The 72,089-nt window shown below is 39.5% G+C and overlaps 1 pseudogene across 1 annotated transcript; it reads right to left on the bottom strand.

Moving 5' to 3' along the window:
• Window positions 1-51,620: 51,620 nt before the first annotated feature.
• Window positions 51,621-65,943, bottom strand: LOC308655650 (E3 ubiquitin-protein ligase TRIM58-like; annotated as a pseudogene). The gene is made up of 6 exons (XR_014024372.1): window positions 65,481-65,943; window positions 63,168-63,263; window positions 59,745-59,975; window positions 57,311-57,333; window positions 57,117-57,217; window positions 51,621-52,911 (listed from the first exon to the last, which is right to left on the bottom strand). The product of XR_014024372.1 is annotated as an E3 ubiquitin-protein ligase TRIM58-like (transcript).
• Between the last annotated feature and the right edge of the window lie 6,146 nt (window positions 65,944-72,089).

Raw genomic sequence — 72,089 nt, 5'->3', positions numbered from 1 at the left:
ATTTCTTTCATCTGTCTGATTGCTCTGGCCAGTGTTTCAAGAACTATTTAAATAGAAATGGTGAAAGAGGGCATACCTGTCTTATTCTAGTTTTCAGAGGGAATGCCTTTAATTTTTCTCCATTTAGAATGATGTTGGCCTGAGACTTAGAATAAATAGCCTTTATGATGTTGAGATAGGTTTCCATTATACCCAGAGTTTTCTAGTGTTTTGAACATAAAGAGGTCCTGTATTTTGTCAAATGTTTTTTCTGCATCTATTGAGATGATCATATGCTTCTTATCTTTGAGTCTATTGATTTATTTATTATTTATTGATTTCTATATGTTGAACCAACCTTGCATCCCTGGATGAATCCCACTTTATCATGGTGCAGGATTTTTTTGATATATTTTTGTATTCAATTTGCCAGGATTTTATTGAGAATTTTTGCATCCATATTTATTAGAGATATTGGTCTAAAGTTTTCTTTCTTTGATGTATCTTTGCCTGGTTTTAGAATCAGGGTGATATTGGCCTCATAGAATGAGTTTGGAAGTGCTGCTTCTTTTTCTATTTCCTGAAATAAATTTAAGAGCATTGGTATTCATTCTTCTTTAATGATCTTGTAGAACTTTGCTGTGTATCCCTGTGGTCCTGGGCTTTTCTTGCTTGGTAATCTTCTGATGGCATCTTCTATTTCCTCACTTGATATTGTTCTGTTTAACTTGTCTTTATCTTCCTGATTCAATCTGGACAAATCATATAACTTAAGAAATTTGACAATGCATTCAATGTCTTCTATTTTATTGGAGTATACATTTACAAAATAATTTCTAATTATCTTTGTATTTCTGTAGTGTCTGTTGTGATATTACCCTTTTCATCACATGTGCTGATAATTCGAGTTTTTTCTCTCCTTCTCTTCATTAGCATAGCTAAGGGTCTGTCAATTTTATTTATGTTTTCAAACAACTGACTTTTTGTTTTCTCAATTTTTTTTCAATTGTTTCTTCTGAATCCAGGAGGTCAGTATCAGTCTGTGACACAGACTGTGTGACACAGAACAAATCCATGGAAAAGAGAATGTCAACTCTACTATGACAACTCATATTTGGACTAATTACAACACTTTGTGTTTTGTTTCATGCTTTACTTTTGTTCATGCCCTTCACCACTGATGTGATCAGTCTATAGCAAGAAAGGATGCAATGTATGATCATATGTAATTTATTTTACTCCTTTCCTATAAAATGAATCCATTATTGCTGGAGAAACTTCTTTCCAGGAATTTGGACTAAATGATCTAAATCAAAAATAAACTTGCACATAGCAGCAAGAGATTGCCCATATTCCTATGATATGGTTTGTTATATTCTTCTCAATGCTTGGCACTGAACTGGATTCTTTTCCATGCTGGGCAGTTGATCTCTCACTGATCCTCTCCCACAGACATTTATAATGGTCATGTGGGTTTGTAAATCAGATTTCAGAAAATTTTACACCAAGCTCCTAAATGAGTTCTCTCAAAACAGGAAGACATTGCTTCAGGAGAAACTACATGCTAAATGGAAGCAACATTCACAGTTCCTGCACTGTATTATGCATCTCATTTGTAAACATGAGTAACAGAATCTCTTCTTTCTTTGTTCATTTAATTAAAAATGATTCTATACATCTCACTGAAATTTTTCTACTTTCTATATTTTGAGAAAAATGCCATCCAGTCAGGCCTGCATCAATTTCCTAGTAAACTACTGCCTTCTCATTATTCATCTCCATTCACTCACATGCCATTATTCATCTCCATTCACTCACCTGCATGTTGCATTGAGGTTGGTTCTGCTATTTATGCATATACTGCATATATGACCATCAGCCCTCTTTAAAACATGGATGTCCAAGCATCTTAACTTTTTCAGGAATCTTTCATAATACAAATTTTTCCTCACTGTGTATTTGATCCCTGTCTCTGCCTGCAATATCCTCTGACCATTCTCCTTGCCAATCCCTATATAGTCAGACAAGCATGTTCCATTTAAACCCTGTGTCTATGTACAGCCTTTAATTATCTCAGCTTTTCCTCCCTCTGGCAGATAACCTTTTGAAGTCTCCATTCATCTCTATCTCTAGAAGTCTTTATCCCTTGCCCCTGTTTTCTCCTCTAGCTCTTACCACAAATTCAATTACAGGTGGAAATAAATAAAACTGTTGAGAGTAACATGATATAAAAGCAGTCCCCTCATATCCAATAACTGATGACTGGCTAGGAAAATGAATACTTTACAGCTCACGTGTTTATTATCCCATACAAAAACTGAAATATGTCCTAGGTAGTCCCAAGTTTATGTTGGGAATAACAGGTATAATCTATAATCATGGATGTTTTGCAAGACAGACACAATTTTAAGAGAAAAAATATGAAAAGAAAGGGAAAGTAAAACAGAAAAATAATATGGAATTCATTTTATTAAGGTGTAAATGTGATCATTTATTTGGGACACAATGAAGTACAATAGAGTTTTAAAATTTAATAATTGAGCAAAGAGAAAACAGTGTGATGACTTTTGTTTACATGGAAATTTGTTTTTTTTTTCCTGTAAAATTTTATTCAAGTTGAATGGATCAAGTTGTGAGTTATTATAGGTATCATACATGGTGAATACCTATTGTCTCCCTAAGTGGTTTTCTGAGGTATTGGACCAGTAAAAGTATTCTTCAATTATGTCAGTATGCATGGGGTTCAGAGGCATACATCCATAATTGCAGGTACTTGATAGGCTGAGGCAAACCCCTGCAGGGTTTCCAGCAAACCATGGATTTTACAGACACCCTGTCTCCTAATATAAAGACTTGGGATCTAAAGTAAGCATTATAGTATTTGCCAAGGATACATAATTTTCTGGGTAAAATACACAGGCCCACACACAAACAGCAATAAAAGTTTCACACATGACATACATTCTCCTAAAGTAAAACTTCAATAAAAATATAACTGGGCAAATAAAATTATATGATTATTAGTACTCTTCCTTTTTATTTAGATAATTTGTCTTTCACATGAATTTTTTAAGTAGTTTATCTGTGCATTTGTCAGCAGAGTCACATGTGGGCAGATCATCCAACGTAGAACATAAGAGGCTTCATGATATGGATGATACTGCATATAACCAGCAAAAGGTAGGCACATATGTCAATTTAATTCCTGATCATTTTTTTTCTTGCTTCCAGACATTAAACTAGGCCAATTGAAGTGACTTACTACAATACTCTTTGGGAATCCAAACATAGTAATTGAATATTTAAGTACAGAGAAGTTAACTGGTCATCAATATCAAAATAGCTTTAGCAATCAAGGTGGATGCCAGACAAACTTTATGCAAGCAATTGCATTAATATTTTCCAAAAACATTTGCATTTTAATCTGTGTGACATCCTTAACTGGTGATTAATAAATTGGAGAATTTTGAATAATCAGTTGAATCTAGAAACATGCATAAATGGAATGACCACTGAAACCATTCATGTAAAAACAGCTTCATTCCCATTTAATGTGAAAACATTTAATTTTACATTAGCTGTCATCCATGCCAAGGTTAGAGATGTCATTCTCCATGGATTCCAGTGTCTTTACTGAGACAGATACCAGACTCAAATGAGACACAAAACTACCTGTTAATGGAATCAGAATAATTCAGGATGGGAACTTTTCTGTTTATGCAAACAATATCTATCTATTTCATGTCCTTATCCTTCAAGAAATCAATGCAACTATTAATCATATTTACCTTATCTATCTAGTTGTTAGACCTAATTCATTGCATGCAATTTGGGGGAAATCATGAAAGTTTGGAGGTAACTTTTTCCTCTAGTTTCCTGTTGTCTGTGTTAGTAGGTGGTTAATTCCCAAGTGTTTGAATGGATTTCTACTCCACAGTCTCATGTGGGTACTTTTAGTGTGCAAGTTTCTCTTTGGGATGTTTCCTGGGCCAGATTTATATCTAAGTATCACAGCTGAAAAATGAGCATATTTTACATGCTACTTACACTTACAAGTATCACTGTAAGGGGAGAGTATCACAGAGCCTCCATCTCACTGCAAGGGTAGTTTCTGCTCAGAGGGTAAAAGCCATCTGAGAAAAAGAAGGTCTGAAATAAATAGTAGAGAAATAAGAGCTGGAGCCAGAAATTAAGTTTGAAAGGTGAAGCAGGCTCTTAAATGGATCCCCAATTTCAGTGGAGCTGCAGCTGAGCAACTAGAAAATGTCTCCAGTTCTTCAATTAAGGGAGAAGGAGAGAGAGAGAGAGAGAGAGAGAGAGAGAGAGAGAGAGAGAACTAGGGATTGAACTCAGGGCCACAAGACCACTAAGCCACATCCCCCACCCTATTTTCTATTTGATTTAGAGACAGGGTCTCACTGAGTTGCTTAGCACCTCACTCTTTGCTGAGAGTGGCTTTGCACTCATGATCCCCCTGCTCGGCCTCCTGTGCCACTGGAATTACAGGCATGCACCACTGCACATGGAAACAGGAGGAATGTTCTTTTTGGTGTGGTAGGTGTCTTGCAGCAAAGAGGTTGATTAGCATAGTGGCCACACCCAAATCTGGCTGTGTGGCTGTGTGGCTTCACCTGGTCAACCCATCTCCAGTGCAGTGCTGAACCTGATGGAGCTGTGTAAGAAGTCACACGTAGGGGGCAGTCTCAAACCAGCAAGATTGCTGATGGAAATTCCCAGATACCAGACTTTTTCTACCCAGTGGCTTCTATGTCTATTTGATTCTCGTAAAGTTTATGGTTTGTTCCTGTCAGGAGAGAGTAAATTCCAACAACCATCACAGCATTAAAAAAAAACAAACAAACATGTATTAACTGTACATGAAATGTATGTTTTAAATTATCTCTAGAACAGAGCTAAATGAAGAGATGGAGTAGGAAATAACAAGGTTAACCACCAAAAAAAAAAAAAAAAAAAAAAAAAAGATGCCTTGGTCATAATACAATTATTGGAATGTATTTTTAAAAGGAAGTTGAGTGAAAGTGATGGGACTAAAGAGAGACAAAATAGGAGAGGAGGAGCTTCTGCTTACACTCTGCTAGTTTCACTGGCACAGCTGCAGACTATTTCTTCTAGGAATGCATATTTTGTTTTAAAAGCCATGATTTCTATGTTTCAAGTGGTCACTGGTTCTCTGTCATGGCTTTCCAGTGTTTGCACACAGCCTGACTTATTCATTATGCAGCCATACACCTGTATCTCATACCTCTGGGTCCAAACTCTGAAAGTAGTTAGTCAAGAAACATAGCATGATGCTGTGCTACTGTCTTACTTCTTTGAAATTCCTTTTAGTTTTTTCTGCAATGAAATGTGTTCATTCTCTAAAAAAAAAAATAGAGTGTGCTCATTGGTGTGCATAAAATACAGACACATCTTCTTACTGAATCACTGTTCTTTTAAAATGAAATTTTGACTATGTGAATATTTTGCTCAATGAGATGCATATTTGGAAGGCTCTGGAGACTCAAATGAAACAAGTGCAAGAATATTTTCTTCCTATTCAAGATGACCCATTTGAAAGTCTCTTATCATATCAAGTATCATATTTAAGCAAACAAACAATTGGCCTTTCATTGTTCAAAATGTTGTATCTCCCAACATCAAATCTAATTCAAGAAAACACTTTAAACAAATTTTATATTTATTTTGTGGGAGAATGCAGAGTTTACTAATTAAGCACTGGTGTTACTTGTTTTGGATATATGCATATCAGTTAGTTTGTTGTAAGGGAACAAATTTCCTCTTTCTTTCTTCCTGATTTTCCCCATCAGTAGCCAGATAAAGAGCAGAATTTAGTTTCACCTAGACTGCATGTGAAATTGTGTCTCATGTGGAAATATCAATGCAGAAAATGTAATGGTCTAATCTGCAATTGCAGTGACATCATAACTATAAATAGAATGATTTTCAAAGAGAGGAGCAGAAATCTATATAAAACTCATTATTGTCATTATTTTTACCAGAGTGATTCTGAGCAACTTCGAGAGGAGTGTGCTGCTGGTGTATCCAGTAAGTTCGATCCAAGCACAAAGACAATAAATGGACATGGAGAAGGTAAGAAACACAGGATACAAACTGTATTGGAAAGAGAATGGCCAAAAAATAGGAGCACTGGTATACAGTACTTCTTCAAGGAATGTGCCTATTAAATAACTAGTAGGGACAAACAAATGTAAGAACTAGTGTATCTAATTGGGTTTCAGCCACAGGTTGAATTTAGTGTATTTGCTAAAGAAATTGTATTGTTAGTTGCATTTGACACATGCTTCTCTCACAGGTAAATTTGAAATAAGGAAAAGGACGGAAGAAGAGGGAATGAAGACTGACAAAGGCAGTGAGTACACACATTCAAAAACAAATAGAAAAGAATCAGTGGTAGTCAGGAGAGGGTGGGAAATTCCACCTACAGATGAGAATGGAACAGAAGAGGGTTTTCTAGGTAACCTAATCAATAAATGGGCCAAGGACCTAAACAGACATATCTCAAAAGAGGATGTAAAATCAATCAACAAATATATAAAAATTGTTCATTATCTCTAGCAATTAGAGAAATGCAAATCAAACCTACTCTTAAGATTCCATCTCACTCCTGTCAGAATGGCAGCTATTATAAAGATAAACAACAATAGTGTTGGCGATGATGTGGGAGAAAAAGGTACACTCATATATTGCTGGTGGGACTGCAAATTGGTACAGCCAATATGGAAAGCAGTAGAGAGAATCCATGGAAAACTGGGAATAGAACCACCATTTGACCTGCTATCCCTCTCCTTGGTCAATAAACAAACACTTAAAACAGCATACTGCTGGGATACAGCCACATCAATGTTTATAGCAGCACAATTCACAATAGCTTAACTGTAGAATCAACCTAGATGCCCTTCAGTAGGTGATTGGATAAAAATGGGGCATAAATACACAATGGAATATTACTTAGCAATAAAAGAGAATAAAATCATGGCATTTGCAGTTGAATGGATGGTGTTGGAGAAAACAATGCTAAGTAAAGTTAGCCAATCCCAAAGAAACAAATGCTGAATGTTTTCTCTGATGTAAGGAGGCTGATTCATACTGGAGTAGGGAGGGGTAGCCTGAGAGAAATACAAGAACTACTGATAGGCAGAGGGGTGGGAGAGGAAGGGAAGGGACAGGGTGTTAGAAATGATGGTGGAATGTGATGAACATCACTATATCCAAAGTACATGTATTAAGACATGAATTGGTGTGAATATACTTTGTATACACACATAGATATGAAAAATTGTGCTCTGTATGTGTAATATGAATTGTGATGCATTCCACTGCCATTTAATAAAACCATTAAAAAAAGAAAAAACAAAATTTCTTAGGAAAAAAAGAGGGAATACATTATATTAACTCATTAAACTATATTTCTGTTCAAAGAAAAAGAAAAGGATTTTCAAAATCTGGAAAATATTTACGTGTTTCCAGTTTAAAAGTTTTATGAAAGAGAGAATAAAACTTCCCCACCCTTCCTCACTTATACACGATTAGGAATAAATTGAGGACTGAAGATCTGTTTCCACAGAACTAAGTTCAGTTACCCTAAATGATTAGGCATGTATATAATGAAATGACTTGAAACTTGTTGCTACACCCTAAGGCAAATTATAGGGCAGAAAAAGCACATGTAAAAGTAGAAGGAAATATGAGTGGTAATTGAGCATTTTCCTAAACTACAGGTATCTAAAATTAACAGTGGAGAGATTACAGATCTTTCCAAACTTTAGTTTGATGGAAGATTTTTGGGAGGAATCCAAAGCTACATTCAAATTGCCATAGAAGAATAGAAGCTGACAAATTTCATACTGGAACTCTGGAACTTTAAGGAATCATCCCTTAAAGATCATGTTCAAACTCTTGTTCTGACTCATCAGGTCTTTGCCTCTACATGTCCATTACATTCTAAGCTGACTCCAATGATCCTGGTCTGTAGACAACATGATTTTGAGCTGTTCATTGGGTATCCTTTGGGGAAATATGCAAGAACCACAGCTGCTTCCTGCACTTCAAGACACAACCAGATTAAGTGCAAGCATCAATCTCACTTTCATTCTGAGCATGTCTCTTGAGATGTGGGAAGAACACAAAGGACTAAGAGGAAGAAATGATATTTCTAAGATAACTCTGTCACATTGGCAGGCAACAAGAGTGGCAAAGATCCATATGAAGGATGGAAATGGAAAAAGACAAGCTCCCACTTTTATGAGTTTCTTTGGAAAGGTTAAAGGGAAGAGAAAGTGAGGGAGAAAACATACAATTTAAAAGGAAAAAAACGAGTAAATAGGAGAATTCCAGTCAGCTCTCTTAGCTTTCCTTTCTTCAAGTTGAAGTCTGGTGCAGAGATTGTAAGAACCAGTGGCAACTGGCAGAATTAGGATAATCTACAGCCACCCATTTCCTGCTTCTATATCCAAGAGGCATCACAGTGCTTGAGGCATCCATTTGTGTCCGTCAGATGAGGATCCATGCATTTTTGAAGCATTCATTGCTATAAAGAAGCTGATAATTCCAATCATACTATTCCTATTACCATCCTTAATGTATCTATTTCATTATTTTACTGGAATTTTGTGAGAAACAAAGTTCCTGGACATGCCAGGAGTACATCATAGTATTGAGATAAATTCTGAAGTCTAGAAAGCAAATGTTGTGATCATCTGGGACTTTCGTGCAATTACTTCAAAATCTGTCTACATAAGCCTCACCAGACTCATTTTTTAACCAGAAAACTTTATAAAGTTTGCTCCTCAAACACCAACATTGTTACTCTCCATGTATTTACCAACTTTTTTGAAACACATTAGATTATTGGTATGTGATAATTCTGCAAGAATTCAGAACACTTTTCCTTTTGGATTGCCTTGTCTGAGCTCTTTATGCTTTACCATAGATTTATTGCATAGATGTGGGACCACTATCTTTGCACAAGAGTGCCAAAAGAAAGTTGGTATTGGTTAAACCAGAGTTTCTGGGAAAAGAAGATCACACCAGTTTTTTACATGAATATGAGCAAAGACCCTTAACTGTGACTCTAAACACATGTGTCAGAGCTAACTGACCCAGAGAACTCTCTATGATGAGCAAACAAGTGTACCCTCCTCTGAAATCTTATCACAAATTTGGGTATATTAATTATAAGGCAAATGAGGGACAGAAAGCATACTTATAATAAAATGGGTTAAATAATTCTGATAGGATTTACCCAAGATATTTGCTGCCACCTTTTTAATTCTGCTTCAACATTGAACTTCTCAGGGTCAATCTTTCCTCCTCTGAAAACAGATCACTGTGCTCTCCAGCATTCTTTATCTTGACATTGGTATATATCCCAATGTGTTTCTATTAACGGTCATTACAAAAATGACTTTGCTGTTGGAAAACTCAACTGAAAATTTTCCTAATCCTATATTCCTAATGCTGATTTCTCACTCAACATGAAGTCCCCAAATGAAAGAAGATACTTAAACCTAAAATAGTCTTAATCAATGCTAACTAGCAGAACTAGGGTCCCATATTCATTCAGTAGAACCATGATTGTAGTTTTTAGATATTCAGGTTTTGTTGAGCATACATCTCAATCTCTTTTCAGGATGTCAGGATTCATGTGCTTCCTTCAAGGTAATTCATCTTCTGTTTATTTTAAATTATTAAGTGCATGCTTGATGGGATGAAATTTAAAATGTTTATATAATATCTTCTCTCCAAGAACATCAAGCCTATGAAAGAGGATTTGCTTCAACAAAGACCAAAATTGAAGATAGTAACATGCAAAGTCAAAACAGGTAACTTTTGTGGTATGACCTCTCTGGAAAACATATAGAGAAACTTTGAAATGATAGCAAATCTTCACACCTCATGTGCGTTATTTTCCCACAGTGTGTAGGAAGCATTTGCAGCAATATGTGGATGTTGATGCTTACATCTCTTTTCAAAATATTTCTATAAAATCACGAGAAAATTATACTTAAAAATAACTTATAATAGATGTCTCTAAAATTATGTTTCCACATTGGATCCATTATAGTAGTTAGTTGGATTATGAGGCTGATTTTCTTTCACCCTAATTTTAAAAAAACTTATGTTGGGGCACTGCTACAGTTGAGGAACCTAGAAGAATGAGGATATGGTATGAGATTGAACCCAGGAGGTCAAGAACAGTTTGTGAAACAGAAAGAAACTCATCTACAAGATAATGTAATCTCTATTATGACTCCTTGTATATGAACTTATTCCATTGTATCTGTGATTTGTTTTATGGTTTTTGACATTCACCAATGATGTGGTCAGTCTGTAGCAAGAAATGATACAATGTATGATCATATGAATTTATTTTACTCCTTTCTTGTAAAATGAATCCATTATTGGCTGGAGAGCATTATTTTCATCTCCCACTGAAGCTCTCCCATAGATGACTCTGATTCTCTGATGGGAAGCATACTTATAATAAAATGGATAAAATAATTGTATTTTCAAGGTTCACAAAATTTCCCACCCTCTTGTTAAAGTAGTTTCCTCAATATAGAAAGATATTGCCATGAAGAAACTACATGATAAAGGAAAGCAACATTCACAGTAGCTGCATTTACTACACATATTATTTGAATCCTGGAGTTATAGTCAGGAGCAGAATCACACATTCCTGTGGCCCAGCTTCTTTCTTTGTTTCTGTAATTAGTCTTCATTTTACACAGTTCAATTAAATTGTTCTATCCTCTGTATTTCCAGAAACATTCCCTCCATTCACGCTGGCATCAACTTCCAGTGCACTGTGGCCTTCTCATTATGTATCTCCATTCGTGCACAGGTCCTTCATGTTAACCTGCTAGAGCACTGAGGATGGTCCTGTTATTTATGCATATACTGTGCATATGACTATCAGCCCTCTTTAGATCATGGATGTCCAAGCACCTTAACTTTCCTAGGAATCGTTCATAATACAAAATTTTCCTCACTGTGTATATTGATTCCCTTCTCTGATTGCAATGTCCTCTGATTCTTCTCTTACAAATCACTATATCTCCATAAAAACATGTTCTATTTATTCATTCATTCATTCATTCATTCATTCATTCATTCATGTTCCCTTTTAAACCCTGTTTCTCTATGTACAGCATTTCATGCTCAGCATTTCTAGCCTCTGGCACATAACCTCTCTTTTGAAGTCTCCATTATTTCCATCTCTAGAAAATAAATCATCTCTGGCACCTGTTTTCTTCTCAAGATCTTACCACAAACTCAATTGTGGGTGGAATAAACAAAGCTGTTGATTACAATGTGATGCAAAAGTGGCCTCTTTAAGTCAAGGAATTGATGGAGTAGACAGAAAAAGGAATAATTTATAAGTCACATGCTTATTACCTAGTTTGGAAGCTGTAAAATGTATGAGGCAGCCCCAGTGAAAGAAAAAACAGTTTATGTCATGAATATCAGGCATAATTATGGAAATTTCTCAAGACAACATGATGGAATAATACATGGAAAGTAAATAAGAATGGAAATAATCAAATCTCCAGCTCTAGAGGTTTCTTGATTAAAGCTTAGTGGGAGGCAATATTAGAGAGAAACCAAAGAATTACCTAGGTAATTTTGGATAAAACAATGAGAATACTGGGATAATGCAATTCATCTCTTTTCAGTGTATCAACCTCAAATTAAATTTCTCTTCTCCACTCCTACCAGCTTCCATGATGTATGTGGCATCCATTTGAGTCATTCATATGAGAATTTTAGCATTCCTGAAACATTGTTTGTTTTCAAGACGGCTATTTACTTAATTATTATTATTATCATTATTTTACCATTTTTATTTTATTGATGATTTGGAATGAAACTTGAGCATGCCATTAATTCACTTTACTACTAAGCAAATTTCTCATTGATAGATACCTAATTTTTTGATCAGCCAGCCCCTTTTTTAAACAACTTGATAATCTGTCAAGATATACCACATCAGATTCATTTGTAACTCATAGTTTTCATGAACTTTATTCTTTGACTAACAGAACTGTTCATCTTAGTTATATTCCAATGACTAAAATGCAAAGGTTTATTAATGTCTGATAATTCTGGCAGTTTTTAGATCTCTTTTATTGGATTGCCATATCTCAATTCTTTATGCCTTATCCTACATTTTTTCTTTGTGGGGCATGTATCTTTGTGCAAGAATGGAAAAAGAAAAATGACATTGGTTAAATCAGAGGCTACAGGGGAAAAAAATCACTAGTGCTCCACATGAGTATGAAAAACAAGGACATGTGTATTAGCTGCTCTTCTAAAAGTATATGTCTGAGCTAATTAGTTCAAAAAACTCTCTGAGGAGAAATTAAGTAAACCTTCTCCTAGAATCCCATCACAAATTTGGACTTACTAAATTGTAGGGCAAATGAAAAGAGGTTCTGTACTTGTAATTCTGATCAGTTTCATGGAAGATATGTGTAGCTGTGTTTTTCCTTCAGCTTTCATGTTGAAATTTTCAGATCCTTCTATTTTCCTCTGAATACAGATCACTGTGCTCACCAGCATTCTGTATCTTTTCATTGGTACATATACCCTTTGATTATGTATTTATGGTTATGGCAAATATGACCTCAAAATTGGAACATTAATTGCAAGTTTTACAAAAGCTATATCCCCAATTTTGATTTAGCATATTTTAGATATGTGGCTGTATTCAAAAAAAGTCCCAAACAAGCAGACACCCCAAAGTTAAAATCATATTTATGATACATAACCATTGGGACTCGGGTTCATATTCATTGTGTAAGATTATGAGGGTAGTTCTCTTTATATTCAGGGGGGTTTTTGAGAATATATTTTCTTTCCTTTTCAGTATCTCAGAACACACATGCTTCTGGCAAGGTAATTGATCTTCTATGATTATTTCATTGTATTAACTGGGTACTGGATTAAATACACACTATTTATATGATGTCTTTGTCTCTAAGAACATGAAGCCTGCCATCATAATCAAAGATTCTCTTCTATATAAGTCAAAACAGAAGCAAGAAAGAAGGACACAGAAATCAGGTAAATTTTGCAGTACAATTTTTCTGTAAAGTTACCTGGAAACCATTGGAAATGCTGGCAATTTTTCTGTTCCTATTTTTTTCTGAAATTTAATGAGAGGATTTATCCTCAAAAATATCAATCTCAATATTGGTATTCAAGTTTTCTTAAATGATATATTCCTGCATATGAAAAAGATTTTTACAATTTGAACTGTTTCTCAAATTTTACTATGTCTCAAGTTCCTTAATGTAATCCCTTCACCATTTATGGATTCTCAAAGGTAAATTATCAGAATGTAATCTTTTTAAAATAATATAGTTTTAAAATTCTTATGGCAAAGATAGGCAGTGGGGCAAAACTATATTCCCATCTTCCTAAAAGATTGAGGCACAAATTTACTTGAGCCAGGAGGGTAGGGTTCAGTTTAGGAAATATAAGAGAGACATATCTTTAAATAATTTATTAGTTTATTTCCAGTACATGATCCAAACTATTGAGTAATTGCAATGAACATATGCTGTACTTTAGGTAAGAGTTTTTTTTGTTGTTGTTGTTTTGTTTTGTTTTGTTTTGTTTTCCATGGAGGGAATAATTGAAACAAGGCCTTTTAATATGCTGAGAAGTTACTCTACAATTGAGACTGGCTGCCAGCCTTCTCTTTAAAGTTGATGATCCTGTAAAATCTTTTTATTTGAATAGTTCAGAGAAAATACACAAATTCTTTCACTTGAAATAGGAAGATGTTAATTTAAAAAAAAAATCACATGATACAGACAAGCAACTTAAAGAGTTCAGGTGCTTAATTTTACATCTTTGACACCTTCTGTTTTTGTTTTGGACAGAGTCTCACTTCACAGAGACTCAGAATTTTTCTTTTACTTCTTAAATTTAATAACACTTTATTCTTTACTGAGTTAGTGAAAATATTGTATCCCAAATCTCAGAAACATTCCCTCCATTCAGGCCTGTCTCATCTTTATTTTGCACTGATGCCTTCTAACTATTGTTCTCCATTCATTCTTATGCACCTCATGTTCACCTGCCCACATTCTGGGTGATATACTTCCAATGCAAATATGACATGAATCATTCTTTAGAACAAGAATATCAAAACATTTTACATTTATTTATAAATCTTTCATAATATGATTTTTGCCTAACTATCTTTCTCTTTCCTCCCTCTACCCTTTCCTCTGGTATTACTCTTCATGGATCCCTACATATTTAGACAAATACAGATCCCATGTAATAGTCATCTTCCTCAGTTGCTACTGCTTATCAAGCTCTTATCCTTTCCCTTAAGCTGCGATAATATCAGTTTTTATATCCCTGCTCAGGCATTATTGCTAGACATTATCTCTGATACCATTTATCTATATTAGCACTTACCAGAAACTGAAAAATAATTAATGAGTCAAATAAATAGACACTATTTTCACAGAGATGACTGGAAAGATTATCTCCTCTTCACAAGCAAAAGGGACTGTCAACTAAATAAATAATTTACTGTTTAAGTTAAAGGGATATAGTGGAAAAAATTGATAAAGTACTAATGTTGGCTTGAGTAAAGAAACAATTTTACTGTGATAACTAGAGTCCAAATCAACTGTAAGTGCATGAAGCACACTGCGTCTTTAGAGTAGCAAATAATATTGTCACAATTTCAGATAAAACATTTCAGATAAGGAACAGGGTGGTCACAGATAAAAGTGTAAAAATTATCACTCACTTTGGAAGCCATTAATGATGAACAGGAGTTGCATAAAATTTATTTTTTTTGAGGTAAAAAATAGTGAGCAATGTGAATTTCTGATTTTTATCTATTTTAAAAGTTTGTTTCTAAGAATTGGTACATTTATACTGAGTAGGTGGATTTGTGGATGAATCTTTGAGATATTTATTTGCATTCAACCTGGTGACATTCACTTTCTCCACAAAGAAATACTTGTCAAGCAAAAGACTCTGTTTGGATAATCAGAAATACTTCCTAAAGAAGACAAGATTTATTGGGCACAGTGGAGCACATCCACTAGACTTTAAGCTAAACAACAAAAGAGGTTTTATCCCATAGAACATAGTACACACATGTTTTAGGTACTCTACATTTGTATAGTGTATGAATACTGCATGTGAAAATATACAGTCATTCACTTATGAAAATTACTCACTTATTATTTCTATTTTGTTTTTTTCCTGATACAAATTCTGTTATCCAATTAAAACATTTGAATGCAGGTTCTTCACATCACATAATAAAACATAAAAAAAGTTACTGCTCACAGTGTTTACTAAAAAAATTTGAAAAACTGGAAAATGACTTTTATGAACTTGAAAAGAAATATATTGAAGAAAAAAGAGTAACATCAGAGCTTAAAAAGGAAAATGTAGCATGGAAACAAGAACTTCAAATTGTGAGGTATGGTACGCTAGTTTCTTAGGTCCTTGTTAAGTTGCTGAAGTCGGCATTGATCTTCAGATACTCCTGCCCTAGTTACTGAGATTAAAGGCATGTACCACCACACCTGAATAGGAATCTATTTATATAACAAATAGAAATTTCGGTGGTTTTATATCTATATTTTTGCCTTTTGGAGTACAATCAATGTTTCAAGGAATGAAATTTAGAAAACCAATTTTCTCTATTTGTTTAATATACTCTGAACACATTTTCAATGTAGAATTATTTGATTAGAGGTACTTTTTAAAAAGGTATTTGATAGATTTCTAAATTCCTCTCAAGAAAGTTTATGTTACTTATAATTCTCCCAAAGATAATAAAATGGGCATTTTTCAATGTTCAAAAACATTTTAAAACATTTATACTTTTTCTTCTGATATATAGGATCAAACCCAGGTGTTAGTTCAACTAAGTAAATATGCTAGTACTGAGCTAGACCCTCAGCTACAGTTTTAATATTAACATTTATTTAAAAATGAAATGGAAAGTGATTACTGATTATTTTATTCAAATTAACTCTGGTTTATAAGTAAAATTTCTTCTTATGTCTTTGTCGAAAAGACCCATACTCTTAATTATTGGATTAAATATTAGATTTAGTCTTGTTCCAAAGGGGATTTTGACTTGTTTACAAAATACAGAATGATTAACAAGGTAAGTGCTACCATAAGAGAAACATAAAAGGTAGAATAAAGTTATTTTTTCTCAGGAAAAATCAGTTTTAAGATAAATATATTTTACTGCAGATGTGCCTTTAAAAAAGGAAGAGAATACAAGAAATGATTCTCTGTTTCTTGAACCAAATAGGGACAAGTTAAAAGAAATAACAAATGAAGATAATAAAGAAATTAAAAAGAAACCTGAAACATCTGTCAGAAAATTTGATACAGAATTAAATATTACAGCAGATGAATTTAATCAGGTAAATGAGCTTTCAGTACATTTTAATTTTTTTTAATTTTATTTCAACAAACTTATTTATACTATCCCTTTAACATACTATATCCAGCCATGTTTCACTTCAAGAAGGGTATATTATCTGAAAAATATGCTGTTTGGCAATTGTACCAACATACAATCATCATAAGTGTGTACTTGCACAAACTTCAGACATCTACCACAATACAGAATAAATAATCTTCCAGGATCTCCATTGTACATGCAGTGTATATTCTCACAAATCATTGGTATGTGGAGTGTGACACTATTATTTTGGTTTAAAACAAAATTTTATCTCACCCTAAAATTAATTGATGACATTTGTTGCAAGATTAATTATTGCAAATCTTGGTATCTAGTAGATGCTCCATATTTGTTTCCTGAGTGAAAGAGTTGAGTTTAATCACTGACATGATTATCAATTTTACTGCAGATGTGCCTTAAAAAAGGAGGGGCTTTGGCTATAGCTCAGTGTCAGAGCGCTTGACTATCTGTGTTAGTAGGTGGTTCATTTCCATGTACTTGAATGGATTTCTATTCCACAGACTCATGTGGGTACTTGTAGTGTGCAAGTTTCTCTTTGGGATGTTTCCTGGGCAATATTTATTTCTGAGTATCACAGCTGAAAATGAGCATATTTTATGCGCTACTTTCACTCACAAGTATCACTGTAAGGGGAGAGTATCATGAGGCCACCACCACCCTGCTCATAAGGTGTAAGCCATCTGAGAAAAAGAAGGTCTGAAATAAATAGTAAAGAAATAAGAGCCAGAGATAGAAATTAAGTTTAAAAGGAGAAGCAGAGCTCTTAAATGGGTCCCCAATTTCAGTGGAGCTGCAGCTGAGCAACTAGAAAATGTCTCCAGTTCTTCATTTAAGGGAGAGTGTATCAAAGGCAGGGATAAGTTTTCAGAAAAAGGAAACGTGTGTGTGTGTGTGTGTGTGTGTGTGTGTGTGTGTACTAGGGATTGAACTCAGGGCCACAAGACCACTAAGCCACATCCCCCACCCTATTTTCTATTTGATTTAGAGACAGGGTCTCACTGATTTGCTTAGCACCTCACTCTTTGCTGAGACTGGCTTTGCACTCATGATCCTCCTGCTCAGCCTCCTGTGCTACTGGAATTACAGGCATGCACCACTGCACATGGAAACAAATATCTTCTTTGCTTAAAATGTTGTATTTGAATTGAGAGGATTATACATTAGTTTCCTTTTTTCACTAAAGTATTTTCCTTTGTATAATTAAGGAGATTTTGCTGTTGCAACTTTTATGTTAGAACATTTAGGGCACTGAATTCATATAAAATATTGGGATTTATAAAAAACTAATCTGCTCAAAATCAGTGACAAGTATCTTTTTTATATACATTTTCTCCTTGATGGATATTATAGTTCCATAACTCTATAATTGTGATTACAGTGCTAAAACATTGACATTTAAAAGTCACATGTACATGCTGGTTTTGGTACATTGACTTTCAAAACAAGAAGTGGAAAAACTGGGTCATATGGCAGTTATATTCCTAGAATCCAGAGGATTCTACATATTGCTTTTCAGTGTGGAAATCTTAATTTTCAGTCTGGATGTGTAAGATTATACATTTCTCCCACTCCCTGCACTTCACTTATTATTTGAGAACTTGATAAATGTCATTCTGACTGGGGACATCTGAAATGTAAATGCTGTTTTGAATGCTATTTCCTTGGGTGCTAGTGATGGTGACTAATGTTTATATGGCTATGGGCAAGTTGTAGTTCCTGATTTGAAATATGTCTATCTCTTGCTTTTTGCCATTTTTTAAATTGGATTGGTGAGATTCTCCTCTGCCCTCCAGAGGGGAGATTTGTTGCTTGCCCTATGCTAGTTTTGCTGGCACAGCTGCAATCTATTTCTTCTAGGAATGCATATTTTGTTTTAAAAGCCATGATTTCTGTGTTTCATGTGGTCACTAGTTCTCTGTCGTGGCTTTCCATTGATTCCACACAGCCTGATTTATTCATTATTATGCAGCTGTACACCAGTTTCTCTGGGTCCAAACTCTGAAAGTAATTAGACAGGAAACACAGCGTGATGCTGTGCTACTGTCTTACTTCTTTGAAACTCCTTTTAGTTCTTTCTGCAATGAAGAGTTTTCATTCTCTAAACAAATAGAGTGTGCTCATTGGTGTGCATAAAATACAGACACATTTTTGTACTGAATTGCTGTTCTTTTAAAATGAAATTTTGACTATGTGAATATTTTGCTCAATGAGATGCATATTTGGAAGGCTCTGGAGACTCAAAAGAAACAAGTACAAGAATATTTTCTCCCTATTCAAGATGACCCATTTGAAAGTCTCTTATCATATCAAGTATCATATGTGAGCAATCAAAAAAATTTGACCTTTCATTGTTCAAAATGTTGTATCTCTGTAACATCAAATCTAATTCAAAAAAAAAACATTTTAAACAAATTTTCTACTCTATATTTTGTGGGAGAATGCGGAGTTTACTAATTAAGCACTGGTATTAGTTGTTTTGGATATATGCGTATCAGTGAGTTTCTTCCTGATTTTCCCCATCAGTAGCCAGATAAAGAGAGAACTCAGTTTCACCTGGACTACATGTGTCTCATGTGGAAATATCATTGCAGAAAATGTAATGGTCTAATCTGCAATTGCAATGACTTCATAACTATAAATAAAACGATGTTCAAAGAGAGGAGCAGGAATATATATAAAACTCATTATTGTCATTATTTTTACCAGAGTGATTCTGAGCAACTTCGAGAGGAGTGTGCTGCTGGTGTATCCAGTAAGTTCGATCCAAGCACAAAGACAATAAATGGACATGGAGAAGGTAAGAAACACAGGATACAAACTGTATTGGAAAGAGAATGGCCAAAAAATAGGAGCACTGGTATACAGTACTTCTTCAAGGAATGTGCCTATTAAATAACTAGTAGGGACAAACAAATGTAAGAACTGGTGTATCTCATTGGGTTTCAGCCACAGGTTGAATTTAGTGTATTTGCTAAAGAAATTGTATTGTTAGTTGCATTTGACACATGCTTCTCTCACAGGTAAATTTGAAATAAGGAAAAGGACAGAAGAAGAGGGAATGAAGACTGACAAAGGCAGTGAGTACACACATTCAAAAACAAATAGAAAAGAATCAGTGGTAGTCAGGAGAGGGTGGGAAATTCCACCTACAGATGAGAATGGAACAGAAGAGGGTTTTCTAGGTAACCTAATCAATAAATGGGCCAAGGACCTAAACAGACATATCTCAAAAGAGGATGTAAAATCAATCAACAAATATATAAAAATTGTTCATTATCTCTAGCAATTAGAGAAATGCAAATCAAACCTACTCTTAAGATTCCATCTCACTCCTGTCAGAATGGCAGCTATTATAAAGATAAACAACAATAGTGTTGGCGATGATGTGGGAGAAAAAGGTACACTCATATATTGCTGGTGGGACTGCAAATTGGTACAGCCAATATGGAAAGCAGTAGAGAGAATCCATGGAAAACTGGGAATAGAACCACCATTTGACCTGCTATCCCTCTCCTTGGTCAATAAACAAACACTTAAAACAGCATACTGCTGGGATACAGCCACATCAATGTTTATAGCAGCACAATTCACAATAGCTTAACTGTAGAATCAACCTAGATGCCCTTCAGTAGGTGATTGGATAAAAATGGGGCATAAATACACAATGGAATATTACTTAGCAATAAAAGAGAATAAAATCATGGCATTTGCAGTTGAATGGATGGTGTTGGAGAAAACAATGCTAAGTAAAGTTAGCCAATCCCAAAGAAACAAATGCTGAATGTTTTCTCTGATGTAAGGAGGCTGATTCATACTGGAATAGGGAGGGGTAGCCTGAGAGAAATACAAGAACTACTGATAGGCAGAGGGGTGGGAGAGGAAGGGAAGGGACAGGATGTTAGAAATGATGGTGGAATGTGATGAACATCACTATATCCAAAGTACATGTATTAAGACATGAATTGGTGTGAATATACTTTGTATACAAACATAGATACAAAAAATTGTGCTCTGTATGTGTAATATGAATTGTGATGCATTCCACTGCCATTTAATAAAACCATTAAAAAAAGAAAAAACAAAATTTCTTAAAAAAGAGGGAATACATTATATTAACTCATTAAACTATATTTCTGTTCAAAGAAAAAGAAAAGGATTTTCAAAATCTGGAAAATATTTATGTGTTTCCAGTTTAAAAGTTGAATGAAAGAGAATAAAACTTCCCCACCCTTCATCACTTATACACGATTAGGAATAAATTGAGTAAAAAATAGTGAACAATGTGAATTTCTGATTTTTATCTATTTTAAAAGTTTGTTTCTAAGAATTGGTACATTTATACTGAGTAGGTGGATTTGTGGATGAATCTTTGAGATATTTATTTGCATTCAACCTGGTGACATTCACTTTCTCCACAAAGAAATATTTGTCAAACAAAAGACTCTGTTTGGATAATCAGAAATACTTCCTAAAGAAGACAAGATTTATTGGGCACAGTGGAGCACATCCACTAGACTTTAAGCTAAACAACAAAAGAGGTTTTATCCCATAGAACATAGTACACACATGTTTTAGGTACTCTACATTTGTATAGTGTATGAATACTGCATGTGAAAATATACAGTCATTCACTTATGAAAATTACTCACTTATTATTTCTATTTTGTTTTTTTCCTGATACAAATTCCGTTATCCAATTAAAACATTTGAATGCAGGTTCTTCACATCACATAATAAAACATAAAAAAAGTTACTGCTCACAGTGTTTACTAAAAAAAATTGCAAAACTGGAAAATGACCTTTATGAAGAAAAAAGAGTAACATCAGAGCTTAAAAAGGAAAATGTAGCATGGAAACAAGAACTTCAAATTGTGAGGTATGGTACGCTAGTTTCTTAGGTCCTTGTTAAGTTGCTGAAGTTGGCATTGATCTTCAGATACTCCTGCCCTAGTTACTGAGATTAAAGGCATGTACCACCACACCTGAATAGGAATCTATTTATATAACAAATAGAAATTTCGGTGGTTTTATATCTATATTTTTGCCTTTTGGAGTACAATCAATGTTTCAAGGAATGAAATTTAGAAAACCAATTTTCTCTATTTGTTTAATATACTCTGAACACATTTTCAATGTAGAATTATTTGATTAGAGGTACTTTTTAAAAAGGTATTTGATAGATTTCTAAATTCCTCTCAAGAAAGTTTGTTACTTATAATTCTCCCAAAGATAATAAAATGGGTATTTTTCAATGTCCAAAAACATTTTAAAACATTTATACTTTTTCTTCTGATATATAGGATCAAACCCAGGTGTTAGTTCAACTAAGTAAATATGCTAGTACTGAGCTAGACCCTCAGCTACAGTTTTAATATTAACATTTATTTAAAAATGAAATGGAAAGTGATTACTGATTATTTTATTCAAATTAACTCTGGTTTATAAGTAAAATTTCTTCTTATTTCTTTGTTGAAAAGACCCATACTCTTAATTATTGGATTAAATATTAGATTTAGTCTTGTTCCAAAGGGGATTTTGACTTGTTTACAAAATACAGAATGATTAACAAGGTAAGTGCTACCATAAGAGAAACATAAAAGGTAGAATAAAGTTATTTTTTCTCAGGAAAAATCAGTTTTAAGATAAATATATTTTACTGCAGATGTGCCTTTAAAAAAGGAAGAGAATACAAGAAATGATTCTCTGTTTCTTGAACCAAATAGGGACCAGTTAAAAGAAATAACAAATGAAGATAATAAAGAAATTAAAAAGAAACCTGAAATATCTGTCAGAAAATTTGATACAGAATTAAATATTACAGCAGATGAATTTAATCAGGTAAATGAGCTTTCAGTACATTTTAATTTTTTTATTTTATTTCAAAAAACTTATTTATACTATCCCTTTAACATACTATATCCAGCCATGTTTCACTTCATGAAGGGTATATTATCTGAAAAATATGCTGTTTGGCAATTGTACCAACATACAATCATCATAAGTGTGTACTCGCACAAACTTCAGACATCTACCACCATACAGAATAAATAATCTTCCAGGATCTCCATTGTACATGCAGTGTATATTCTCACAAATCATTGGTATGTGGAGTGTGACACTATTATTTTGGTTTAAAACAAAATTTTATCTCACCCTAAAATTAATTGATGACATTTGTTGCAAGATTAATTATTGGAAATCTTGGTATCTAGTAGATGCTCCATATTTGTTTCCTGAGTGAAAGAGTTGAGTTTAATCACTGACATAATTATCAATTTTCCTGCAGATGTGCCTTAAAAAAGGAGGGGCTTTGGCTATAGCTCAGTGTCAGAGCGCTTGCCTATCATGTGTGAGGCACTGGGTTCAATCATCAGCACCACAAAAAAATAAAATAAAATAAAATAAATAAATAAACAGAAAAAATAAAGGCATTATTTACATCTACAACTACAAAAAAAAAAGTTTTTTTTTAAAAAAGAGGAGAATAGAATAAATAATTCTCTGTTTTTTGAACAAAATAAGGACAAATTAAAAGAAAAAGTAAATTAAGATAATAAAGGGATTTTTTAAAATGTTAAGGTATAGAGTAAATAGATTTGAAACTAGTTAAATATTTTGTTTAAAAAAATTCACAATTGCATTTATACCTGTATTTAATAAATATCTTTACTCTTTGAGGATTTTTTTTCTGTCATTTATGCAGTTTAAATTTGAGTAATTAATGTGTGATAAAGATTTATGTGCTTTAATAATCTACTTCTTTTGAATGGTTATTTATTTTGAAGATACCACTGTTAATTAAGCTTTTAGACTTTCTACTCCCTACTGAGATAAGGACAAAACCTACTGAAAAATCTCTAGGTCTCATCAGAACAAAATGACACCTATAGGTAACTTTCTTTAGAACAGTTTGCCCGAATTTACGAGATGGGATTCCAGCAAAACATCTTTGGAAACAAAAAGTGATAAATATGGCCAAAACTAAAATCAATTGTTTTTCTCTGTTGTTTTCAAGGGTGTGTGTGTGTGTGTGTGTGTGTGTGTGTATAGTAACTGTATCCATTATGAAAAACATAAATGTATAACCATAAGGTGCATATTTAGGGATTGAGGGTATGGGCATTTTTGTCCCACTGGATTAAGTAATGTTATTATTTAATTCCGTTTGTCTGCAGCACTCCAGTGGTGGTTTTCACAGTGTCCTGTTTCAGAGAAAAGACTTATTTAATATTTTTCACAGGATTTGATGATTTTTCTAGGATCTCAAAAACCTCGATTCTAACAATAGATCTTCTGGTTTGGGGAAGTGATTTTTCTCCCTTGGTGTGTTAATGTGAAGATGTGCTTTTTACTATACCACTTTTAAGTAAGAAGGAAAAGTGTGGCTAGCAGAGATCCTGGTTTTTGGATATCATTTCCTCACTTTTGACAAGAGAAATACTTTGCATCAAGTAATCTCCTATTTTATATAGAACACTTTGGTAAATAATGATATACCATGATATGTACACAGTGATAACTTACTGGTATAAGAATAAACTGTGTCAGTTTATTTTCTCTATTTCACACTTACTATGTTTCAAACTTCACTAAGGAGAAATAAATAATACTGAGCAGCAACTTTTTTTTTTTTTTTTGCCATTAGTATCTTGCAACACAAGCCTTCTCTGATGTTTATACATTCACAGGACAGAATGGTGAATGGGCACTAGAAGCAGAGGTGGAAGGCTTGGATAAAATCTCACAACTTGGGGCTGGGGTTGTGGCTCAGAAATAGAGTGCTCACCTAGCACAGGTGAGGCCCTAGGTTTGCTCCTCAGCACCACATAAGTAAACAAATAGATAGATAAAGGTATTAAAAAAATATCACTACTTGCCTGTATTTTTGGCCCTACCCTGATTTCCAGAACTGTGTTTATTGATAAACATACATATTCTAAGTGCTGACCCTAGTTCTATCATTTATTAATGTGTGCAAATCTCATATCATAACTGGTATCCTGATCTTCCTTCTGAACAGGTTTCACAGTTGGAAATGACAACCAGTGACCTAGAAAATGAGATTGGTCAGAAAAGTGATAATCTCAGAGTAAGGACTTTGGTTTCAGAACAAGAAAAAAGACATACATATGAAAATGAACAAAGGGAAATGAAAGAACACATCGGAAAGCAGGAATCTATCAGAGAGAGGAGAATATGTAGACTCCAAAGTGAAATTACACAGCTTCAACAGGAATTTCATGACATTAAAAACAAAGTTGAAAATCAAATCGATACATTCACTCATAACCAAAACAAATCTTATGACACTATAAGACGATTGCAAGCTGAGAATGAAAGATACCGTCTCTTTCTGGAGAGCAGAAATATGAGGTTAATCCATGAAAATAGTCTTTCACAAAAAGATAGCAGTATGAAAAGAGAAAGCAGAAAATGAAGTAAGTATCAAGCAAGTAAACTATTTGAATTGTCTTTGAAGGAGCACTCAAAGTGATATTTGTGTATGGCTAAATGTTGCATCTAGGTGAATGTAAAAATTCAAATATTATAAACACATTTTCTGTCTCAACACAGAAACATAACTGATTTCCAGCAAATACAACTTAGACCTCATTGAAGTGATAAGTCTTCCAATTTCCCTGATTTGATTGTTATACAGTGTGTGCCCATTTTGAAATAACACTCTACCTCATAAATGTGTACAGTTATAAGCCAATTAAACATAGAAGACTTAGAGTTACATAGAACTGATTTTAAAATTTAAGAAAGAAAAAATATTGAAAACCTTGGACCTAGTAGATGCTTCATTTTGAGTAAAGAATTGTAAAGTTTTAAGAGGTTGAATTATAGATTTTTAGTAGCTATATATGCTGACATTCATAATATATTCTCAATAATGTTGAAACAATATTTATATTTGTTGCTGATAATTGAAACTCCAAAGCTTTGCACATGGTAATCACAGGATTTACCACTGGAATACACACCATCCCCATGTCTTCCTATTGCCATACTTTAATACCATGAGAAAATAGATAAATGGAAATGCTTATACCTAATTGCAATGAACATTTCATTACAGATTTCCCAGCCGAACTGAAATGCAGATGCTCTATTTCATTATATATTTCCTTCACTAAATGTTATATATTTCTAGTTGGTAGATTTAATTGTATTCATGTCAAATTGATTTAAATAAAAAATAGCTGTCTAGATTTCATTTATCTTCATGACCTCTCAACTATTTAAAAGCATCTAATTCTCATGATCATAAATTGAGACAAATGTGATAAATTGCAGCAAAACCATGGTTGATTAAATCTGTAATTTATTGATTATGTCCACAATATCTTGATCAGACTATTCTTCATAACTCAATTGCTATCATGAAAAGGATATAGACTCATCCAGTACAAAGATAGTTGTACTCATCTATGATTCATTAATTTGAAACTGAATCTCCATTTCTAGACTATGAGGATGGCAGGATTCAGGTACAGCAGGAAAAGTATGAGGACAAATGAGATTTTTTTAAAAAAATGCATGTCATTTAGGAAAAGATTGAAATACTAAATAATTGGCTTGTGTAATCCTCAAAGAATCAAAAAGAGCCTACAGAAGGGTAATATAATACTAACAGATTCCTGATGGAGAAACAGCAGTGCCAAATGGCATATTGTCCTCTGTGAAAAAGTTCTTTCCCAATGTACCATTGGATTACATATAATTGGTTACCTCACAAAAATTTTATACAAAGAGAAAATGTAGTGAATCCTACCAAAACTGTGTAGCTTCATGTCAAAGCATTGAGAAGTAACTGCTGAGATTAGTTACATTATATTTCTCTTTGGGGTTTAAGATTTGATTTCTGGTAATCTTGTTCTGTTTTGGTGAAATACTGAGTTGTTAAGTTATGAATGTTAAGTAAAGGTCATGTTAACCTATATTAAAAACAATATCTTACATATTTTTTTAAAAATCACTGGAGGTCTCATTTTTTTTTACCTCAAATTTATTTATTTTTATTTATTTTTTATTGGTGGTTCAAAACATTACAAAGCTCATGACATATCATCTTTCATACATTTGATTCAAGTGGGTTATGAACTCCCATTTTTCAGTTTTTCTCCATACAAATTGTAGAATCTGGTTACTCATTCATATTTTTACATAATGCCATATTAGTGACTGCAGTATTCTGCTACCTTTCCTGTCCCCTACCATCCCCCCTCCACTCCTCTCCCATCTTCCCTCTCTATCTCATCTGCTGTTGATCAATTCTCTCCCTTGGTTCCCCCCCTTCCCCTCACAACCTCTTATATGTAATTTTGTGTAACATTGAGGGTCTCCTTCCATTTCCATACAATTTCCCTTCTCTCTCCCTTTCCCTCCCCCCACTCTTCTCTGTTCAATGTTAATCTTTTCCTCATGCTCTTCCTCCCTGCTCTGTTCTTAGTTGCTCTCCTTATATCAAAAAAGACATTTGGCATTTGTGTTTTTAAGGATTGGCTAGCTTCACTTAGCATAATCTGCTCTAATGAGATACATTTCCCTGAAAATTCCATGATTTTGTCATTTTTTATTGCAAAGTAATAATCCATTGTGTATAAATGCCACATTTTTAATCCATTCATCTATTGAAGGGCATCTAGGTTGGTTCCACAGTCTAGCTATTGTGAATTGTGCTACTATTATCATTGATGTGGCAGTATCCCTATAGTACACTCTTTTATAGCTGGGTCAAATGGTAGTTCCATTCCCAGCTTTCCCAGGAATCTCCATACTGCTTTCCAAATTGGCCGCAACAATTTGCAGTCCCACCAGCAATGTACAAGTGTACCCTTTTCCCCACATCCTCATCAGCAATTATTGTTGTTTGACTTCATAATGGCTGCCAATTTTACTGGAGTAAGATGGTATCTTAGGATGGTTTTGATTTGCATTTCTCTGACGGCTAGAGATGGTGAGCATTTTTTCATGTACTTGTTGATTGATTGCATGTCCTCCTCTGAGAAGTGTCTGTTCAGGTCATTGGCCCATTTGTTGATTGGGTTATTTGTTATCTTATTGTTTAATTTTTTGAGTTCTTTGTATATTCTGGATATTAGGGCTCTATCTGAAGTGTGAGGGGTAAAAATTTGTTCCCAGGATGTAGGCTCCCTATTTACCTCTCTTATTGTTTCTCTTGCTGAGAAAAAACTTTTAGTTTGAGTAAGTCCCAATTGTTTATTCTTGTTATTAACTCTTGGGCAAAGGGTGTCCTATTAAGGAATTTGGAGCCCGACCCCCACTATATGTAGATGGAAGCCAACTTTTTTATCTATCAGGCTCAGAGTCTCTGATTTTATATCAAGCTCTTTGATCCATTTTGAGTTAACTTTTGTTCATGGCGAGAGAAAGGGGTTCAGCTTCATTTTGTTGCATATGGATTTCCATTTTTCCCAGCACCATTTGTTGAAGATGCTATCCTTCCTCCATTGCATGCTGTTAGCCCCTTTATCAAATATAAGAAAGTTGTAATTTTGTGGATTGGTCTCTGTGTCCTCTATTCTGTACGATTTGTCCACCTGCTGTTTTGGTACCAGTACCATGCTGTTTTTGTTACTATTGCTCTGTAGTACAGAGGAATGAATTTCCCTCTTAAAACTGCTTTCATTTTGTCCCATAGATTCCAATATGTTGTGTCTGTATTTTCATTTATCTCTAAGAATTTTTTGATTTCCTCCTTTATGTCTTCTGTAACCCATTGATCATTCAGTAACATATTGTGCATTTTCCAGATGATGTAAGATTTTTCCTTCCTTCTTTTATCATTGATTTCCAGTTTCATTACATTATGATCAGATAAAATGCATGGTATTATCTCCACCCCTTTATATTTACTGAGGGTTGCCCTATGGCATAATATATGGTCTATTTTTGAGAAGGATCCATGTGCTGCTGAGAAAAAAGTATATCCAGTTGATGATGGTTGATATATTCTATATATGTCAGTTAAGTCTAGGTTATTGAGGGTGATATTGATTTCTATAGTTTCTTTAATTTTGTTTGGAGGATCTGTCCAATGGTGAGAGAGCTGTGTTGAAGTCACCCATAATTATTGTGTTGTGTCTATTTGATTCTTGAACTTCAGGAGAATTTGTTTTATGAACATTGCAGCACCATTATTTGGTGCATACATATTGATAATTGTTATGTCTTGTTGGTGAATGGTTCATTTTAACAGTATATAATGTCCTTCCTTATCCCTTTTGATTAACTTAGTCTTGAAGTCGATTTTATTCGATATGAGGATGGCCACCCCTGCTTGCTTACGAGGACTGTGTGCGTGGTATATTTTTCCCAACCTTTCACCTTCTGCCTGTGTATGTCTTTTCCAATCAGATATGTCTTCTGGAGGCAGCATATTATTGGATTTGTTTTTTTAATCCATGGTAACAGCCTATGTCGCTTTATTGGAGAGTTTAAACCATTAACGTTTAGAGTTACTATTGATATATGGTTTGTACTTCCAGCCATATTCGATTATTTATCTTTTTTTAAAATTTAGTTTGTTTCTCCATGATTAGCTTTCTCCCCACCCTCTGACTTTACTGAGGCACTTCCCACTGTTGGTTTTGGTTATTGTTTTTCATTTCTTCCTCGTGTAGTGTTTTGCTCAAGATGCTTTGCAATGCTGGTTTTCTGGCTGCAAATTCTTTTAACTTTTGCTTATCATGAAAGATTTTTATTTTGTTGTCGTACCTGAAGCTTAATTTTGCTGGATACAAAATTCTTGGTTGGCATCCATTGTCTTTCAGTGTTTGAAATACGTTGTTCCAGGATCTTCTCGCTTTCAGAGTCTGTGATCAGAAATCCGTTATTAACCTTATTGGTTTACCCCTGAATGTAACCTGCCTCCTTTCTCTTGTAGCTTTTAATATTTTCTCTTTGTTCTGTATATTGGATATCTTCATAACAATGTGTCTTGGCATTGGTCTACTGTGATTTTGTATGCTTGGTGTCCTGTATGCATCTACAATTTGTATGTCCGTTTCCTTTTTTATTTCTGGAAAGTTTTCTGTAATTATTTCATTCAGCAGGTTGCTCATTCCCTTGATTCAGACCTCTATACCTTCCTCTATCCTGATGACTCTTAAGTTTGCTTTTTTTATGTCATCCCATATCTCTTGGATGTTTTTCTCATGATTTTTTACCAGACTTTCTGTGTTGGCTAGACTCTTTTCAAGATGATGTAGTTTGTCTTCATTATCTGACGTTCTGGCTTCTACTTGCTCCACTCTGTTAGTGATACTCTCATTTGAATTTTTAATTTGGTTTATAGTTTCCTTCATTTCTAGAATTATTTTTCGATTTTTTTATAATCTCTATCTCCTGATAAAGATGCTTAATTTCTTCTTTTATCTGTTTATGTAATTCATTTTCAATGTGTTCTTTCACTGTTTGAATTTGCTGTCTCATATCCTCTTTAAGGTTCCATTCCATCTGTCTAAGGTATTCCTTGAGTTCTTTATTTGACCATTTTTCTGATGTCTCTAGGTCCTCCTGAATATTTAGGCTGTCCTGCATTGTTTGTACTCCTTTTCTTCCTTGCTTTTTCATGCTGCTCATGTTACTTCTTGTTCTGTTTGACTGCTGAGTTACTGTTTACTCCTATAAATTTATTTGATGCTTGGGAGGAAAGGTATTAGAAGGGAAGGGAAGAAGTCACTAAAGAGAATGAGAGTAAGCAGGTAGAATTCAAGGAATGGGGAATAAGAAAGTTGAAAAGAAATGAAAAGACAAAAGAAAAAAATAGAAAAGAAAAAAAGAAAAAAAATTTAAAAAATAATAAAAAATTAAAATTAAAATTAAAAAAATAACAAAAAATTTTTTTAAAAAAAATTTAAAAAACAACCAAAAAATGAAAATGAAAAAAAAAACAAATTTAAAAAATTAATAAATGCAGTCTTAGAGTTTGATTAACTTCTCTTCCAGTAGGTGGAGCTGTGCCCACCGGGCCAAGCTTCTCCTCTCAATAAGCAGAAACCAATCACTGTGCAGCAGCTCCTCCTCCCAGACTGGGCGGGTCTCTAATCCTGAGTGCCTAGGGCCTCCTCTTGTGTCTAGTCACTTCCCCACTTTTCCTCAAGCCAGGCCCTGCTCACCGGTGATGCTCAACACAATACTGGCTACATGCCAGGTCTGCTGCTCCCAGGAGCCCTATTTTCATGAATGTCTGGGCATACTCTCCCTGTTTGCCATTCCCTCAGACCCTAAGTTTGTAGAGCTTGAGGCTTAGAACCTTCAGCGAATTTTGCTTGCCCTCTGGTAGCCACAGCCACGGTAGCTGGTGCAAGAGACCTCAGATGTCAGCACTTGTGGGAGTGGTAGCTGGGAGTTCCCCGCTGCAGGTCCCACGCCACTCCTGATTCCCTTGGTCTGGCTATCGAGCTCATGGGAGAGCTGGGAGGGGCCCTTAATGTTTCCCCGCTGTGTGGAGAGGGAAGGCTAGGGGATTACACACCTGTCGCCACTGGTTTCAATGAAGTTATCTCCTCTGCCACATTCTGGTGACGTCAGTTCTCTGCCATGGTGGTATCCCATGCAAATGGCGACAGTTCGTTCCCTTTGCCAGTGACCAATGCAACAGGTGGGTCCTGACTGTCTCTCCCAAGCCCCATTTCAATCCTGTGGCTACTGCCTATGAAGGCTCTGTTGGCATTAACCTCCATATGATCAGAAGGGCCGACCAGTTGTTCCAGTGGGATCGTTTAGTGCTGAGTCACAGCAATTTGTCTGTGAGAAGCAGGCGAACGGGAGCTTGAATTAAGCTGATCCGGGCTTGGTGTGTGTTCTGAGAGGCCCAGACTGTTCACCCCAGATCCACGTCAGCTCAGCATTGCCTAGTGATCCTGAGCAAACAGCATTTAGACAGTTTACAACTCCCTATGCCCGCGCAGCTGAAGAGGTCAGAGACTTGATCTCTCCGCGCCCGCCACCATGTTGGATCCACTAGACAGTTACTTCTTAACTGTATTCTTAACTGTATTTAACTGAACTTATAATTTGAACTTTCCTTAAATTAATTTTTAAAATAAATATCACTGTCCATAATTGAAAAGAAATATTGAAGTGATTGACATCGCTTCTGTGTGATTTTAGTTTGTCAGTGTTTTTAACACTTTTGTTTATCCAGCACCACCCCCAAGGTTTCCACTCAATCAAAAGTGCATGATTGATACTCAAGAATTTCACCAATATGGATGTTTTTAATGTAAAGGATTATTAAATAATTTTATAAATTAAATAAGCTTGTAACACTAAAATTATTTGATTTCTGCTTTTGCTAAATTGTTTTGACAGTTTTTTAATAAAAATATATCCTTAGTTGTTTTTACTAACATAATCTTTATCATAGTTCTTGTAAAATATGTTTATTGCTTCACTGTTACTGCTATTATAATATATTTAAACTAGTTTAATTAAGCATTTATTTAAATTTGTAAAACAAGGAGCCCATAGTTTCATACAGAACTGTCACTGTGAATGAGTATTAGGGCTTCAGATTTTCCATCCCTCTTTTTGAATACAATAATCATTTACTAAGGTACTATGGCAAGCACTGGGATGACAAGATGGAGATGATAAAGGCCATTCCTCAACAATCATATACTGGTAATTTTCATACAGGTTAATGGGCAGTATAGCAGTGCTATACTAAGACCATTTTTATGTATCTAAGAATTTTGATGACTGGAAGCAGTCTAAGGTGGCAGTGATATCAAGAGTCTTTGAAAAGCAACCACTATAAAACAGAGTCAATTATAATCTTTCTTTCATCTTATGTACATTGAGCACTGATCCCATCTTCCTGGAGTTATAACAGGAACCTTGCAGTCCCACCATGTGATTTCCTAATACTTTTTGCAAGATTTAAATATTATTCCAAAAATGATGAGCTCTATTTAAGAGTTAATAAGAAAAACAATGTTCAACTATGTTGGACCCATTTTAAGATATTTCTATAATGTTTGACCATTTTTTATTAGGGGGACTCTTACAACAGTGAGATATCTCTTAGAAAATCATATAAATAAAAGATAGCATCTTGTTTTCATTATGAGTCATTGTTGTTAAAATATCAATTTTATCACACCTTGTTTTAGAGCTTCAATGGTATTTTGATGATCTTAACTCCTATGTTAAAAAGAGGCCTCACTTTTTGTTTGGCTTTGAGTTAAAAAAAAAAATATAGGAATCAAAAAGAGCCTAGAGGAGGGTAATACTAGCAGACTCCTGATAAAGAAACAGCTCATCTAAGTTATATAAGACACCATTGCAGTAGAATACTTAAAAAGGGAACATTGAATACATAAATTAAAGGTCAAAGGTAGGTGATATGTATTTTTTAACTGTTTCTTAGATTATATGCATACTTTTTCTGGAAAACTTGGGAGAAATGGGCCTGAATTGCTTCAGAGTCATAAAATTGGATGACTGTGTACAAAAAGAGAATAAAAGTTAAATATTTCTGTGATTTATTAAGCACAATGCAAATATAAGGTATCCTCATCAGTTCTTACCAGAAAAATCATGTAATTGTTTTACAAGACAATCATGAATGAATGTGTAAATGCAGATACAATGCAAAGGAAGATTTTAGGGGGATCAACTATTTTTTTTGTAGAGAAAGTTATGTTTGTTATTTACTTCCTTATAGGCTAGTTTATTTGAAATTCAATCTGGTAGTCTGTAGATTTCCCTGTGGAGGATTAATTTTTCAAATCATGCTAACCTTAATGAGAGGCTTTACAAAGCACTCCTCTATCAAGATAGAGGCACCTCTCCTTAATCGCTGCAGAATGCCTCCAAAGGTGAAGGCAGGAGAGGAAAATGGAACTGGGGAGGAAGAGAGATCAAATTATTTTATGTGCATCTTTTAATAGTTCATAATTAATACCACTTCTGTGTATAGTTATACTACAGTAAGAATTTTAAAATACTTTCACTTAAAAAAGAAGGATGGCCTTCAGTGTCACCAGTTGCTGTGTGCGAAGAGGACCAAGCTAGCTCTCAATAAATGCCTCTTTGCTGCTTACATAGATTTAAAAAAAAAAAAAAGAAGAAGAAGGATAAGACCAGAAATCCATCAAAATCATTTACCTTCACATGTAAAAAAAATGTAAAGTCATTAAACATCACATCATTATTATCACAAAATAGTACTTATTATGTTCATTAATCTACTTTAGACCCTGTTTGTAGAATTAGCAAGATAATTGATTTTATACAAAAAAAAAAAAAACGCACAAAAACAAACAAACAAAAAGAACTAGATGGCCACACTTAACAAATAGTTGGAAGTATTTCCACATATTTTTAATCAAGTACATAAACTATTGAACTGCATGTTCCAAAAATGTTGCTCCTACCCTTATGAGTAAAAATCAATTAAAATGAAAGAGCTATATATTGTTTCCAAATCTGAGAAATGAACAAATCAGAGTTCTTAGATTTGAAACTGCCTCTTTTTACACTTTTGCCCTACTTTGAAACTGTCAGCCTATACACTGAAAGTATTCTTGAAAAAAGAAAGGCATCACCCATTTTCTGTGGTTTATGGCAGTTAGCCCAGACTCGTCTAGCAAAACTTAGTCAAGCATTTAAAACACCACCCTGCTCATGACTTTGTCATTGGTTTACCTGTTGCTCTCAAGAAAAGTTTGAAATTTCTAAGCAAGAAGTGAAAATACCCAAACCAAAGAGTTTCTTGTCAAGGTGTTCAATCTTATCTCTTCCCACTCACACTACTGTCACTTTGCTCTAGCTTCTAGTCACACAGGACCACTTACAGTTCCACAAATGTTTTTTTCTCATATCTCATTGACTCTATGCATCCTTTCCCTCTCTGTCATAATTTCCCTGTATCCTTCAGGTGTCAACTCATGTAGAACCTTCATGGAAGGACTTCTAACACTGCCACAAAATTGGAACAGAAATCCCTTCTCTGTGTTCAGTAGTACCTTGTTCTATACATGTCATAGTGCCCGTTAATCTGTATGAAAATTATGATTGTTGAGGAGTGGCCTTTATCATCTCCATCTTGTCATCCCAGTGCTTGCCATAGTACCTTAGTACATGATTGTTATATTCATGAAGAGGGATGGAAAATCTGAAACCCTGATACTCATTCACAGTGACAATTTTGCACAAAACTATGGGCAAACTATTTCCTAGTAACTTTGTATTGTGGTCGTACAAATGTAAAAAAAATTCATTTTATGAAAAATGATAATTTTTCAACTTTTTGTTTACTGATTGATGCTTATGAAACCTTTGAGATAAAAATATAATTATTTTTCTCTCTATTTGCTACAGAATTTGAATCTAGACTAATGGGAGTTTCTTCCATAAGATTTACTAAAAAGCCAAAACAAGATCTATTTGTGGAAGCATCAAAAGGATACCATCGATATTTTTAAAGAAAAATAGATATGAACGACAGTATTGCATATTTCAAACTATCGCCATGTTATTTTAAAAACTTTATTGAAGAAAATATGTTTGTATTATTCATGTGTAAAATTCTCAAAATATGAGACTATTTCTTTGCATCTATAACAAAATTTGAAGTGCAAGTGCATACCAGTTTTTATTGAGTTCTATGTATCCAAACTATGTAAATTGTTGCATTTAAACATTACCCAATGTAGTCAATACTACTACCTTGGTAGAACTAAACATCACATGTTTTAATGTATTACAATTATAGTGCCATCAAACTTATATTCCTTACAAACAAGAAAAAAAAAAACTTATTTAAATTTATATGATTTTAGTATAAAGCACTAACTTATAATATTTCATGATGAGAAATACATTTGCTTAAGACATTTTGCCTTTTTTCTTTGTTTATTCTTTCTTGAAAAATAATAGTCTAGCTACAACTTCTAGCATAAAGTACATTTTTCCCACGGAATAATTTTAGAGTAAATGGCTGTCATATGCCATCATTCATGACTTCTGTAATATTACCTAAAAGTCAGAACATGCTGCATAACTGCAATGCAACCTTCATAATGAAAGAGTCATGTTCTGACTTTTAGGTAATATTACAGAAGTCATGAATGATGGCATATGACAGCCATTTACTCTAAAATTATTCCGTGGGAAAAATGTACTTTATGCTAGAAGTTGTAGCTAGACTATTATTTTTCAAGAAAGAATAAACAAAGAAAAAAGGCAAAATGTCTTAAGCAAATGTATTTCTCATCATGAAATATTATAAGTTAGTGCTTTATACTAAAATCATATAAATTTAAATAAGTTTTTTTTTCTTGTTTGTAAGGAAATACTAATACATTCTATCAAATACCTTCTACAACTGAAATCTATTTTTTTTTCATGTTTTGCAACTTGGCTCACGTTGTCCTTTATAACAAAATAATTCCATTCAGATCCATGAAATGAACTTAATATTGTATTTTGTAGACACCTTTAGATTCAAACATTCCTTAATCTTTCCTTGACTTTCATGGCCTTGAATCTTTTCAAGAATAATACTTGTAGAATGTGCCTAAGATGGATTTTTCTTTATGATTCAGACAAGGTTACATATTTTGGGCAAGAGTATCACAAAAGTTATTCTGTGATTATTCTCTTTAAATCCCAAGATGAAGACCTATATTTTAATTTCTCCATCATTGCTGATAATAACATTAATTACTAAAGGTCTTATCTCCTAGATATATCTTGTGTTATATCATATTTTCCCTTTAATTATTTAGTTTTGTGGGGAAGTACTTGGAGACTATATAAATATTATTCATCCAACTTTCAATTTATTCATTTACTTGTACCTATACAGATCCATGATTTATTTAACTGAGTATACTGTTGTTTGTTAATATTATTATAAAAATATTTCTTTCAGAAATATTGTGTTTTGACAATTTTAGATTAATAAAAGTTTAATATATTGAAGTACAGAGAAATGTTAACCCAAATGTTAACATTTTATCAACTTTAATAAAATGTCGATCTTCTCTTTCTCTTCTTTATCTCTTCTCTTTCTCTACTTTATCTCTTTTCTTTCTCTCTTTCTAGTAAATATAATTATAGGTATATAACAAAGTTTCTTTTTTCTGAACCATTTGTAAGTTGCAGGCATGTTGTTTTTCATTACTGAATATTTGTATTCCTAAAAGCAAGGAGTTACCTTACATACAGTGTAAAGACCAAAATTTTTAAAATGGTTCATTATAAATATCTAATCTACAAATATGATTCAGAATTTGCCAATTATTTCAGCAATGTTATTTATAACCAAAATAAAATTCAGTCTTGGAAAATTTCAGAATCCTTTATTCGTCCTGTTTCTTTCCCCTCCTTTAATCTGGGATATTTCTTTAGTCTTTCTGGGCTCTTTATGGCACATAAGTTTTTTAATGGTGTACTTCAGTACCTCTGTAGATTTTCCTTTAGTTCAGAATCACATGATATTCCCTCATGAGTGGAATCAGATTATGCCATTAGAGAAGGAATATCATACATGCAATGCTGTGTTCTTTCAATGCAGCATATTCTAGAGGTACTTGCGGACATGTCCAAGAACTGTGAACAGCCTCTAGAAAATTTGACATTGAATAGGATGAATAAATATTATACATACATGAATATGGTCTTGAATGCACGTCTTGTAAGTTAAAGATTCTTATTTTTTTCACATTTTGAAATGTGTAGGGCTACCCAAATAAAGTAGAATATCAGAAAACTGGTGAGCGCTCCCCGCCAGGTGCCCACCACGGTGATAGTGGAGAGGCCAAGAACCGGCTGCAAACACGGGTTTGCCAGACAGAGCGCCCCGCTGAGCCCGCAGAGAGTGGGGCGCCCCCTGAGGCAGGAGGCCTGGCGTTAGGAACGCACTTGCTCCGCTGTGGGCGAGGGTTGGGGGCCAGGCCACTCTTAGGTCCTGCGGGCCACTCGCTGGTCCTGAGGCCCGGGGGGCTGCAGGCTGGTCACGCAGCGGGAAAACTTCCCAGAAGTACTCACTGTCTGTCTCAGAAAGGGCCATTCGCAAGCCACAAGTCCAAGAAGTGCCCTTTTCAGTTCCTGGAGCAAGGAGGTAGTTATATGGTTGAATATTTCTAGTTAATCTTAAAATTAAAAAAAAAAAATGAAATTAAAACTAAATTATTTTTGTTTGAATTTTAAGAATAATTTTACTTTGTAGCATTGAATATTAAAGAACTCAAAATTGACAGAAATTATGAATGCAATGACAGATGATGGAGAGTGAGATCTTGTTTTCAGAGAAGGGCACAGGCCCCCTCATCCGGGCACAGGCTGCAGGCTCCTCAACCCCACTGGAGCCTGAGGACCACGCCCTTTCCATTGTTTTGTTTTGTTTTCAATAACATTCATGTCAGAGATTCCATTTTCTTAGTTCTGCCTGTCAAATCTCAGTTCTTTTTTCCCCAACAAACTCCAGTTCCAACAGTTAAAAAAAAAAAATGTTTTTCACGAGTTACCTTCTAAGCAATTTTATTCCTAATCCTTTAACATAATTTCACGTTGAAAAATTTACTGCTTCTTCTACTTAAGTAACTTGGGTTGGATATGCATGTTCCTATGTGCACCTGTCTTTGGTGTGTCTGTCATAGTCCATAAACTCTTCAAGAGGAAGCTCTTCATTCTCTTTCCTTCCACACCTTTGAGGCAGCCTTGGGATTTTTTTTCCCATTACCGGGGATGGAACCCAGGGCAAACCCCAGCTGAGCCAAACCCCAGCTCAGCTTCTTTCTTCAGCAAACCAACCTGGAAGAGCACATCTCCAAAATGAGCCTCTCAATTAGAAACCCACTCACCATTTCTCCTTGCACACTGGGCACTTCTAGGGGCCACAGCCAATCAGGACGCAGAAGGTCGGTTGCCATCTGGCCATTTGCTCCCCCCTGATGCACAGTGCCAGGCACGGGAGGAACTGGGGGCGCCCTCAGGCTCAGCCCCTTCCTCTATCCAATGGGCCACACGTGTGTGCAGAGGGGTTTATGGCAATTGCGGGTCGATGCAGCTCCCCGGAGGAAATATCTCAGAGGGACCTGAGGGTGATCCAGGTGCATCAGCCTCCCCAAGCTCTGGGAAACTTCTGAAACCACCAGGCTCAGCAAGCATCACCTCAAATGTTCCAGCCTCCCATAGGGTTCAGGCAAAAAATGAGGACCATGAGAATTTGTCCCTCAAGATCAGAAGGAATTAATACCTCACACAAGTAAAACTGGAGTTCTCCATCCAGGGTTGCTCAGAGGACATAAATCCCAGGGCCATTTACTTCCCTCCCCCGCTCCCCAGAAGTATTGCATGCCAAGAAGCAACCAAAGTTTTGGATCTATTAAAAACAGGGCAAATGTATTTTGACATCTTCTGGCTAACAATTTTATCTATGAAAAAGAAAAACACCCATTGTCCACCTACTGAAAGAACTCCAGAGGTGCCCGGATGAACAAAAAGCTTGTTTCACTTACGTTTACTTCTTCTTACTTTTGGATATGAAAGGGGGGTGTCAGCCTATGCCGGCTTATATTTTAATTTCAAACTAACCAGAAGGACATCGAACACCTTGTGACTGATTCCTTAGACTGCGCAAATGTGCCCATGTTGATGATGCTCTTGTAGAGGCAAAAACGATGTCACAGGCTAAAAGTAATCAAATGAAGAGAAACTGAGACCCTGCAATCAGCAAGGCAGTGTCAGAGACAGAGCCAGCTAATTGATGTCCTGGGTGACGAAGCGGTCAATCAAAATGCTGCTCAGGTACTTTGGTAGAGGTGGTGGAGAGGGGCGAAGAGACCACTCCACGAGGGCAGCAAGCAGCTTGCGTCGGCGGAGCTGGGCTCTGCACCGAGCAGCCTCCCTCCGCCTCCCCTGGGCAATAGGACCGACCCAGCGGGGTCCAGCAGCAAGCCCGAGTCTCCCGTGGAAATCCTTCAGTGGGAGGCTGGTGCCCAGAGCGAGCGGTGTAACCAGTCCCGCGGCGCCGACTCCTCTGCCCTCCGGGAGCTGGGAGTTTAAACCAGTCCCTCCTCGGCGACTGAGGGGCTGTTCACCTCTTGTCCCACCAGCCCCAGGGGACCACCGCCCAGCTGCCTTCTCTCAGGCCGTCCCCACTGCCCCGAAATGGCCGCTTAGCTAGTTCTCTCCACCGACCTGCCACCTGTTCACTAGAGAGGGACCTGAGAAGAGAGCTTACCTGTCAAATTAGTGACGTGAGTGATGAACCCAGGCTTCTGGGAACACAGACTGTGGCCTGGCTGTGGAGCCCTACAGGGAAAGTGAGCGCCAGGATCTAACATGGAGGATTTCATTCTATTTTATTTTATTCGTATTATTTTTTATTTTATTTTATTTTGTTTTGTTTTGTTTTATATTTTATTTTATATTTCATTTCATTATTTTATTTTTTATGTTTTTATTTTATTATTTTATTTTATTTGTATTATTTTTATTGTATTGTATTGTTTTATTTAATTATTTTATTTTGTTTTTAATTTTATATTTATTTATTTTATTTTGTTTTGTTTTATATTTTATTTTATATTTCATTTCATTGTATTTCATTTATTTTCATTTTAATTTTTTTATTATTTTGTTTTATTTGTATTTTTAAAATTTTATTATTTTATTTATTTTATTTTTATTTATTTATTTCATTTCATTTCATTTCATTTTTAAATTTTTGAATTTTTTTATTTTTTATTTTATTATATTTGTATTATTTTTATTTTATTTTATTTTGTTTTGTTTTATTTTGTATTGTTTTATGTTTTATTTTATATTTCATTTTATTTCATTTCATTTTTAATTTTTAAAATTTTATTTTTTTTTTTTTTTGTATTTTTTATTTTATTTTATTTGTATTATTTTATTTATTTTATTGTTTATTTTATATTGTTTTGTTTTATATTTTACATTTCATTTCATTTTTTTAATTTTTTATTTTTTCATTTTATTTGTATTATTTTTAAATTTTTTAAATTTTTAAATTTTATTATTTTATTTTATTGTATTATTTTTTACTTTACTATTTTTTATTTTATTCTATTATTTTATTTATTTTATTTTATTTTGTTTTGTTTTATTTTCTTATTTTGTTTTATATTTTATTTTGTATTTCATTTCATTTCATTTTCTAATTTTTAATTTATCTTATTTTAATTTTTAAAATTTATTTTACTTATTTTTTATTTTATTTTACTTTTTATTTTTTAAATTTTTTAAAGTTCTTAATTTTTAAATTTTTATATATTATTTTTTAATTTTTTAATTTGTTTATTTGTTTTTTTAATTTTTTAATTTTATTGTATTGCATTTTACCTTATTTTATTTTATTTTACTTTATTGTGTTTTATTTTATTGCATTATATTTTATTTTATTTTATTGTCTTTTATTTATTTATTGTATTTTATATTATTTCATGGTATTTTACTTTATTGTATTGTATCATATTTTATTTTATTTATTTTACTTAATTTTATTGCATTGTATTGCCTTGTATTGTATTGTATTGTTCTGTATTGTATTTTACTTTATTTTACTTTGTTGTATTGTATTTATTTTATTTCATTTTATGGTATTGTGTTTTATTTTATTGTATTGTATTCTATTGTATCTTACTTTATTTCCTTTTATTTTATTGCTTTGCATCGCCTTCCATTGCCTTGTATTGCCTTTTATTGCATTTTATTGTATTGTATTTTACTTTATTTTATTGTATTTTATTTTACTTATTTTATTTATTTAATTTTATTTTTTTGCATTGTACTGCTTTGTATTGCATTTTATTGTATTGTATTTTACTTTATTGTATTGTATTGTATATTAATTTATTATATTGAATTGTATCTTATCTTATTTTATTTCATTGTATTTTTTGTATTTTATTTTATTTCATTTATTGTATTGCATTTTATTGTATTGTATTGAATTTTACTGTATTTTATTTATTTTATTTTACTGCATTGTATTGCCTTGTGTTGTCTTGTATTGTCTTGCTTTGCCTTCCATTGTCTTCCATTGCCTTGTATTGCCTTTTATTGCATTTTAGTGTATTGTATTTTAGTTTATTGTATTGTATTGTATTTCATTTTATTCATTTTATTGTATTGTATTTTATCGTATTTTATCTTTTTCATCTTATTTTGTCTTATTGTATTTTATAGCTGGGAATTGGACCCAAGTCTTTTAGGGAATTTGATATTTATTAGGGCTGCATTTAAGGATTTGTCAGAGAGAAGAAAGCCAAAGTGATGTGAGCTAGGAAGAAGCTCAACATACAGCAAGGAAAGGGAAGGGCAGTGGAGGGAGCCTGTGGGGAGCAGGGCAGACCCAGAAGTTTTGTTTCTGGAGCGAGCACTCTGCCCTGACATTCAGAAAGAGTCCCACAGAGGACCTAGGAACCCACTCTCCATGAAGGTTTAATCCATAGGCATTTAGAGCGGGTCTCCAGCTTCTTAGCCAGAGTAGCTTCTTGAGGGATGGCTATGGAGCATGAGGGGTGCCTAATGCAAGGGTGTCTCTGTGAAATCACAGGGAGCTGGAACTGCAGGAGGCTCCGTGACTTGCCTAGGATTCGGAGCTCCTGTGTGGTGGACTCAGGCACTTTCCAGCAGGGCTCTGTCACACTGTCTCTGTACCTAAACACTGACATTGCCATTGAGCCCCTGGTACTGAGCTTGTGAGGCAGGCCTATGATCCCAGCAACTTGGGAGGCTGGGACAGGAGGTTCTCAAGGTCAAAGCCAGCCTCAGCATGTTAGCAAGGTCCTATCTTGAAAGATAAGAATTAAAAAAAGGATGGACATGTAGTTCAGTGCCAAGAAGCTACTGGGTTCAATCCCCAGTACTGACAAAAAATTAAACAAATAAATAAATAAATAAATAACTTAAACCCTTTATTGGACAGTGGTTACTATTATTACTAATGATATCATAAGGACTTATTACATTTCACAAAACATTTTCAGATCCATAATTTAATTCTGCTCTCCACAAAGTCAAACATTTATTCATTCATTCAACAAGTAAGAGCATTCAGTGCTGACCACTCAAACATGTTTGAGGCGCTGGGAATGTGTCCAAGACTTATGTTGTCCCTAGATTGAACACCTCTCCCTCTTGGTCCTTGCATCTGCCAAATGAATAAACTAATAAATTAATTCTAAAACAATATATAAGGGAACAATAGAAGCTGACTTGTGCAGTTTGTTGGAAAGGAAAGAGCCCCAGTGCCCCGGGGCCTTCCAGGAGGGGAGCCCAGGGGCTGTGGGTGAGCACAGCTGCTCCCTCCTGCAGCTGTTCCCTCCTGCAGCTGCTCCCTCCTGCTTCCCGGGAACAGGATTAGAGTAGCCCAAAGGAGGGAAGAAAGGGAGTCCCAGAGGCCTAAGGAAGGGGACTGTGAAGCAGAAAGAGTTGGGCAAGGCCCTGGGCAAGAAGTGAGGCTACCAGGGATCTTTGTCTCTAAATGGAAGGAGCAGCCCCCTCCCCCATACAAACACAAACACACACACACACACACACACACACACACACACACACACACACACACGGTCTGGGAAGGGTCAGGGTCAGTTCATCCACTGGAGCTGAGAATGAATGGGAGGGACAGGGACCACCAGGACTGAAACTGTTAGGATTCACATGTTAATTTGGGAGATCCTCACTTCCCAGATCCTCAGCAGGCCTCCAGTGGGTGTGTTCAGGGCAGTTAACTGGGGAAAAAAGATGACACTGTCTCCCCAGTCTTATTAGGGAGGGGGAGGGGAGAAGAGAGAGAGCAATGTGGGCTACATCCAGAAGGTGAAGGGACCACTGTTACATTTCCCCACTGTCAATTTCTACCTTCCATTTCCATGGAAAAGGGGCTACTTCCACATGTCCAAGCTACTTTGAGCTGAGGGAGGGCCAAGTTGGGGGAAAATGACCAAAGTCCTTGTTTTCTGTGAGGTGGGGCATAGTGTTAAGAGTGTTCAACAGCACAGCAGTCCAGAGGTCCATGGTGGCAGCTGGCAGGTGACTGGACAAGGTATCCATAGGCAAGGTTTATGCCAGGACAACAATAAACATGACAGAAAGCTTTACTTTTTTTGGCAAACAAGTACAATGAAAACAATCGGTATTTCAGCCAGTCTCTGGAGTGCAGGACAGCCTGTGTCTCTGGAGTCCTCCGTGATGGTTAAATATTAGGCACTTTCCTAAGTACCCTTCCTTTACAGCCTCCAGCTTTCCTTAATTTTGGTTAGGACTGACACAAGTGTACATCTTAAGTTGTATTAATATATATATATATATATATATATATATATATATATATATATATATATAGTATTTTTGTAAATGTCCCTGTAGGACTGTGCTCTGCCAGGTGTTCAAGACCAACTTGGTCAAAACTGACCTTGTTCCCATCTATTCTTAAGAGTCAGCTGAGATTCATCAGCAATCACTCTTGGGGACATGGCTGAAGCCTCCTGGCTCCTTTAGATTTTCTCTATCAGTGGTGCCATGGGCCAGGCTGGGTCAGGTCAGGGTCTTGATGACCACACATGTGGCTTCTCTTGGAAGCTTCATGCATTTCACTCTCCAGTGACCCTCCTCTTTGCAGAATATGCACCACCAGTTGGCTTTCTGTTCTCTAGGGTCCTCTCCATCTCCCTTATGGCAGATCAGGTGACTCACCAGGGTTTCAGAGCCCTTAGAAGATCCCATGATTCTCTGTGTGCTGGCTGACCTTAGAGGGCAAGGGCCAAATATTGGCTGCTTTTTCCTTTGCCCTTTTACTTCCTTGACTTTGGTCTCCAAATTTTTGGTTTTAAACACCCTTCAAGCCAATTGCACCAGTCTTAAAGAGAGAGTAACAGGTTATAGCATTAATATCTGTAAGTTTACAGTTAACCCTTTCACTTAATTGGGTTAGTATTAGTACTGCAAATCAGCATTTTATACTATTTGTCCTGTAGGTGATGGCATATTCTCCCAAATTTACCCAAGGGTTTTTTTTTTTTTTTCCTTTTTCTTTTAGAAGCAGTACCTCTGCAAAACACAAACAGGCAACACTTATAAAGTTTACAAGGAAAATTAAAAAATGGAGGGCTGGGATGTGGCTCAAGCGGTAGTGCACTCGCCTGGCATGCGCAGGGCACTGGGTTCCATCCTCAGCACCACATAAAAATAAAATAAAGATGTTGTGTCCACTGAAAACTAAAAAATAAATATTAAAAATTCTCTCTTTCTCTCTCTCTTAAAAAAATGAAATTAACAGAGCAAAAACATATTCAGTTTGTGTAGTAGTTATGAATCAAGAAAAATGACTTATAATCTTGAACCTTTACATAGTTATACATTCTATCCCCTGTTTGAGATCACAGTAATCTTTACAACAAAAATCAATCTTTTGAACACAGAAGTCTAGCTTCTTTTGGAGCCATTCTAACATGGAATAAGGTGGGATGTGGGAGGCCATCCTCCCTGGCTGGGTGAGAGGCACTTAGACACATTTTTGTGTTCAGAGCTTTCCCCACCCTTCTCAGGTTGAGGGCTTGTCCGTGTGGAGGCGTGCCTGACCACAGCCCCTAAAGACCCAAGGTCTCACCTGACCTTGGGACACTGCCCCCCTTAATCTTCATTGGATGGGATTTTCCCCAGAATTTTTTGTTCCCCAATAAAAGTCCACTCCCTAGCGTGTTCTCTCTCTCTCTCTCTCTCTCTCTCTCTCTCTCTCTCTCTCTATCTATCTATCTATCTATCTCTCTCTCTCTCTCTCTCTCTCTCTCTCTCTCTCACCTCTTCAGTAAAGCTCACTACTCTAATAGGTAGCTAGAGGCTTGGGGTGCCGGAAGCCATCCTGGAGCTGGTTTAAAGGTAATTAGAATCTGTCTCTTTAATTCAAACTCCCTTTGGATTCCCAGGTATTGAACCTTCACCTATGAAGCCTATGCTGGCCAAGGGCTGAAGTGAGAGCCAGAGCCTTATCTAAGGTAGGGTGGGGTTCTTCATATATCTGAAATATGAATGAAAGAAAATATGAATGAAAGAAAAGCTTAGAGAGCTTTTAACCCTTTTTGTGGACAGTGGTAAAATGTTTTCATGTTTTACAATATCCACCTTTAAAAGGATCAGGCACTTATTATCTTTTAAAAATACATTTACCCCAGTATAAAAAGTAACATAAGGGTTGTGGTTGTAGCTCAGCCATAGAGTGCTCACCTGGCATGCCTGAGGCATGGAGTTTGACCTTCAGCACCACATAAAAATAAAAATAAAGATATTGTGTTCACCTGGAAAAAAAAACCTAAAAATAAATAAATAAATATTTTTTTTAAAGTAACAAAATTATATATATTATTGATAACAGGTCCTGTTACAGAACATTAAATGACATAAACAAATCTCTAATTAAATTTCTATTTCTTTAAGTTTAAAACACAATTTCAGACAAATTTAGTTTGGAGAACATTAGCTTGGTAAAGTGCTTTTCCAAGCTTTATATTTTAAAACTTGTATATTAGAAGAACATGAGTATACTTAAAATGCAAAGAACTAGTAGTTAGCATTATGATTACACAGATGTCCTTATATTAATCAGGTTTAATTTTTTTACAGTAAAATTCAGAATTCATAGATCCTTACAGGTTTGCAGAGTTTAGCAGCACTACCAAAAATCAAAGGATAGCCTTAAATCTCTTATGCATTTAGAGAACAGTGTTAATGGTCAGAACTAGACTTAGTTAAAGCAGACAGATTTATATCAGTTTCTCAATTGGCAGTGTGGCTCTTTTATGTCAGATGCAATATATAAAAGATAGTGCTTGTTGGTTAAACCTATATGAACTTTCATTTTATAAACTTTTACAGAACATTTAAATAAGGCTCAGACAAACATATTTAGTTTCAGATGTATACATATATCTAGGGACATATATTCAGGTTATTCATGAAAAAAAAAAAATCAAGCCTGGCCAAAATTATAAGTTATCTGTTTCTCTAACAAAGAAAAATCCTAAAAGTAATGGGCATTGCACTTTAATATTTTAGAGCTCAGGCCTTGCACAAACTGTTACTCATTAGTGTGGAGTTTTTTAACAGGCAGCATAGGCAGAGTAGGAGATCTGGCAATGCTGACTCAAGTCACATTTCCAACAACCATCCAGAAGAAGATGAATCCCCATTAATGTCTCTCTCTTAAGGGGTTATCCCCTCCTACTCAAGGGCAAGTTATTTCCTCCTAAAATAAAATTGTGGTTGAGAAAACATTGATCACTTTCTTGGGGTCCTTCTGGTCTGAAAAGCCTCCTTCTTTTCTAGGAGACTTCCAGCAGAGCAGGAAGGCACTTGCAAATGAAGTTGTTACTCTTTGCATGAGCATATTATCTGTACATTTAATTTTTATAACAAATTTTATCCCAGGAGAGGGATCAGGCTGGAATAGTTAAAAACAAAAAACTATGCTTTAATCTTTTTCCCTTCCAGTTTGTGCTCAAGAGGTTGGAGCACAGGTTGTTGTTGTTTGACCAGTCTCCCTTATCATCATCATAATGCCATCAACTTTAAGTGAGTTCCCCACTGTCAATTGTACCCAGAGATTCTCTCTACATATGTATGTATGTATGTACCTAGGGAATTCTGTAAGTTCACATTGACCATACAAAGACTGTTAGGACCTCTCTCTGCAGAAATCAGCAGTGCCGAGACATAGGTGCTTAGGCCCTTGGATTTTAGCTTTTTGGACAACAGGTAGGGCTGCACCCAGAAGTGACCTCTGGCCAAATAGGACATGCTTTCAGAGCTTAGAAAGGGGAGACTATCTTCTCCCCAGGTTATTGTTTTATTGAAGAGTACTGGAGACCATTGCCCCTTTCCTAGTGACTGGCAGCTTTTTTTTTTACCCCCCCCCATTAAGATAGGCTAGTTAATCATAAGACAATGAGTGTAATGGGCTCCAGATAAGGCTATTTATTTATTTGTTTAATTTTTCCAAATGTAAAGTAAACCCAGTGAGGTCCAGCATTCCAATCCACTCCTTTGTCCCCAGGGTGGCAGGAAAATGGAAATGGGGGTGGACCCAAATGGAGGTTGCAAAAAAAATTCAGACTTCAGGGCTAAAGGCATTCAGCCAAATAGAAAGTCACGGCCAAGCCAATAACTTTCATCCCTTCCCAACATCCTACAGCATAGATTCCAACAATTAGTTCAAACGCTTTTAATGTCTGTTCAGCATGGACTCTGATCAGAGCCTTTATCCAGCAGCCTTAACTTCCCAGACTAGTGTACTCAAGTGGATAAGCTTTCGGCCACTTTCTTCCTCACATGACGGGGAATTTCATTTCTTTTTCCTCACTCAAAAATAATTTAAAAATTTTTTATCCTCTGCCATCATCCATGGATTTCATTCTTTGAACCCATGAGACAAAAACACAGAAAGAAAATCGGTGAGACCTACAGCCCGCATACATTTCATTTGTCTTCAGAGGCAGCAAACTGAGCCCTGTTCTCAAACTTTTATCCTTGGGCAAAGAATGGCTAAAAAGCAGAGTAGAGGGCAGATCCTGTTCGCCCATTTCTCTACAGACCAGGCAGCTTTCTTGAGTTGTATTCATTTATTTATTTATTCTTTGATCCCAGAACTGGTGATCCCGACCCACAGCAGGATGATTTGCAGTTGCCTGGGGCCAGGCTGAGAAGGTGCTCACACTGTCAGCACTGGGTTGAAAGGAAAAAACTTTTTTTTTTTTCAATCCTCCTTTGGTGTCCTGCTGCTCACACATTAGGGCAGCACCTTTTGCATCCAACTTAGTTTTGACTGTTAAGACTTCTTATTATGTAATGGCCTACATGTCTGTATATACAGAATACTTATTTTATCTCTGACAGACCAACTCCCAACTGCACAATAATTTAGAAAACCATTCAAAGACCAGATTGTCACATTTTTTCTTAGTCACATTTACATCTATAGGTGGCCCATTTAGTCAAGATCTTTCCCAAGAAACAATCTATAGGATCAACACCTTATTGCCCGTGTCTTAAAGGGCAGAAACAGATACTGTAAGTGTCCGGCGAAACGTCAGAGAAAGAGACTAGCTTCATGCAATGGCAAGGGGGATTTATTGGGGATCCATTCCAGCGCACTGGGGCTCCGTGCTCACTCAAGAAGGGAGAGCAGCCCAGAGCCCAGAGCAGAGGTCAAGCAGAGCTTAAGTACACTTTTTGGAGAGGGTGGGGGGCTTTGCATACATCAGAACAAATCATCATGAGGCGCGGGAAAATTGAACAACAACTCTGATACATGATTAGTCCATTCATTGGCGGGAACAGGCTGGGCAGGGGTGATTGGTCACTTCTAAACTGGGTACACATTCAAACTGATTGGTTCGGGCCCTGTGCAGTTTGGCCAGTAGGGCATTGTCTTAACTATCTCAGGAATCTGGGTGTAACAGAGGGACTTAATAGTACCTAATCTTTTACATTTTAATTCAAGGTTTCCAGCTTAGAATCTTTACCCTTTCAATACAAAAAAGAAACATAATGACAGAGAAACAGAGAGGATCCCCAAACCATGGCAGACAGATGGGGACCTTTAAAACAGACTAGATAGTGGGAAAATCTCCCCAAGTTCCCAACTCCCGCTTAACTGTGACTCCTACATCAGTGGCACCTCAGATGTTCCCATAGGGGTGGGGAACCAGATGCTCCCACAAAGGGGACCAGAAGTGTAGAATCAAAGGTCTCAATGTGCACTGGGCAGCTTACCAGGTGGCCAAGGTGCGGAAACTTTACTGCATTCAGGTTCCTTTTTCTCCCAGTAGACCAAGATGGAGAGATCCTTACAGTGCAGGGAAGGAAGGCGGGAGTCCCCCGGAGCTCAGGGGCTTCAGCAGCTGCTGGGAGTCCCTCAGTCCCTCCCTTTACTTACAGGAATAGCTCCTCTGGTTCAGTTCCAGCCGAGGCCCACTCACCCTTAACTTTCCAGGAGTTCTCCAAAAGTTCATCCTATATCTTCAGCATAGAAATGCAGCTCATGGGGTGCCAGGACTGTCTAAGAAACCCAAAGCCAGGGCTTCTTCTTGGGTCCCATCTGGGGTGCCAAGATTTGTAACCAAAAGCTCGGTCCCTTTCTCCAATGCCAATTTGATAATGAGGCCAAGGTTTTGAGGAAAAGGAAAGAGAAGCTTCATTGCTTTGCTAGCAAAGGAGATAAAAATTTTTTTTTTCAAGGGTTACATTCCAGGAGGGGGCCTTCAAGTTGCCCTGATGGCCTATTAGGATTCACATTTTGGAGATCCTCACTTCCCAGATCCTCAGCAGGCACCCTCTTCCTGTAGCAGGTGTTCCAGGGCAGTTAACTAGGGGAAGAAAAGATGACACTGTCTTCCAAATCTTGTTAGGGAGGGGGAGAGGGGAGAAGAGAGGAAAAAAAAAAATTTTAATAAACCTAAGAGCAATGAGGGCTACATTCAGAGGTGAAGGGACTACTGTGAGATGAACCCAGTGATCTCAAGGGAGGGGAAGCTCAGACTACCAGGATGGGGGTGGGGAAGGGCTGACTGGACTCTGGTCCATGGGAGCAAAAGGGTGTTAACAGCTAAGGGGAGCAAGCTGGAGTGAAATGCAGAAAGGAGTCACTAAGGTGTTTGGGCTACCTGACAAAGAAATGAGCAGGCCTCCCTTCAGAAGGGGAGGCTTTAATATATCTTTTTATCATTCAGGGAGACCTGGAGATATTTGTGGTTAAGATTTAGGCATATAGAGCTTAGAATATCTTTTTTTCTTTCTTTTTTTTTTTTTTTTTTTTTTTTTTGGTGTTGGGGATTGAACCCAGGGCCTTGTGCATGCAAAGCAAGCATTCTACCAACCAAGCTATGTCCCCAGCCCCTAGAATATCTATTTTGATGACAGATGGCACTTGACTGTGAAAAGCTAAGGCTCAGGAGAAAGAATGAAGAAGGTCAGGAATTAGATATGGATTTAGAGGATCTGGCAGGTAATGAGCCAGAATCCCAGGGGAATGGTGGGAACCTTTTAGGAATTGGAAGGAATGAAGAAGAGTTTGCAATAGGAACTGTGGAGATCCCTGAAGCTTAGCACACTGGAGCTGAGAAGGACTGACATTTAGTGGCCCAGAGAAATCAAAATAAAATCCAGGAGGTGACAAGTCTCAAGGCCACTGTTGAGACAAGGCTGTCAGGTTCCAGGGCAGGCAGGGGGTGTTCCTGAGGCTCCCTTCACCCTGTAGAGAGAGCAGAGGCTTGTAGACTTGCCACTTCCCACAGAGAAGGCTTCCTGTCCCAGAGAATGGCCAGGTCCCTGGAGGTTTCACCCCAGAGAGCCTTTGTCATCCCGGTGCAGAAGGCTGCACTGCAGAACTGTCCCCTGCACTGCTTGCACATCAGAGACAGCTTGGTTTCTACAACATCTTTCTACCTCTTCTGTTTGCAAATGAGAGGCAGAGAGGGCAAGCATTTGCTTGTCATCAGACAATTAAGAATCTGAAAAGAAAGTTGTCATTCACATGATTGCAAGGCCAGGGAAGGACAGTCGCAGAAATATCCCAGAAGAAAAAAGCATCTTGAACTTTGAGATGGAGTTAAAAAGGAAGAATACACTTTCGGTAGATTATCAAGATAACATTACTTAAATTTTCTCATAAATTATATTTGTTCAGCATTTAAGCATTTAGCATTAGAATATTACAATATTTGTTTAGCAATTACATATTAGATAAAAATGAAGACAAAGGTGGCAGAATAGGGGGTCTTCCATGACTTTTAAAGGATTTTGTTGGAAAGGTACAGAATATACTTCAAAAATAAGTTATTTTTATCATTTCATTTTCAACATCACCATTTTATTTAAAAAACACAGTTAATTTAAACTAGTCACATCAATCATGACCTTAAATACCTACCCTAATACTGTGAGGGCAGTAAATTGTTCCAGGCACAGGAGACCCCAAGTGAAGGACCCCCTGCTGCGGTCCTGGGGCCAGTCCCTTGAGCAGGCAGGAGGAAAGAGCTATCCCCTGGTCCCATGAATGGGCGCAGCCCTTTGGCAAACTTGTGCAAACCTTCCTTAGTCCCTCCTGACCCTGAAGAAAACCAGCTGAATCAAATTTCTAGGGCATTCCTACTTTTACAAACATATGCAGAGATAAAGAGAGAAGATCGAAATCCATGTTATGGTTGGAGCAATGAATTTCACGATCCTCAAAAACTGTTCCCAGAATAAAGACAGAAAGCAAGTGAAGACTGTGACTGGAAACACACACTTGTGAAGGATGATTTTGAATATGTTGATGTAAAAGGAAATGAAACTTTAAACAACCAGAGGTATCCAGAGAAAAAGGGGGGGGGGGGAGGGCAAGGAATGAGACAGAGGAGGAGCCCGCCAGGAAGGTGAGGGAGGGTCCAGGAGGGAGCAGCCTCAGCCTGCTCGGGCCCCCTGCAGGATTTCCATCTCTCAGCCTCCAGATTCAGCTTGGGATGGGAAGATACTGAAGAGAATGGAAATTATAAGGACCATACAGAACTCTTTAATACGAGACTATTAATTTGAAAGAAAAGCCATCGAGTAAGTGGGGGGCCATTCGGGAAAAGTTTGAGGAGACCCTCCAGGTCCAACGTTCCCGCATACACAGCTTCTCCTGTCTGCTTGGATTTCAAGGAACCTCCCCAGGCCCGAGTAAGAGGCTGCCCTGAGCTGGGCACTTGGTGAAGCTGTATGTCGGTCCTCCGCCGCTCTCCAGGGCCTTTGGACTGGCTGCGGGAGGACCCTGAGCACAGCACTTCAGGACTGAAGGTCGCCCACGAGAAGAGGGTCAGGGTGGCCCCCGGACGCCCAGTTCTCTGCCTCTGCTTCTGCCATCGGTGGCAAGATAAGCGGCGCCTCGTCGCAGACGAAGAAGTAGGGCCGGAGGATACCCGATGACACCTGGCTGAAGCTGTAGATGTAGGACCCGTCAGTGATGTTGTAGAAGGACACCTCGCCGGCCTCGTAGTCCAGGAAGACCCCGATGCGGCGCGGCCTCTCTAGCTGCAGCAGGGGCGCGGACGGGGAGGCCAGCACCATGTACTCGCAGCCGCGCAGCAGCCACAGGGCCCAGACGCCATTCTCCGGGGACGGCGTGGCTTCCCCCTTCCTCTGCACTGAGTCCTGACAGACGCCCAGGCCCCACTCGGCCCGCACTCCCACCACCACCTCCCAGTAGTGTCTCCCTGATGAGAAGCTCTGCAAGCCCAGGATGCAGGGCCAGGTGTCGAATCGCTCGGGGTTGTGGGGCACGTCCCTCCACAGCTCCCCGTCCTGCACGCTGCGCAGGTCGGCTGTCAGCAGGAGACTGGGGTGCGCCATGGAGGGGTCCAGCTTCACGTCCACTGCACACAGAGTGATGGGACACGTGAATGCACGGGAAGGACTAGATGCCCCGGGGGGTGAGCATCCACAACGCCCTCTCTCAGACTGCCCCAAGAAATAGGCCTTTCTCCAGGGTCTGAGCACGTCTTTGATCTACTGGGGCGCCCAGGGCGGCCTTAACCAGGCCATTAGGACAGTAGCGCTGTCAGCTTGCTGGGAAGCCAAACGCCCAGTCCAAGGCAACTTTGTATTTGCACCCAGAGCTCTTGGGTGCACTTAGGATCATCTGCGCTTGGCATGAAATTTATAAACTGTTTTTCTCAAAACCTATAGGATAATTTCATTAATATGAAATCCACTACTTTCAAAATGGTGTAACTGTGGTGGGGGAATTGTACACTAGATGCCCTGACTCCACACCCTGGTGTTATTACCTTCATGATTATATGACATTCTAGGACAACAGAGGCTATCTGGGAGGGTCTGATCTAATCCCACAAGCCCTTTAAAACTAGAAAGTCCTCTAGCTATCAGGATGGTGGCAGAAGAGAGTCTTAAGACTTTGCTCTGATACAGCCTTGCCAGGGTGGAAGGTGGGAAGGGTCACGAGGGGAAGGTGAGAGCACTCTGAAGCAGACTGGCCCCAAATGATGGCTTGCAGGAAAAACAAGGACCGTGGCCTTGCAGCTGCAGGGAACTCCAGCTGGAAAGTCCTTCCCCAGACTCCTCAGAGAGGCTCAGTCCCTTGGTTTTGGCCTTCAGAAACCCTAACCCAAGCAAAGGAGCCAGCTACTCCCACCTGCAAGTCTGATCTTTGGACCTGTGAGCTTACTAGTGGGTGTGGTCTAAAGTGGCTGTTTGTAGTCATTGATTCCACAACAGGAGGACCATCTAACATGTACTGTGGAGTCCCAGCAAGACTGATGCAGGATTGATTCACATACATAGTAGGCAAACGCATCTACATCAAAACCAGAGTACTTCCTTATAAGCACTCAAAGGTAGTAAATTCATTAATAGACCTTAAGGTCATGGCAAAAACAGTTACTACTCGTACTAGTCCAATTCATCTTCAAGCCACACGTCATGAACTTCTATGGATATCTAAACCTGACTGGCCACATCACTAGGCTCTGTGTGTTCATGACCTATGTTAAATCAGGAAGCCACCTTCTTCTTAATTTTTTTTTTTTTTTTTTTTTTTTTTGGTATCAGGGCTTGAACTCAGGGCACTCAACTGCTCAGTCACATCCCCAGTCCTATTTTGTATTTTATTTAGAGACAGGGTCTCACTGAGTTGCTTAGCACCTTGCCATTGCTGAAGCTGGCTTTGAACTCATGATCCTCCTGCCTCAGCCTCCCCAGCTGCTGGGATTATAGGCATGTGCCATCAAACCCGGCTAGGAAGCCATCCTTAATGTGGTTACTACCACCTCACAATATTGATGAGGAGATTCAAAGACTGTACCTGATTTCCCAACTCCACAGGAAGCAAATACCAGCCTGGAATGTGGCTGCGGTGGGGGGGGGGGGGGGACTGCGGAGCTCATTTAACATGCACAATGCTCAGCTCCATTGTTAGCCAAAGAAATCTGTGAAAGAGCTTTGGCTAGTTCTCTCTGCTCCTTTCTCCTAAACCCAGCTGTCAAGGGTAATACCTTCCCAGCGGCCACCAGGGTGGTGAAGGGACATCTGTGTCAGTTGGCACCATGAGGACCTGACTGTCCTGGAGAGACTCCTGCTCTTTTCCAGACTCACCAGCACCCATGCTTCCCTCCATCTTGGTCTCCCCTCTCCTCCGTCACTGCCCCAGGTCAAAGTCGCAGTGCCAAGTTGGGGACTTCTTTCTCAGTCCATGCCCTGTGGTTCTAGGTTGGCTCACTCAACTCTCCAGTCAACTCCAGTCCTCTGCTACGGACTGCAGTGCATGTTGCCAGCCTGGCCTCTCCCCTGAAGGTCCTTATTGTGAATTCATCTGCCTCCCTGGCCAGTTTTGGATGCTAAGTATCTGCCAACCTGCCCCCAAACCAGTCGCCCTTCTTGGGCTTTGCCTGCAGCATGGCCATCAGCACAACCAGCTGTTTTGTGTGGCAGTTCTTGGGGTCCAAGACCATGGGTCCTCCTCACTCTCCTCTCACCACAAAACACAGCTCATCCAGGAGCAGATCTGGCAGCTCCGCCTCCATGGCTGGCCAAGGATGTGGCCATCTGGCACCTTTCATACCAACACTGGGGGTCACCTACACTCAGCTGTCAATGAACAGTGACAAAGGACACCAGCTGCTGTCTTGGCATCTTTAATTCATCACAATAAAGCACCTGGATGATGTGCACACAAGGCCAGTCCTGCCCAGGAACACCCTGTGCTCTCCCACTGAGTGCTGCTCACAGAAGCAAGCCCACCTCTCCAGCCCTGCTGCCTTGTCCTCCTCGCCCTCCCCCTGGGCTGCCCTCACCATCCTGTCCTCACAGTCCCAGCACACCTGCCGCACTTCCTGCTGCCTGACACTCTGCTCCTCTCCCGGTCACGCAGCTTTTTCTTTCTGTTATTATAATTATTAACATGCATCAATTGTAGAAATTAGTGGACGTCACTGTTTCCCCTCATCTAGTTCAAACTTGGAGCCTCTGGCCACCCTCATCACACTCTACAGAAGCCCGTGTCCTCTCCTCACAGCCGTGTGCCTGGGTGACTGAAGTCAGTATTTGCACCGTGAATCATGGGTCATAGCACATTTGATTTGCTTTTGTTCTTCAATGATTCACTCCACTGGTAGAAAGGGCAGCATAAACTAGGCAGCATGGGCTGGATTCATTCACTAACTATTTCATTCAGTAAAAAGGAAAAGCATAGGAGGTGACAGAGTCTGGGGGTGTGCTTCGAAGGCCCTCACCAAGTCACATGGCTAGTGTATGTTCACCTATCCACCAAACAGGGGGGTCACTGGGTGCTACAACTGAGGTAGGTTTTCTCATTACAGGACAAGACTGTCCCTGGGAAGCCACAGTTTGTATTATGTGGTGCAAAGTAAATTTTAAAAGGAAATAGTAAAAATATTGAATCATCACCATTTTAAAGAACAACATGATTGGGTGAACAAAGCCATTTCGTGCAGACCCTCTGGGTGTCCCTGACTGGCATCCGCTCGGATTGTGCACAAATGTCCCCTCCCCCTTCCTGCAGGCAGGTGCACTGCTCCACCCCTTCACAGCCTGACACTGAAATTCTCAGGAAGGCCAAGGGCAGTGCATGAGTCATGGTGAGAGAGTGCAGTGTATTTTTGGTCTATGTCCCAGGTCCTGACACACCAGTTCCCAAAAGTCCTGAGACAAGGGACTCTTTTGCATGCTAGTGAGATGGCTGGTGCTTGGTGGCCTAGATGACCTCAGGATGGGGACTGGTTTCCAGAGAATCCCCTTGGGATTAAAGGGATAGAACCTTCAGTCCAACATCCCCCTACCTCTGGGAAGAGAGTGGGGGCTGAAGCTCCAGGGGCCAGCAGTGGCCAGTGGTGTCTTTGGTCATGCCTGCTGAATGAAGCCTCCATAAACCCAAAGACGGAGCTTGCCAGTGGCAGCACACAAGGAGATCCTGCAAGGAGCACCCAGAGAGGGCGTGTTGCCCCTCCCCACACCAACCCTGTTGGTTTCCTCCACCCGGCTGCTGGTCCCCATCCTCTGCAACATCCTGTACAACAACTGACCAAGTGTGAGTAGGGTCTGAGTTCTGGGGGCTGCTCTAGCAAACAAACCGCGCTCATAGAGCGGGTCCCGGGAAAGCTGCTTTGCAGTTGGCTGGTCAGAGGCACAAGCCACAGCCTGCTTGTTCCTTGCTCCTGAAGCAGGGCACAGCCTTGTGGGACCAGGCCCTCAACCTGTGGGATTCGATGATGTCTGCAGGTGGACAGTGTCAGAATAGAGTGAGAGGGAGCCAGCGGGGCAACCCCGGAGAACTGACGAACTCCTCGAGGGAGACACCCACATGTTCTGCTGGGCAGGGCTGATGCACTGTGCCCCAGGAAGGAGCTGGAGGTCTGCCAGGCTGGGCCCCAGGTGAGAGGCCCCGACAAGGCAACAACCTGAGAGCTCACTCGCATATGAAAGCACACTCGCACAGTGAGTCTCAGAGACCTGGGGCTCTGCTGTGGCCAAGGCCAGGGCAGTAAGGGCAGCAGTAAGCCCCACACTCTCAGCATCAGTTCCCAGGCTCAGGGGCTCTACCCACCTTGGAATCTCCTCAACATTTCCCGCATGCCAGGGATGTGACACGTGGTCTTCAGCTCCATGGGGATGGTCTCTGGTTCCAGCCGCATCACAGCCTTACTTCTGAGAAGAGCAGAGAACCCGGAAATGTCAGCATGGCCACACCAGCCCTCTCCGCCTCCCCCGCTCCCTCACTGGAGCGGAAAGTACACTTACCGGCTCAGGGCTCCTTGCACACCCTGGAAGTAAGAGACACAAGCAGGTGTAAGTGCTTCCCACAGTTGACTGGGGACACACCACGAAAATGTCTTTAGAATGTACTGGAAATAATTAACAAGCAACATAAGACTGCAGGCGACAGTGAATCTCTGTTAATTAAAGGCAAAAAAGGCTATAATTGAATTCTCACATGACTCTCAAATTTAAATATCAGGAATATAATTAGAACAGAGTCAGACTACACAAAGTTTATATTAATTCCCATGAAACCTATCCATCAACTATGGATTGTCAACTGATAGCTCTGGTTGTTGGGCTATTTTAACAGTTACATTCTGCACTTTATACAGATGGAATTAGGGTAAAAATCCTACATGTTTTCAGAATTTACTCGAGGAACAGATATAGGTATGGCATAGATCCTGGGACTGGGCATATCGCTCATGGTCGAGGGCTTGCCTGACTTGAACAGGGCCCTGTGTTCTGTCCCAGTACTCCAGAAAAAATCATCCTCAAATTCGAATTTTCTGAACCAACAGACAAAGCTACTAACTGTCTAAGGAGATAAGAAAGGAAGTCACTACTGTCCAGCAACAGTGTATCTCAAAGCGGGTAACAAAAAGGTCACCTCCAACACACTTGTCTTCTTCCCTAAAAGTGGTCAACAGTCGGACAAATTTCAACAAGGCATGAATGCAGGGAAACCATTTGCCTTCTCCTTTATGGACATGATCGGCCTGGGTCTTGGCCAGTGGGGTAAAATTAAGATCATTGGTATCAGAGAAGAAAGAGAGAGGACACAGACAAAAATTATGTAAGAGTATATTCTTACTATGATTTGTACTATAAATCATTTTAACATTTATATGGTGCAAAGAAATACTCATTTTAAATGAGATTTATCTGAGATAATGCAGTGAATATTATTTTTGAAAATGCCAATGTTCCTGTGCTTACTTGCCACCTATACTTGAAAAATCAATTTCTTTCTGGCTCTCTGTTTACTCATTAGGAAATGAGCACAGCCATGACATTGGTAATGGGAATAAAGATAGAACGGGCATTTTTTTTCTTCACGTCAGACGGGTAATGTGCCGATGTCGTAACAAGGTTTAGAGAAAGGCACATCTCACATAAGAGCATGAACACCCAATCATCACGCTTATGAACTGAAGGATCACACTTAGACTCTCATTGTTATACAAAATTACATATAAGAGGTTGTGAGGGGAAAGGGAAAAAAATCAAGGGAGAGAAATAAATTACAGTAGATGGGGTAGAGAGAGAAGATGGGAGGGGAGGGGAGGGGGATAGTAGAGGATAGGAAAGATAGCAGAATACAACAGTCACTAGTATGGCAATTTGTAAAAACATGGATGTGTAACTGATATGATTCTGCAATCTGTATACGGGGTAAAAATGGGAGTTCATAACCCACTTGAATCAAATGTATGAAATATGATATGTCAAGAGCTTTTTAATGTTTTGAACAACCAATAAAAAAAAAGATAGAATGGACAGATTAAATAAAGTGCTTGATAGATAAAAGTGTTTCATGCAGTTACTTAGTGATTCCCCATCAGATACCACAATAGTGACAACTGTGTTTGCAAATGTCACAGGACAGCGACTAGGTTTATGTGTCTGAAACTTGCAGTGTCCAGAGGCTAGTCAGTTGGGACACTGTGGGCCAGCTGCTCAGTGGGGATCTGCACTCTCTTTTAGGTCAGAATCCTCACCTGTCACTGGGGCAAAGTACAGAGAAAAGTACCAGGTGAATGACTTTCTCTTGCAGGCGGCCCTGGGAACAACACCTGTGGGTCGGAATGGCCGTGTCTGTGACCCCAGACCATGGGGAAGCTGGGGCAGGAGGGGGTGGTTCAAGGCCAGCCTGGGCCTCTGAGTGAGACCCTGTCTCCAATTAAAACTTTAAAAAGACTGCTCTGAAGTCCCAACAGATTGAGAAGTCTGCATGGGAGTCCATACACTCCCACCATACACTCCCCTTAGGACTTAACACAGGAATTTCAAGCTGGACTAGGTGAAGCACTGCTCATACTTCTGGCTATTTTCCATGAAATGGGCTGCCAGAGGCTTTGGGGGTTGAACATTCATGAAAATCAGCAATATCATCTTTGATAAAAGGACGGTTTCTCAGCCAGAATGGCGAAGCTTGTCCTTGCCCCAGCTGTTCACGATTCCATAAATAATTAATTTTATCTCATCACCTATTGAAGTTTTTGTCTTTTGCATGAGCTAAATGGTCCTCTGGGTGCCTCCTGACTCAGGGCCCAGTATTCAGTCATAAGATGCCTTCTAAGGAAGCACTGCTGAGCTCTGTCCTAGAGAGCTGGGTGCCTTCGTGTCCCATGCCAAGGCTTGTCCCCATCCCCTCAGCCTCTGTGGGCCTGGCCTCCTGAGGCCGCCTCACCTCCAGCAGCCCCAGGGCTGGGCGCTGGCACCTCTCCTCCAGCTCCTCTGCCAGCTCCTTGAGGGCCTTGCTGTGCTGGGCCAGCTGGTCCTTACTGTCCTGCAGTCTCTGCAGGTTGGCTCTCTCCTCCTCCTCCAGCCTCCGCAGCTGCAGCTGCTCTTCAAGGGCCAGAAAGCCGCGGTGCTTCTCAAACTCCAACCTGAAGCGCTGCCTCTGCATCTCCACCTTCTCCTGGAGCAACAGGAGACCCCATCAGGGCTGGGGCAAGGTGTGAGGGACCTGCCTCAAGTGTGGGACGGGAAGCCAGAGAAGGGACGTCCCGCATCACCCCCCACCCCTAAACCCACCCCCCTCGCTCTGCACCTCTGGGGAGGACCTCAGAAACCAGAGGCCAGGAACAGGAGAGGTGGCCGGTGGGGTTTTCAAGCTCAGAGTCTGGGAAGATTGTGGCTGTGGGCCCCCTTGTGCTGCAGGGCCGGAGGCAAGGCCTTCGACATTCGGGTTTCAATATCACGAGTCAAATGCAGCACCTCCGAGAGCCTGTGTGGCCCCACAGCAGAGGGCTGGCTCTGCTGCTGGGTGGGTGGCCAGGAAGAGCAGAAGGCCTGGGCTGTGAGGGACAACGTGACAGGAGAACACACAGATGTTCTCTTGTCCCAGGAGAAGCAAGAAACCAGCACAAGGCCGTGTCCTCTACAGAGCCCAGAAGAACTAACTGCCACACAGTCCACACACTGCTGGCTAATACACCAGCCCCTACCCAAACCTCCCATCATGGTTCTTGTTGTTGCTCCTGGGGCTGAGGACACAGCCCCTGGCTTCACTCAGGCTGGGCAAGCTCTGCCCCTGAGGCACACCTGGCGCTCACACTTCGGTGTCTGACTGAACCTAAGGATCACACTGTGCGCAGGGGATCGCATCTAAATGTTATTCTCTTGAAATTAGTAGCTAGAAACCCAGCTTTAAACTGAGCATGAGTGGCAAGTCACCCTCCCAAAGCATCTGCACCTTGGGTTGTCCGTTTTGTTTTTAAACCTGATAGTTTCTTGGTTTAATTGAAAGACATAAATTATCATCAAAATTATTATAAAAGACATATATATATATATATATATATATGTCTATATATTTGTAATCCAAATAATAGTTCTCCCCAAATGTCTGGAGGTACTTTGGACTTTGGATCGCCCCTCTAGGGGAGGTGCCGCCTGCTGCCGCCATCCACCATAGAGGCTGAGTGCAGTTGAGCGACAGCCTGCGGGGGCAAGGCCTGCCCGCCCCCCCAAGGAGCTGAGGGCCCCACTGGCCACAGCGCCAAGGTCTCCCACTTCCTTCTTCCCATTTTGCATTCCTACCTCCTTTACCGTTTTCTAAATCATTGATTCATACACTCTTGGCCTCCTCCTCAGGGACACTGACTCTGCATTCCACATTCTGCTTCCTGAGAGGCATGGCTCATAGAAATGCAAACTGTCTCCCAGGGCAGGCTGCTGGAGAGAGGGCTGAGCACTGCCACAGGGAGGGGAGTCCAGGGGTGCACCAGGGATGACAGGGTGGAGGGGCTACGGCAGCCCAGCTTCCTTCACGTCACCCTCTTGAGTGCCACCTTGGGTTGTCCGTTTTGTTTTTAAACCTGATAATTTCTTGTTTTTCTCCTACATTTCATTACACACAGTGGGCCACATACCCTCCTCTCCAGTTCCACAGCTGGGGATGCTTTGGGTCACCACACTTGCTGCTGCCATTCATGGCAGATGCTGGAATGTTGCTCGGCCCCCTCTGGATGTGAAGAAAGAAGAAGTGCTGCTGCAGAACTTAGAGCTCCTTTCCATCAAGCCTGTGCCTGATGGTTCTAGCTCATGTGAACATGAACGACCAAGAAGTTCAGACATGGCTACCTGCCTCTGAACAAGATATCTTAGCATCACTTCTATGTTATGACATGCATTGGAGGTTTTAAAATGTGGGAATTCAGATCTTACACTTGGGCTCCTGATTTCATAAATCTGTGGTCAGGCCAATATTTAAAAAAAATTAAATATTATTAGCTTTAAATAATAAAGATTGTGGATCAGTGCTTAACTTTACCTATAATAGACATAGCAATAGGAGAAGATAAGAGATATTTCATAAGAAAAATGTTAGCAAAATGGTCCTTACGAGCCAGGTACAGTATTGCACTGTAATTCCAGTGACTCACTGAGGCTGGAGGATCACAAGTTTAAGGCCACCCTCTACAATTTAGTGGGACCTGTCTCAAAATAAAAAGTAAAAGGGGCTTTGGATGTAGCTCAATGGCAGAGCACCTTGAGTTAAATGTCCAGCACAATAAATAAGTAAATAAATAAATAAATAAATAAATGTCCTTATGAAAACATCTGTATGAAGATAGTATATCAAACTAAATTTTTTAAAGAGAGAGAGAGAGAGAGAGAGAGAGAGAGAGAGAGAATTTTTTTAATTTTTTTTTTTTTTTTTTTTAGTTTTCGGTGGACACAATATCTTTATTTTATTTTTATGTAGTGCTGAGGATCGAACCCAATGCCCCACGCATGCCAGGTGAGCGCACTACTGCTTGAGCCACATCCCCAACCCAAACTATATTTTTAAGGAAGAAAATAATATAAAAATAATATAAAATAATATAAAATATAAGAATGATTCTAGCAGGAAGAGGAATATTCTATAAAATATAACTGATCATGTTGTATACTGTGCTCTATACATAATATACCCATCTACCCATGCACTATATGTGGTTCACAGCCTTGACACTTTGGCAGGTTTGACCTACAATTCACTGTTGTGGGGTGCAGTTGCTGTTCTGGGCACTGTAGGGAGCCGAGCAACTTTCCAGCCTCTGCCATGAATGGCAGCAGCAAGCGTGGTGACCCAAAGCCTCTCCAGCTGTGGAAAGGAGAGGAGGGCTTAACTTTACCTATAATAGACATAGCAATAGGAGAAGATAAGGTTCACAGCCACTGTGTGTAAATGAAATGTAGGAGAAAAACAAGGGGGAGGGGCTGCAGAAAGAGGGAACCGTGGATGGATGACCCAAGCAGGCTGAAGGCTCCAGTCCCTCCCTGTATAGATGGCCCCTGGGAACTGCACCACATCTGTCTGTGGCATTCACTATTTAACTGTCTGACAAATACAGTTTGACACTACAGTAGCAGGTGGTGGCACCCACCCCAGCAGTGAGTTTCACAGTAAGATCAAGAGAGTAAAGCTATTTATAATCTGGATAGGGTCTTGCCGACAGAGGTTAAAACAAAAATGAACAATGTCATTTGGGGTCTGGGACAATTCAGGATGGCCATGAGATGTTTCCATAGAGTGCCTAAGTAAATGGCAAGCTCGCTGGAAAATGGAGACTCAGGAAGAGGGTGGTGCCTGCAGTTCCCCAGGCCCAACCCCCCCTACCTTCCACAGCACAGTCTTCCTCCCCATGTTGGCTTCCTGCATCAGGGCCTCCTCCATCTCCTTCCTCACCAGCTCCAGCGCCATCTACAGCTTCACCTGTGTGGAGCAGACTGTGAGGACCTGCAGGATCAACTGGAAAACTCCCTAGAATGCAGTGGACACCTTTGCTGGTAACTCAGTTAATATCAGATGCAAAGATACATCTAAAATCATGCTCCTTGCACCATTATGATAGTAAAACTACAATGACTAAAATGTAAAAATGAGTGGCAAAACATTTTACATTAACATGATTGGAAACTTAATGTCAAGAAATAGAATTACAATGTCAAATAAGTACATTTTATAACAGTGCCAATTTTGAAAAAAAATGCTTATAATGAATATGTAAAAAATAGATGGAGGGAAATGAAGACATCATTAGGTGAAATGTCATCTATTGGTGCTAGGTTGAAGAGTGATACAATTTCTTATTAATTATGATGAGAATCAAGTGTTTGTTATTAGTACTACAAGTTATGATATTTCACCAAAAATAAATCTTGTTGGTTAAAATATGTTAAATGAAGTCAGGTGCGGTGGTACATGCCCATAATCTCAGCAATTTGGAGGGTGAGGCAGGAGGATCTCAAGTTCAAGGTCAGCCTCAGCAACTTAACACCACCTTAAGCAACTTGTGAGACCCTATCTCAAAATAAAAAAAAAAAAAAAAAAAAAAAAAAGTCTGAGGATGTGGCTCAGTGGTAAAGCCCCAGGGTTCAATCCTTGGTGTCAATAAATAAATTAATAAATAAAATAAAATAGGTGAAAAACACAATATTCTGTACATCTTAAAAGGAGTGAAAGAAGTATATAAAAAAGCCTACCAAACAATTAAACAAACAAAACCCAGAAATTAGATCTCTGTTCAATGACAAGACCCTTCCAAGAAGCAAATACATGCCTTTTTTTAAAAAACAGGAAGCACCCATAAAGACATATATAGAAATATGCTTTTAGTAGAAAATAATACAAATTCTACCTCCAAACTTATTCAATAAATCTTACATATATATCATTCACTTTAAAATATTATAATACTCTATATAAAGTACACATAAAGTAACATTAGAATTCATGGTGGCATCAGAATAAAAAGAGGCATATGTTTGGTGTTTGTAAGGAATAGAGCCATTCTCACTTGTAGATGGAGGAAAGCTCCCTGGGACCAAGGACACTGAGCCAAAGCAAGGAGGTGAAAAAAGAGCATGTTTGGGGACAAGAGTGACTAGGCTAATTTTGCTGGGTCCCTTGTTTGGATCGGATAAGAGCAGAAGGAAGGGGACTTCAGAACCTAGAAAGTCGTGATTGACAGGCCAAGGAGTTTGGATGGTACTTATTTTTTATCTAGTTGACTACTGAAAACAGAGAACGTCGTTAGCGATATCACAGCAGCCATGTTCTGTATGGTACCTTGGGGATTTAGACAGACAGGAGCATACTTGACTTTTCAGGTAGGCTAGAGAGCGCCTAGTACCTTTAATTTGCAGAGGATAACAGAAATCAAGAGGAAAAATCGAGAGAAATTTCCAAGACTGTCCAGATGAATGTTGGCTCGTGAATACCCCAGTCCTTAACTTAAAACAAACAAATAGAATAAATAAATGAACGTTTTAAGAAAGCTGGCACTTGGAACTTATTCCAGTGTGACGGAGTGCTTTGGCTAACTGTGCCATAGATTAAAAAGACAGCGTTGACCTCTTCTGTGCGAGCAGCTGTTCCAGATGCTGGGGACAGGCACGTGTTTAGAGTATGTCCCAGGACCCGAGGGCACCTGTGGGAAGACACCTGGGCAGAGTCCCTCAGAGCGCTCTCGGGGTCAAGCACCTCCTCAGGGGAATGCTCAAGTCCTCGGTTCCCAGACCTTCGTGTGGAGTCCAGTGGCCCCCTACTTCAGGGGACCCAGACAGTCCAGGCAGGAGCAGACACTATTCCTCAGCCAGAGGGTGGCCTTGGTGCCCGTGTTAAGGGACCTAGACGGATACCAGGCAAATGCCGCGCCCTAGGAATCCCGTCAGTGGAAGCGAGTACGACAGAGGTGCAAGGCTGTCACCGAGACTCACTGCACAGTCCGCCGGCTCGGGATCGGGAAGAAAAAGACCAGCTTGAAAGCCAGGGACCGAGGGTCCTGCGCTCGCTCGGCAGTCGGTCCCGCTCTGGCTAGCCGGAGCCGAGGCAGGACGACCCGGCGGGCCGGGGCTCGGTGCCCCGGTGCCTTCCGCCCGACACGAGCGGCCCGCGGCCCAGCTCGGCACCCCGGGCTCCCGCGCTCACCTGGTAGCTCCTGGCGGCCTCCCGCAGCGGCGCCGTGTGGTGGCCCTGGTGCTCGGGCGTGGTGTCGCAGACCCAGCACAAGAGTGTCTGGTCCTCCTCGCAGAAGCGGCTCAGGTCCTCGCCGTGCCGCGCGCACTGGCGCGCCCCCGCGGGCTCCGCGCCCATCCCGAGCTGCCGCACGCTGTCCACCAGGCTGGCCAGCTGCCGGTTGGGCCGAAAGTTCTCGGGCCTGAAGGGGCCGCGGCACTGAGGACAGGCGTACACGTCGCCCTGCGCGCTGTCCGACTTCTCGCAAAACTCCGAGATGCACCGGAGGCAGAAGCTGTGGCCGCAGTCCACGCTGATGGGGTCCTGCAGGAAATCCAGGCACACGGAGCACCGGGCCTCCTCCCGGAGCCGCTCCCCGGGCGTCCCGGAGGCCATGGTACTGGCCTCGCCTGGCCGCGTGGCTGCCGCTGCCCCGCGGCGCCGGTTATCTCCTCTGTCGCCTGGAACCAAGAGGAGGGCTCATGGCCAGGATGGGTTATCGCTGGCTGGGGTTCAAGAGTCTTAATTAACCACTTCTGCTGATGATTTACAACTCAGACACCGTCAACCACAGGAGTGAAATTGACATTCAAGTAATCCTCACCTCCTAGGAAGCTGAGCTCTTTCTCTCTTCCTCACTCTTCCTTCCAGGGAACATTTTTATTTGAGTTCTTTGATGTAATGCAACATTTAAGTCATCTGAAAGGGAGACATTATGGAGATTTAACTACTTATCTCAAAAGTTCAAAAGTCCGAAGTTTTACAAAATTTTACAAAGTAAGGGCTGGGGTTGTGGCTCAGAGGTAGAGCGCTCCCCTAGCATGCGGGAGGCACTGGGTTCAATCCTCAGCACCACATAAAATAAAATAAAGATATTGTGTCCACCTATAATTAAATAAACATTAAAAAAAACAACAACAACAACAACAACAACAAAAGTAACCTGAAGTGCATCGATGAAGGGGATTAGCTGATTGTAGCCAGGTTCTGTGGTCTTCAGGATATTCCAGGTGAACTCAACACGGTGGCACATATTTGCCTAAGGGTGAGCCCAGCTGAACCTTTCTCTCCAGGCTGTGCACCTTCCCAGTGGAGCAGGTACTAATGTTTCCAGGGTCAGGAGATTTGAAGAATAACTGAGCTCCTTCCTCTCCTTATTGCTGATCCACTCCATGGTCTTCCTATAGCATAGTCATTATTTAAATCTTTTTCTTTATATAGTATGCTCATTTTTCTTAATCTTCTTTCCACCAACTTTAGTTTTTCTATCTTCTGTGAATTATCTAATGATAAAGAAATGAAATCATTGAAGAGGAGATACCTGAATAGATGCACATAATGATGATAGGTCTACAGCCCAGCAACAATTCTGAAGGTTTAAAAAATATGGCACTGGGACTGAGGTTGTACAATGGTAGAGCACATGCCTAGCATGTGGGAGGCACTGGGTTCCACCCTCAGCATCACATAAAAAATAAATATTTTAAAAAATGTGGCACCCATTTGCTGACAGCCAGTATGGACTGGTGTGTTACAATTGGGGCAACACATACACTGGAAGTGAGAAAGAGGTAATCCAAGGTATTAGTTGGAAGGCACATTTCCCACCACCATCAGTGCATCTATGGGAGGGGGGAGACTGAGACAGGAGCAGGTAGGGGATTAACCAAAGACCTGCTCCCCCAAGGGGAGGCAGAGTTGTAGGAGTACAGTGAGGTCTTTAATGTCATCTAGAAGGCTGGCAGATCGGTGGGAATGTCTGTCATCTGAACAAAGTGTACTTTCACTATGGATGAGTTTTAAGGTGACAGTGGGTCGTGCTTCTGGCAAATCAGTCTGTCTGTGCATGTTTGTGTTTATTGGTAGCCACGGAACCCTGGGGCCTGAGGTGTGAGGATGAGGAAAAGAGCCAGGACCTCATCTCTAAAGCAGCCATGAGGTCAACTGAGAGAGATGAGCACAGAGTCAGGCCAATGTGTCATTACAAGTTATTACCTGGGAGAAATATCACCCACCGGTCCTGCAGGAATATAGCAGAGGACTCTATAGTGGCCTGCAGGGTCCAGACAGACCCTGCCAGGTCTGCTGATGTGTGGGGGCGAGTGAAGCTGCAGGTAGATCCCCCACCAGTGCACATAGCGGCTGTGGAGGAAGGCAGCTGGGGCACCAGGTGGCCAGAGGCGGCCAGCCAGGCTCATGCTGGGCCTCAGGAGTGGCAGCAAGATAAGTTTGCAGGGAGTGGCTGGGCCAGATGACTCAGGCCCTGGCCTGTCCTCCAAGGTTCATGCCTATGAGCCCAAATTCTGGCCTGGACTTTGGTAGTCAGTGGGGTGTAAAGGACCCTGAGGTTGCCTGCCCAAAAGTGAGGTGGAGAGATGAAATGGATTGGCACTTCAGGTTCGAGCAGGACACTGAAGATGTGAGGTTTGAGAAGAAAGGGAAAGGGCCGCGGGCCTGGAATTGGAGAAGCCGACCTGGTTCCAGGTTGCAGGCTGTGCCACTTGCTAAGAGGCTGGGATGAGCTGGGTCACTTTCCCTGCTGCATTTCATCTCACACTGGAGGTCAGTGCTGCGGCCCTCTTACGAGGCTGTGCAGAGGGTCACATGAGCTAAGAGGCACCACATGCCAAAGAGAGGTCCTGGCATAAGCTGGATATATTTAACTAAAGACAGAAAAGGAGATGACAAAATGAGTGGAGCAAGGATAATGAGTCAGAAGATGAGCTGCTTCGGGTCGGGGTCGGCTCCTGTTTTCACTGCTGTGTCCTCGGGACTTCATAGAGGGACATATGACACTCAGCAAATACTAGCAAGCGGGGGTGGGGAAAGAAGGTAGGAGAGAATTCAAAGGTGACCATTATGCATCCAGCATGACATCTGTATCTTTCTTATCATCTTGTTCTGTCCCCATGGCTCTGGCAGAGGCTGGAATATCTAATTCACAAAACTTGAAATACAATAAAGCAACCTATTGGCTCCCATGCATGGATAAGTTGATAATTAGGGCAATTTGAACCCAGACACCCCCATATGATGGCAGGCTAAGGAAAGGTCACCATTACTGGTGGGGTCATGGTGGTTTTTAGGAGGTTGGGGTGAAAGAGGGGAGCTCACTTATTGTTTTAGAGCTGTTAAGCGCAAAGCTCAAAGTGTTTTCTTTCTTTTCTTTTTCTTTTTTTGGCACCAGGGCTTGAGCCCAGGGGTGATTAACCACTGAGCCACATCCCCAGCTTTTTAAAAATATTTTATTCAGAGACAAGGTCTTGCTGAGTTGCTTAGGGCCTCACTAAGTTGATAAGGCTCACTTTCAACTCCCAATCCTCCCATTTCAGCCTCCCAAGCCGCTGTAATTACCTGTAATTACATCTTACACCACAAGGCCAGGCCTAAAATTGCTTGTTTTCTGACACTGGGAGGCTAATGAGGTCTATAACATTGTTCTTAAAAACAAACTTCCCTTAGGAGTGGGCCAGTAGTGGGGTGGATGGTAATAGCCCTGCAGGAAGCTCCTCCCAGGCATCTGATTATTTAACTTGAATTCCTGTTTCTCATGGTCTCTCTTTCAGGGTAAACAATCTTTGTGCCAATGCTCCTTGTTGTGAAGGTGGTTCTGATGCTCAGCCTCTCCATTCCTGACCCTAACCCTTATCTACTCAGGGTGCAAAGTTTAGGATCCCCCCTCCACCCCCGGGGAGCCCTGCCCATCCTCCACACCTCCTCTGGCCTCCCTGGCCAGCCTCCTCTGAAGCCATCAGCTGGCTGGAATACAGAACCCATGTTCTCCTCTGCCGCTAGCCTTAGCTTACTCCCTATTGGCAGGGGGCTGGATTTATGGCTCAGTGGTAGAGTGCTCGCCTAGCATGCATGAGGCACTGGGTTTGATCTTCAGCACCACATAAACAAAGTTTGGGCTCCTGGTTTCTGCACAGCCTCCTGTTTACGAGGAGCCCTATTGGCCAAGGCCCTCATCTCTCCGGGGTCCCACCCTCCTCTCTGCTTGAGGGATCCACAATCTTCCAGCCCCACAGCCTGAGCTGAGACCTCAAGAGCACCAGGTCTGACTCAGCATTTCCCTCCAGCTTGGGGTTGTTAAAATGTCTCTGTTTGTTTCCACTTAAGCAATTGCACCCTGCATTTGTAACCCTGACATTTTTTTTCCAAACACCTTATTTTACCTTCATTTACTTCTCTTTATTTTATTTTTATGTGGTGCTGAAGATCAAACCCAGTGCCTCATGCATGCTAGGCGAGCAGAGCACTCTACCACTGAGCCATAAATCCAGCCCCCTGACATTTTTTTTTAATGGAGTGAAATATACTTAACAAAAAAATTGACTATCCTGGGGGCTGGGGTTGTAGCTCAGTGGCAGAGTGCTTGCCTAGCATGTGTGAGGCACTGGGTTCAAGTCTCTGCACCCCATAAAATAAATAAATAAATAAAGGTAGTCTGTCCATCTACAACTAAAAAAATTTTTTTTTTAAATTTACAATACTGTTTTTAAGCACAGAGTCGGTGATATTAAATACATCAATAGTGTTGAAAACAGTGATAATCTCCTAAACATTTCACCATACACAGCTGTCGCTCTGTTAAATAATAACTTCCTGCTTGCAATGCCCCGTGGCTGGCGACACCTTTCTGCTTTCTGTCCCTCTCATCCTGCCCACTCCAGGTGACTTACCCAGGTGCGTCCTCTAATACTCGTCTTTTCTGTCAACTTACTTGACTCAGTGTCACTTCTGCAACAATCATCCTCATCATAACATGTTGCAGATTTCTTCATGTGTAACTGTAATAATGTTTCATTTTACTCACACACACACACACACACACACACACACACACACACACACATCACAGTTGACTATTAACTCCTCTGTCAGGAACTCATGGGCTGCTTCTGTATTTCAGCCGTGTGCGGAATGCCTCTAAGAGCACAAATACACATGCAATCTTTCCAGACCCTGGTTTCTTCTGGTGGGTCTGTACCTGGAGGTGGGATTCCACATTATAAGGTAGTTCTAGCTTCTCCAACACTGCCAAAGTTTCCACTTTCTTTACAAGCTCCCCACTCTTGCCATTTTCTGTTCTTATTTTTCATGGTTTTCCTTTTTCAGTGCTCATGCTGGGGTCACACCCAGGGCCTTGCACATTCTGGACAAACACTCCACTGCAACTGTGTCTCCAGCCCTGTTTCCTGCTTTCTATTGCACTGACCTAAAGAGTGTGAGCTCCTAGCCCTGCATTTTCTCCCCAGAAGCCCCACTGAAGCCTGGCCCACCCAGGTGGTCTCTTACTCCCTGTAGGCACAGCACCAACCTTCCCTGCCCAGGGGGGGATGCTGGTACCCAATGCACCTTGGTGCTGCCATGGAAGGAATTCAGGGAGAAGGGCCAAGCTCTGACCACTCCCAGGGGCCAGTGGTGGTGAAAGTGGACCATCCTACCAGAGGTGGATGCGGAGGAGGCAGATGCCCTCCCCAGCACTCTCCATGCCCAGAGCTCCAGGCGGCACACCTGCATTTCAACAAACTGTATCTATGTGATAATGCTACATTTAAAGAGTGGTTTGTATTATTATTCTATGCAATTTGCCTGATTCAGGGACAATAATGCATTCTGTTCACATTTTTATTCCCAAGTCCCTTTCCTCTGAGCCAGGACAGAGTAAAGTCGAGTCAAGCTCCTGCAAGAAGTTAATAAATGTGATAGCCCAAGAGAGTCTCATCATCTCTCTTACACCTGCTCTGTGTTTTAGATGGGAGAAAGTCTCCGCTTGAGCACATGTAGGGAGCAGTACTGGCTGTGGACAGGGCTGGACTGGATGGTGCTGTCCTGTGCTTCTCAGGCTGGCCGCAGGCCACCACTTACTGGTTTAATAGATGATTTCAGCTGCCATGCACCAGAGTGCACGTCCTGCTTCAGGGGAAACTGGCACATGGACAAAACAGTGTCACAGAAGGGTGACATTTCCAGACCCAAGTACTGGGGGGAGGGGCAGCAGAACACAGGTAGCATGTGAGCCCGGGAACGGACCTGAAAACTCACAAAGGAGCTTGTGTCTGAAGTTGGTGCTCCGGAGGCTTGGCAGATACAGCCTGCCCTGTCATTCCGGAGGATTCTACTCAGAGGAAGCAGTGTGCAGAGAGCGGCCGAAGATGCAGGACTGTCTTTCTGGTGTGCTGGGTCCTCAGGAATTTGATGTGTCTCCTTCCTAGGTGGCCATCCAGGGAGACTGGATAGGGATAGTTGTGTGTGCTATTCCAGAAAGTGTGATTTTTGTTGGTAAGAAGTGGATCCCAATGTCATCGCACGCAGTATGTCTACACTGCGGATGAGGCAGTCAGTGTGGAAGCCCTTGGGTCAGTGTGGACTAGAGGCTTTATATATCCTCAGGGACGTCCCAGGGCAGTTGGGGTGGAATGGCACAGCAAAGTCGTGGGGTGTTCTGCGGGCTGTTAGAGGCAGCCCTGCCCCGGCTGCAGCTGCACAGAACCCATTGTGCATCTGACAAATGGAAGACACATACGCCAGGCCTCCCTGGCCTCCACTGGGTGAGGCGTCAGGGAAGCTCTCCAGGGA

The sequence above is a fragment of the Spermophilus citellus genome (genome assembly GCF_964194105.1).
Source record: "Spermophilus citellus genome assembly, chromosome: 1".
In the NCBI taxonomy this organism is placed as follows: domain Eukaryota; kingdom Metazoa; phylum Chordata; class Mammalia; order Rodentia; family Sciuridae; genus Spermophilus; species Spermophilus citellus.
The sequence above is the reverse complement of the archived record's forward strand: the minus strand, read 5'-3'. Positions and strand labels throughout refer to the sequence as shown.